The 52,454-nt window shown below is 37.7% G+C and overlaps 1 protein-coding gene and 1 long non-coding RNA gene across 2 annotated transcripts; one reads left to right on the top strand and one right to left on the bottom strand.

Annotated features, from left to right (window-relative positions):
- Positions 1–3,148: 3,148 nt before the first annotated feature.
- Positions 3,149–24,690, bottom strand: cckbra (cholecystokinin B receptor a). Its single transcript, XM_043243433.1, is given in 8 exon segments — positions 3,149–4,314; positions 4,317–4,691; positions 8,767–8,799; positions 8,802–8,890; positions 12,527–12,788; positions 17,029–17,064; positions 17,067–17,276; positions 24,313–24,690. Coding segments are annotated over 8 exon segments (1,317 nt in total). The 5' UTR covers positions 24,467–24,690; the 3' UTR covers positions 3,149–4,156.
- Positions 24,691–31,340: 6,650 nt separating this feature from the next.
- LOC122348164 lies at positions 31,341–43,099 on the top strand. The gene is made up of 2 exons (XR_006251274.1): positions 31,341–31,724; positions 43,055–43,099. It is a non-coding gene; the product is annotated as an uncharacterized LOC122348164 (long non-coding RNA).
- Positions 43,100–52,454: the final 9,355 nt, after the last annotated feature.

Genomic DNA, 52,454 nt, shown 5'->3' on the forward strand with positions numbered 1-52,454 from the left:
TAAGACATATAATTTTCATTTCAAAGGATTCCTCTTTAATTAGTCTTTATATAACAAAAATAAGCTTCACATCACTGATTCGTTTGTGACACGGGCAACGGCTAATCTAAAATGGGCTTTGTCATTAAATACACACTGAGCGACATCGACTGTTTTCTGTTCAAAACTCATGAAGTCCAAACATTTCAGAACACTGAATTTTCATTCAATGCGCAAAGCATGTACACCCACTTAAAACTTGCCCTTTGAAATCCATTCATCACAACAGCAACTAGCTGGAGATGAAAGAGGGAAACACTGTGAGAAAATATCACTTCAAAGTTTTAACCTTTGAAAACAACCCTATACATTAAAGTTTACTTCAGAAAAAAATGGAATCTTACATCTGTTGATGCTATTGGTCATTTGCAAAGACATTAGAAATGGGAAAAACAAAAAAAAAACATGGCGGACATGTGGAATATAACCTTGAAAGACAATATCACATAACTTTTGTAAAGTACAAAGTAGCACTGAACATAACTGAGCACTGATAAATGTATAAACCGCATTTATATTTAGATGATGGCCACTGGAAAGGACAAATTGCTACAAAAATGGCCTAACTATACAATCAATGGTTATGCACAAGTGCTTACTCACACACACACACACACACACACACACACACACATACACACACAGTCTTATATTTTCTCTCCGTCATTTAAGGCTATGGTGGCCATGGTGTATTGTGATGTTTTAGCCAATACACAGCATTTTGACAACCTGTTTCTTTATCACTTAATTGTGTTTTAAACAGAATGAACTCAGAGTCCCACAATCCTCTGCAATGCAAAAAACAATGACCTTTTGCTTTTAATATTAGATGTAGCTATATTGTTTTGTCACTGTTGTCTGTTTGGTACGTTTGGTTGATTCTGTGGTTTACTTGGAAACATGTATCTATTACAAAAAAATACTTTTTACTATCTGATATTTAGTGATTTATCATATGATATCAGTACAGAATAGAAAAACTACTGTTATTTACAAAGATGTTCAAGCATAAACTCCGAGGACAGTACATATATTCGATTCAGCATCTCACAATGTTTTGCTTAAATTATACAGATCACAAAGCACTCCCAAGAAACACATAACACGTTTCTGTATCTATATTTCAGAAGGGGAACTAGCTGAGGATAATTACTCCAAAAAGAACAATCCAGAGCAGACAAACTTTGACACGCTGCATAATTATCAGTCAGTTAGTGCTCATTTACATCTATCACAGAAGACAGCAGAAGTATGTTAGAAAACTTTGAACAAGGTCAGAAAGTGTGAGACAAAAGCATCAAAAGTGGCACTTTCATTACACTGCACTGTAAACCCAGTGGGATAAGAGATGACTTTCTGAATGTCGTTCTTTGTTATCTGCCTGATTATCTAAATGTAATTGTTTGTTTTTCTGCTGTTTATTTATTCATGTCGGTTTCGTATCAATCAGTTTCTATTTGTTACTTTGTTGCGTTCTGTCCGAATCAAACCCCCTTTGAATATATGAATGGTTGTCTTGGAAACTGGTTCAATATCCTCTGTCGTAGCGCTTCGAAATTAACGGCCAGACTCATGTTATATATAATGTACCCAAGCAAAACAAATCTGCAAGAAGAACCGGCTCAACTTTCCGCGCCGCTTTTGGTGGATGTCACCGACACCAATAGAAATAACAGCAGCTGCTTAACAGAAAACCTGTCTGAGTGTGTCTGAGTGAGAAATAACAATTTCTGTTTATCCCCAAGATTCTAGTTTGATACAGGTCTGCCACACACCCAGGTGGTCCTTTGGAGGAAATGAAAAGTGGGAAAACTGATCGATGAAATGAAAAAGTGCAAGAAGGGAGTGATAATCGCGGGAGAGAAGCAGACGGAAATAAAAGAGGTAAGAAGGTTGGGCAATGTGTGAGCACTGAAATACTTGCTCACTGTATGTCCCGGGGGGCACATAAACAAATTATGAAGCTATGAATTCTGGTGCTGACCCCCTAAAGTCATGGAGAAGGTGGGAAGAAAGGAGAAACATAGAGAGAGAAAGAATGCTTCTTTCAATAATAATCGTATGCTATTTTCATATTTATGTAGGCAGATAAAGGTACACGTAAGTAAACAGGTTCTGACCTGCATTCTGATGCTGATATATCTGGATAATTCAAATAAAAAAGCGTTTAGCCACTGTACAGCTCTCCTGTTCTACAAAATTTTGGTAAAGTGTAAAGGTTAAAGTGTCATTTGCAAAATCATTTGAAAAACAACAACCATTTTAATAGGCCATATTTTTAATTGACAACTGCCATCAACTGGTTATAGTAATATTTTGAATATATTTTATATTATTCTGTTTTCATTATATTGTAAAGATTTTGTGATTTTTGGTGTAGTTTTTGGAAGTTTTTTTGCCTTGGAACACTTTATTTCGCTAGTCCACTTTAGATATTCTACTAACAGTAACTTAGCAACTACATGTCAATTAGCAGCCATTAGAGTATTAGTAGACTTCCTGCTTAATATCTTCTAACACTTTATTTTGAGGGGTCTACAACATACTGACTATGAGAAACTTTGCGATGAATGTCAATTTATTCTACTAACCCTAAACCTACCCTAACAGTCTACTCTGAGAGTTACTACACAAGCATTTGTAAATAAATGAGAATTAGTGCACATTTAGTTGACATGTAGTTTCAAAGTTAGTTAGTACAATGTCAAAAGTGGACTATCAAAATAAAGTGTAACCGGAATTTGAAATTTTATTTCAGTTAACATTCATTTGTGACAAGTGACAAAAATGTTTTTAAGGGTTTTATTTTTTTTACTTTGTAGTCAACTGTAATAACCCTGCTGCCAATACTTGTATAAAATATGGGCATTCAGGCATTTCAACAATCCAATGGATAACAAGATGAACCAAGTACAAGCACACAAACATCTCATATGCGCTTCATCCTTTTGAGGATGAATTTAAAACGCTTGGTTTAGCTGTGCAGATCCAGCTTTCATGTTTAGCATGAACCACTGAATAAATTAATTTCAGCACAAACAAGAGCTTAGCTCTCCTTTCATATATTCAGAAAGGGTTTGTTGGGGGCAAGGCGAGAGCTCGAATATCCCAGGTGTCTCATCTGCTTCAGCAATAAGGAAGAAATCGATTAGAGCAATTGCAATTTAAGATAAACTGATTTTTTTTTTTTTTTTTGTGTGTGTTTTAGTGAGAATGTGTGTTAGAACATACAAACAACATTAGTGCCTCCAAGGCTATTACATCAAACTTCCCTCTACAGTTTATTATTTCCATTTAAATCATTATCTCCACTGCCAGGGCATTAAAATTCCAACCTGGCATGCAGCTTGGCAGTATTGACCATGGCATCACTTCAACTGGGGTGAAGACTTCCAAGAGTTGGTTGATTCCGTTGACGACTGAATTGCCTTGCCCACCTGATACATCTTCATGTAGGATAACTTGTAGTAGATGTGCATCAGAAAAGAAGGAGCACAAATTAAACATCGTCTCCTACAAAACCATCTGATGTTCTTATTATCAGAATACACAAAAGAATGACTCAGTTGTGCCATTTAAGAAAGCTCATTAAGACAAAGATACGGTCATAAAACAAAACAGAGAACAAAAAATGATGATACATCACAAGACTCAAAATAGACAAGAAAATGTACCATTTTGTAGCCAAAAAGCTACAAGAGTAGTCTTGTGTTTGATCATGCAACATGCAATATTTGGTTCTATAACATCAAAGATACAATTTCTATGGTATTCTCTATGAACACTTCCCATGCATGATAAGATTCCTCTGAAAAGTCTTACACAATAAAAATATAGCTACATCTTTGCTTGTCCCGTGCACCACAACTTTTGATTGTATCACAATGCTATAAATAAAGACACAACCATAGAAAGACAGTTTACCACTGACACACCAACTTTGGGCAGAAAGACCAGACAAATGAGGTATTCTTTTCCAAATAAAAATGAACACTGACACATCGGACAAAGCATGTTGACACCATGAAAAAGAAGAACACATCTGGTGATCTGAACTCAGTGCATGTCACAAGCACACAGCTCATGGATGAAACTGGAGAGGCCTGCGTTGCTAATGCTAACACGGTCCTACCGTGCTAACGGTGGTATAACTGAACTTTGTTATGGAGGCTCCTGTGACTCCAGTGATCTCATCATCACCTTCCCCTCTTCTTCTTCCGGTTGTGGCACGGCGCCTGCAACACTCAAAGGTGGCAAAGAGAGCCTTCCGGGAAGGGTGTTCATGAAGCAGTAGATGATAGGGTTGACGCAGGCTGAAGTATAAGACAGCAGCTGAATGAAGGAGATGGGAGCTCCAGAAAGTGCGCGCTGGGCCGACTTTTGGTCAAAAGCTTTCCAGGTGTTAGCAGAGTATAGAGGCATCCAGCATATAAAGAACATGGCAACTATAATAATCAGCATTCGGATCACTCGTTTTTTGGCAATGAGCTTTTCCTCTGAGGTGTTGCTCCGTGGACGGTCTGCCTTGATGGTGCCGGAGGTGGTCAGAGCAGAAAGTTCCATAGCTGGGGGCTTCTTTGGGACTTGGATATAGCATCCATCACTCTCATCATGGCCAGGAGACAGTGCACCATTCAACCCGTTCTTTACACCTGCACACAAAAGACGTTTAAAGGGTTACTCCACACCAAAATGAACATTAATCACTCACCCTCATGTCGTTCCAAACCCCTAAAAGCTATTTGTAATATTTAGGATGAAAACCGGGAAGCTTGTGACTGTCCCATTGACTGCCAAACAATTATGACGGTCAAGGGGCAGAAAAGTATGAAAGACGTCATCTAAATGCAACATCTGTCATCAGTAGTTCAACAATAATATAAAGCTAAGAGAAAACTTTGTAGACAAAGAATTGGTGCAATTTGGCACTGTGATTTTTCTCCGTAGTGCCATTTTGCAGATCATCCGGTGGACGCTATTCATGTACTTACAGTAGTTCAGTGTTAGAAGCAATGTAAAGATGTTTGTACAAATCAAAGCATTAATACGCATACAAGAGATATCTTTCCATTGCGTCTAACACAGAACTGTGTACGTGAATAGCGTCCACCGGATAAAGCACAAAATGGCGCTACATTAACTTCCGAAACGTTAATTTAAACACATTATTTTTGTTTTCTTTCTGTACAAAAAGTATTCTTGTTGAACCACTGATGGCATATGTAACATTCCCACCATGTCTTTCATACTTATCTGCAGCTTGACTGTGGAAATTGTTTGGCAGTCAATGGGACAGTCACAAGCATCTAGGTTTACATCCTAAATACCGTTGCGTTCCAAGGATGAGTGAAGCTTTAACAGGTTTGAAATGACATGAGGCTAAATGATTAATTATTAATGATATATTTTTACAACGTAGTTTGTGTCAAAGCAGCTTCACAGTATTACTACTCAAATTCGAAAATGTTGGGGCATTTTTTAATTTTAATAAAATGAACATTGACAGACTTTCAAATCACATGAGCCAATATTTTATTTACAATAGAACATAACAAATAATTAAATAAATATTATACTTTTTATCCACTAAGTTAATTTCAAATTGAATGTCTGCTAGAGGTCTCAAAAGTTGGAACGAGACCAACAAAGGGCTGCAAATGCAAGAAATTTTGAAAAGATTCAGCTGGGAGAACATCTAGACACTAATTAAGTTAACTGGCATCAGGACCCATATTCATGACAAATCTTAGTGCTAAGTGTTGCTCCTAGTAACACAATTAAAAAAATCCTCTTAAAATTAAGGAAAGATAAAGTAAAAAAGTAATCTAGAAAGCACCTTAACCCCTTAAAGGAGGTTAAGGATGAGGACTTTTAAGAGACTTAAGAGTTTCTTTAGCTGTGGAGAAAATGAACAAACCATAAAGAGGGTGAAGACCTTTGTTGAATGCCAACACTGCATCAATCATTGACATGATTTTGTCATTGACATTACTAAACAGGCCCAGGAATATTTTCAAAAACCATTGTTTTTTAAACACAAAATCAGATGCTGTATCCCTCCGGCTAAAGAGGATGGAGATCTTCCAGCGTATTGTCAACATTCAGTTCAAAAGCCAGAATCTTTGAGGGTATGGGGGTGCACAAGCATATACGGTATGGGCAGGTTAAATGTTTTGGAAGGCACTATAAATGCTAAAAGGTATATAATGGTTTTAGAGCAACAAATGCTCCCCTCCAGATGGCGTCTATTTCAGCCTTGTGTATTTCAGCACGAAAATGCAAAGCAACTATAACAACAGCATGGTTTCATAGTAGAAGAGTCCGGGTGCTGAACTAGCCTGCCTCTAGACAACCAAAAACTCTTCAGCAGCTGGAAACCTATATCAGGCAAGAATGGAATTTGGGTTGTAAACAGGGAAATAGTGTTAAAATAGGCTGCCGTTCTCCTCTGGCCAGACAAAACCAGCAGTTTAATTCTAGATTGTGCAGAGGACAAAAGATGATTTAAGTGACTGAATTTGGCTTGTTTGTTGCTACCAGGTGGGTTGGACTGAGTATATCAAACTTATGAACTACTAAGATCTTCACACACAACTATCTTTAGGTTTTACAGAGAAATGTCCTAAATAAAGAAAATATAGTGAGCGGCACTTCTATGGGCAAGAAGTCAGGAAATTGGCCAGACTTCTTTGAACTGTTACATCCGAGGTATGTAAAAGAGCATGTCTGAATGCACAACACATTGAATCTTGGGCAACAGCACAACACATTGAAGCAGATGGACTACAGCAGCAGAAGACTGCACTGGGTGCAACTCCTGTCTGGTATCTAAGAACCCGAACTTACAATTCTCACAGAAAATGACAATATAATACAATACAAGATAAAGTTTGCTTCTGGTATGCTCAGAATATGGTGTAAACAACATGAAAGCAAAGACACCGTCCTTGCTTTGTTCAGGCAACAGTTCAGGCAATGGTGGTGTAATGGTGCAGGGTATATTTTCTTGGAACACTTTCAGTACTAACTGAGCATTGTTTAAACACCATCGCCAACCTGAGTATTGTTGCTGACAATGTCCTTCCCTTTATGAGCACAGTGTACTCACCGTTTTATAACTACCTCCAGCAGAATAATGTGCCTAGTTCCAAACTAGTTCCTTGAACATGACAATGAGTTCACTACACTAAATTGGCCTCAAACCAGTCACCAACCTTTGCGATGGGTGGAACAGGAGAGTCGCATCATGGATGTGCATCTGACAAATCTGCATCAACTGCGTGAACAAAATCTCCAAGGAATGTTTCCAGCACACAGCCACAAAGAGTCCGGTACCGGAAAGGTGTACTTACTGTAATAACATGGCTGGTAAGTCTATATAGTCTATACAAATATGTGTGCGTGTACATGCATTTTTGGACATATATGTCATGAATAATTTTTGAGCCTGGACCACAAAACCAGTGTTAAGTCACGTAGGAATAGCCATTGTATTATAAGATATTTTGTAAATTTCCTACTGTAAATATATAAAAACATAATTTTTAATTGGTAAAGTAGTACGCAATGCTGAAAACTAATTTGAAGGAGAGTTTTCTCAATGTTAACCATACATCAACGGAAAGCTTATTTGATGATGTTTTGAAAATGTTTACAAAATTGACCCTTATGACTGGTTTTGTGGTCCAAGCATATATTCCACACCCCTTATCCTACACAATAACAAAATTTAACAAATACTTTGTTGGCTATTAATCAGCTGAAAATTAGTAGTTTTTAGTAAAATCGTGTATTAAAAACACAGCTTTTTTGTATGTTGTTTCGATAAAGTTGCATATATAAATAAAATATACAAACTTCTGAGCTGCAGGTTTGCAGTGTTGCATGAGTAGAGTGCACATTATATTTTGACTTTATTTTTAATTATTTACTATCATGACCTGAGATCATAACCTGTTCATTGCGATGTCCACAGACACTTCAGACAGCTCAACACTGCCGTTTAATGCAGATGGCATGAAGTAGGTTTGGCAGAGCACAACGACATAAGGAGGATGCATTGGCTCATTTTATAGAAACTGTATCTTGTAACACTCTGCATGCACCTGATACAAGGGAGTAGTGCAAATAACAACCTGTATAACCAGTATCCTGTTTAAATAAGTAAGACCTTCTGCATGTCCCTACTCTCAGTTCTCCAAAGCAGTAACTTCACTATTTGCTCTCTTTGTCTTTATTCAGCCTCATTTATTTGATCACAGCTATGGTGCAAGACAGGTACAAATAGTGCTTTTTAAAAAAATACTTCTGATAAATGCTACCTGCGGAGGTCTTTAACAGAAATGCCCTCAGAAGTACCTCTTTCCACCTCACTGAAGTTGTCTAAAGCTTGTCCCTTAGAGAATTTCCATTCAGCACATCGGTGCACAAACAGCCTTAGTGCCCAGGAGGTACTCAACATGACCTTAACGCACTCAGTCTTCACCATAAGCGACATGGGTCAAGCAGCCTCTCTCACAAACAGAGAGAAGGAAAAGAGTGTCAAGCATTTAAGAATGGGGGAAAAAAAACTGCTACCTCAGTCGCAGCACTTACACCGTTACAACATTTTCCAGGTGTTAATCCAGTTTAGTCCAGTTTATTGAAGTAAACAGGCATGCCTCAGGCAACTCTGCTTTGAGGGCTAACTGAAATTGTGGTGTAAGGGCTTTCAAAAATGGTTCATACCACAGTTTTTCTTCTGCTCCAGTTCAAACTGAATCCTCTGTAAAGTTCTCTGGATATGAGACCGTAGGCAATTATCATCACCACACCTGGGATGAAGAACAGAATGAAAAGCAACAAGACGTACCTAACAGAGAGAAAGAGAGAGAAAATATCGGTCAGTGAAAAATAGTGTGTACAGATGATGAAACCTAAATATTGCAAAATGTCTGGTAATACTGTACTGAGCTGCATTTTCTAAAAAGAATGGTACACTTAAGAAGATTGTCAACAATGCTCTCTAATAGGTTTACAACACAGTCCTGGTATGTTTTAGTGTATTGATCAAAGAAGGTTCAGTTGAAATTTGGAGGTGTGTGAAATTAATTTTAAAATCTCTTTAACCTGTAGTTAAAAGAGGTACCTGGATGAGCAGTATCATATACAATGATAACAGTCACAGAATATTACTAAATGTTATAGTGGTTATTTTCAGTGTAATGGTGTAATATCATTGTTGTTTAACTAGCTTTTGACTATTTAAATGATTAACTACACAATCTCATGATTGTGTGCATAAAAAAGATAAATTGTGGTATAGATACGCAAAAACGGCTTGTGTACGCTACGCTATGAGTAGGACCAGGGTTGTGGGGTAGGTGCTTGTCATAAGTATGTGAAAACTGTGTATCATATGCACGCCAGCAAATTTCATATCATATGCTTGTGAAACGTCGAACACGTGTGTGTAATATATACGCCAAAAGTCAATTTTTGCATATAATTTTTATTTGGTATACTATTTATGAGCAGATGGTCAGTTCTGGCATACAGTGGGACAAAGCAATACAATTGAATGTCAAAGTTTAAATTAAAAGCTCTACCCCATAATATGATGTCATTTTATAATATTCAAATGACAACGTGGGAGTGTTCCCTGAAAGCATCTCCGGTAGTCCGTTCCTCTGATCTTTTCATCTATCAGACAGCTTTGTGCTTGCAGCTCCTTTCCATGCTGCACTTATCTCATATCAAAGACACTTTTCTCTCCTCTTGTTTCCTGTGTGGCTTTCAAATTCATTACAAGCTCCAGCACAAAAGCAATAAAAGCAATACTAATCCAACCAGGAAGTGGTTGTAAGAGACAAGCGTGTGATATTGGGAAGCACCTTTTATGCAAAACTAATTATAATGTGTGATATTTACCTGTGTGTTGTGTTTGTTTGTTTTCATTTAGCTATATTTTATTATATATATATATATATATATATATATATATATATATATATATATATATATATATATATATATATAGGCCTGCTAGTAGGTTCAAAAGGTGATACACTCTCTATTAGCTGCTGGAGTATGTGTCATTTAATCAATCCTGATAAAATGCAAAAACAAGTTGCAGCTTTGAGACTCATCAAGGGCACTTTGCCTGTTTTTACAGTTATATTATGAAAGTCACAAATCCAAGCCCCCTGGAGCTCAACAGCCCTCTAAGCCAAGCCTCTGACCATGACTTGAACCAGCAGGCTGTGATTTGTGTGAAGCTCTTGTTGACTGATATGATGCATCCGACATGAATGTCTGAACAGAGAGAGATCATGAATGCTACAGAGGTCTGTGTCACAGCATCACAGTTAATGAACGAGATTTAATTGCTCTTGTTATGCATTTTGAACTTATTTAGAGCTGAGTCCTGACAGCAGGACACCTGCTTACAGACCAGCTTAAAGCAGCATGAATTTCCAGGCTCTGGGTTACGGTAGTTAGTTCTATTTTGGTCACGCCGTTTGTCGTTGCTATACAGAGTGGTATTCTCTGTCTCAGCAGGGACTGCTTTTTGAACTTTTTTTTCTTTTCACTCATACACTTTCTGTATAGAATTGCACATATACTGCACACAGGGCTTCACCAGCCACTGTGGTCAGTGGCTTTCCGAATTTACTAGCCACACTGCTTTTTCACTGGCCACAATTTCCTTGTTGAGAAATGACATTTGATATTGTTTCCAAGTTGTTTGATCTATTTAAAGGGGGTTCTCCCCTTACTGTATTAAATGCATGCATAATCTTTCATGACAGATTTTAACATTTGATGCATTTATGACAGTACATTCATATTTTTATTATAAATATAGAAGAAAGCAAGTGTCTGAACGTTATGAATGGACCACTGAATCGTTGAGTCAATCATTCAAAAGCGTGAATGATTCATTAACAAAAATAAAAAAATGGTGCTCTGTGTGTTGCATATGCATGTCTGTGATCTTTTTTCGGAACGATTTTCATTAACCAAATGAAGTACATTCAAATAAATTCTAGAAATTCAAATACCAAACTAAAATATATATTAAATACGAATTTTAACTCTTGTATATAATGTCAAGTTTGCAATCATGTTTTCAAGGAACGTCCCTTTCTTGGTTGTGCCATGTTACTTAACTAGGCTGTATGTTATAAAATAAAAAAAGAATAGATAGATAGATAGATAGATAGATAGATAGATAGATAGATAGATAGATAGATAGATAGATAGATAGATAGATAGATAGATATCAGTATACATTTGTACACAGTATGTGACAGAGATATAATTTATTCTATAAAATTCTACAAACTTTCCTTTAGCTGCAGTCTACTACCAATAATAGCTGACATGCAGTTGCAAAGTTACTTATAGTGGCTATTGAAAGTGCAAAAGCAACTTAACTCCACCATAAAGTTATAATTATGAGTGGGAAAAGTCGTTAGTTTTTCTAATTGCAGCATGTTAGTGAGAAGCACGGCAGACACAATGGCTGCACTATAATAACTGATGATAATTTTTTTTTATAACACTAGATAATTTGTGAACACTAATTACTACAGTATGGCACAATTAATGTATAACAATATATTTCAAACCACCTTTATCAATTGAATGCACATTAAAAGAACAAATCTGATGCACATACTGTAATCATTTTGTAGAAGTAGAGCTAAAAAATCTTGCTGTATTTTTATGTAGAAAATTTTCTCTGACCAAAGTAATTTGAATGCAACTGATGTCATAATTGCAACTTTCCAACTTGTAAACACAAACGTCCCAGAAGGGCTTGAACGCACCATGCCTTCCTGCAGAATTTAGCATCATCCTTAATTAAATATTCCTGAAACCAGTTAATCAAGGTCTTCAGGTGTATTTGAGCAGGTGCTAGCTAAACTCTGCAGGAAAGGAGCCCTCCAGGAGCAGCATTAAATCATCAAATAAAGGCAGCGACACACCGAACCCAACGGCTGGCCAACGCTGAGTGTCTGTAAGCTTAGTTTTTGTGATGTGTTTCATGCCGTCAAGAGTCAGTGGGAAAGATCCCTCTGTTTTGCCATTGATCTTAGCAAACCAGAGCACTAGAAAAGCAAAGGTTAAGCCATCGAATGACAAAGTCATGTGAACATGCCCAGAAGATCTTCTAACTTTATGTCATTTTACCTGAGAATATCCAATACTATGTCAAATATGACATGGCCATCTAGAATGAAGAAAGTGATTAACGAGATTCATAATAAGATTCATAACGAATGATTCCCAAAATGGTACACACTTTGCCGTTTGTATTGTTCTTTTTGAATGACAAATATAGACTACTACTGCCTGCTGGTTATTTCCTCTCACGCAGACATAGATTGTACACTTCAGCTGGCCTTTGGCTGTAGTCTTCCCAGTCAGTGTCATTGGTTTAGTGTGTCGTGGCCTTAATACAGTATAACAGAAAAATTGTAACGTAATAATTGTAACTCACCAAGTCTGTTCCACCTGGCTGATGGGCCAGTCGAGCCTGCACATGTGAGCTGTGATGTTGTTTGGCTTGTTGAATGGCACCAGTATACTGAACACAGGATAGGGCACCATGATTCCCACAGATAGCACCCATGTGGCAGCAATGACCTTATAGGCATGAGAACGGGTCTGCCAGGCCCTGGACTTCAACGGGTTGCAAATGGCACTGTATCTTTCAATGGCAATGGCAACCAGACTGAAAGTGGAGATGCTTACAGATATACCTGTGAAGTGAATGTAGACAAGGGAAGGGAATTAGTTATATTTACATATAAGCTTATATCTAAGCTTACGATGTAAAATATTTGTCTAAACTCTCAGAAAAAAGTTGTTACTGGGGTGGTTCTCTTTTAAAAGGTATAATATGTACACTTTGAGTAATAATATGTATCTTTAAGGTACTTTTAAAATATCGGAACACACCTCATAATTATTGATGTTTTAATTGAGACCTAGCCATGCAGTCTGCATTCGCTAAATTAATAAATAAGGTAAATATGTAAAGTCGTATATCAGTCTACATAATGTATAAATATAGAAAAATATATTGACTTTGCATACTGTTACAGAAGTCATTGCTGGATAAAATGGGATGGTACAGTATTAACCTTCAGTTCTACACCAGTCCGTATTGCATCATGTATTTCTAGGGATTGTGTATTTTATGATTATGTTGCTATGCACAAGAGATCTTCTCACAAGCATTCCCACTTAGGGGGACATACCTCTGCTAATTTCATCAGATTCAAATACCAAGGCTTATGGAACCTCCTGGATTGAGAACTGCAGCTAATGGGGTTTGCATACATGAATATGTATATTATGCAGTGTTTGCTACATTCCACTCTGGCACTCTTTACAAATAGTTTTGATGCATTCCCCTATATAAACATGCACACACACACACACAGTATTGAAGTATTGAAGTATTTTTCACCGAACAAGAATGTTTTATGCCAATGTTTTGCCGCACTTATTTCATCATGTTGTGCTAATGAGAAACCAGGGCTACTGCTGCAGAACCTTGATTATCCAGCGACTTTAGGGTAACACTTGGGCAGATGGATTTCAAACCGACTGAGATTACCCAAGTGAATTTCCTAAACTCTCGTTAGATGTTTTTTTCTTTCTAGTCCAAAAAGAAGCAAGATGCAGTGCGGGAGCACCAAACAGTTTACTGGGTGCAATTGCAAATACGTTGTTTTATGCTGTGCGTGGTGTCTACAAGAAGTTATTATTGCAGAGTATTGGCCTCTTGTTCATTGTCTGTGCTCTACCCTGGGTTTTAGATCCGCTCCACTTTGTTTCATATATACAGCGGTTGATAAATCCTCTCTGCCTGTATTTGCCAAGGCCGCACACACAGCGAGCTTTTCAAAGCAGACCTTCAGGGAAATGTTCAGTGCAGCGTGACATGTTTAAGAACTTTTCAGAAAAGACGAATCTCTGAAGCTCTTCTGCGGTTAAACGGTCAACAGTCGACTTTATTCCGTCTGAAACTATTAAGTTTCACATAGAACTGCTGTTTACTGTTTTTTTCCTCTTCGGTTAGAGGAAACTTTTAAGTGATTTTCTTCACATTACCAAGATATATTGTCTGCATTCTGTGCTCCCAGATGTATTCCAGATCTAATTTTCATCACAAAGAAATTCACGCCGGCCGAGAATGATGCCTTATTTAAAACTCACTTAAAACACACAAATGTTGCAGCCATTGTAACCACATTTACCAATCACACAGACAGTGATGTGTGTTCTGAGGTAATTTTCTTCCTTGTGGGTAGACATTAGCAGATATGACCACTGAGGGTAGGAAATCAATGGCTCATAATGGTTTTGTGCATTGATTGCCAGTGGCTGACTAAAACCAGGAGCCCAAAGCACTCTGAGATTAATGCAATAAAGTGAGCAAGGTAACACAAGAGAATGCCACAGAATGCCAGCGGAGCTGTAGAATGTGATGGAATGTTCTCACAGAGGCGGCGTGCTCTTCCTCTGACTCAAGGCCAACGCTTTGCAGAGTGAGAATGACTTACTGCCGTCCAGCTCAGTGCCAAGTAAATTCAGAGACGAAATGCTGATTTAGGACCAGGCTGTGCTGCGCAGACTTATAGCTTCTGCTGCAATATTATAGAACACTCATAAATATGCATAACGCTATGTATGCGTCAATCAGCTTGTTTATTTGCGCTTCCTCACGAAGGGGTTCATTTTGTAATAATGACCTGACTGTACATTTCCCGCTTATTACACAGATACCAAATGAGTAAATAAATAAGCATGAAATATTGAAATTATAATATTATGTGAGAAGAAAAAGACTGCTGAGTGATGTGAGAGAAACTAGCCGAGTGTAAGAGATTGGTTGCCAGGGACACTGGATTGACTGCAGATTGACGCATTTGACCAATCAGATCCAAGTATTCTGGCAACACGTATAAATATCTAAAAATGAATGTAACTGGTAACCAGAATTTCAAGTAAAAATAAAGTACGCCATCGTCAAGAGTCTAGCGCAGAAAAAGCAGAATGAGAGTGAGATGAAATGCATTGAAAAATTACATTTCTTGCTACAGGCTTGTTCTTTGACAAGAATGCTTAATGATCTTATGCCTTGTTGGCCCGTTTGAATCATTTCTTTTCAGTCTGACGCCCACAGATTTCAGGAAAATGTATATCTCATATGGATTGATGTTAGTATGATGTTGAACATGAAAAGAAGAGAAAGAGACATAATGTGAAAAATAGCAAAGTTAATGACTAATTAGCAAATTAGCTAATTAGTAAAGTGCAACATCTCTACATCAAGTCCGAATTAAAGTGGCTCACCATACAATAGACAAATGGCAGCTAAAAATGCTCAAAATGACTGCTTCTGCTATCCACCATTTTGTTCATTTATAGCTTACTGAACTGTAAGACACATATACAAATCTGAGAAACTCATTTAAGTATGGTAAAGACGTGTTTTTCAGATGCTAGGCATGCACAGTGGTTCATTTCCTGAAATCAATCAGTAATTAGAAAAATTCAAGCATCGGCTTGTTCTTTATGACTGTGACCTTCAAACATGTTAAGCTTCCGCTTCCTTTCCGAACTGACTCACAGCATCATTCTGTTTGACAGAAATAGATGGACTCTTTATCCGCTGTTGCAAGGTCAAACGGAAAGCTTTGACATGGAAAAAGAGATGGGCTATGGGATCCCTGAGAGCTTAACTAGAGTTGTTGTGTGATGATTTAAGTGCTTTAAACCTAATGCATAGAGCAATTTTCAGCTTGTCCAATTTATGCTTGCTGTCACAATAGATGAAGACATCCTAATAAACTAACCTATTCAGTGGTTCAGACACTTTCACAACCTAATGATGGAATACTATCACACTGAAAGTGCAGTGACACTTTATTTTAAACACTGCATTTTGTCATAATACAGAGTAATTATCTAATTAGGTATTTAATGGTAGCCGTTGTACTGACATGAAACAAAATGTACTTGCCATGTAAACTATGGAAGTGCCTGTAGTGTAATTATGTAGATGTAATAGGCAATTAAGTGTTACCGTTGTAAAATCTTTTTTTTTCAATTTAAAAATGTATTTAAATATTAAACTTTTATATGAAGAGTTTATTTGCAAAGACAAAAAAAATCATAGTTCGTTCATTGTGCATTCTAATTCATTTGGGTTATTTTGATTAGTTTAAAAATAACTTACTATAATAAATACAGCTAACTAGCGAAGACTAGCTCTAAAAATAAAGCACATAAACCCAAATAGTTATCAAATAAGCATGCCTTAACACTGTGTTCTAAAACCCTAAAACACTGGTGTCTCTTATTTTAAAGCAGTTTTGAAAAGAAATATGTCAACTCAGTTTGCCTGCCAAAATATGCATGTAACCCCCTTTGTAAGGGTTGACATAATAAGTAACTGTAATTCAATTATGCATTTTTCTTAATAGCTGTGCAACAGATTGCAGTTACATTTATTTTGTAAATAAATAACATAATTACATGTAAATTACTTTGCAACACTAGCTGACACACCGCCCCTCACACAATGTTACAACGGGGCATAAGAGCCCTTGAATGTTATTTTCTCCCAAAACATCACTCGCCACAACAACAGTGCGGCACTTTCCCAAATACATAGTTTTTGATCAAAACATTTGAAGAACCAGAACAAGTTGGATTTGTTTTGCCGTTGTGGACAAAGATGGCTTGTTTCGAAGCTCAAATCACAACAATGATTAATTTGTGGAATTTGCCTGCTGTTGTTAGACGATTCCGTAATGAATAATAATAATGAACGCAGGATTAATGAAAGATTACAAGCTTTTTTAGTTAATTATGTCGGAGCTGTAAAAGTTTGCTTTAGCCTTTAGCATTATTGAACAACGCTTTGGCAGAAAAAAATCAAACATGAATCTTCCACTTGAGAAAGCTTAATTGAACACTCCTCACCCATGAAATAGGCGACTGTCTTGCACATCGCTGTTCGAATATGAAGTCCTCCAGCAGGCTGGGGATGAGATTAAAGGGCATGCAGAAGATGGCCATCATGAGATCACTAACAGCCAGCGAGAGCAGGAAGGAGTTGGTGACGGTCCGCATTCTCTTGTTTACCATTAGGACCACAATGATCAGCAGGTTCCCAAAAACACTCAGGAGAAAGACGAGTGAGTAAAGAATAATCCTCACCGAGTCCATTTCTGAGGAGAGAGAAAAGGCCGATTTGGTCAAGGCAATCAATGCATTCTCTCACGACACCAATTTTATATATGAAAAGTTCATTTGTAAAAACGGATGACTCACAGAGAAGTGTTAAACAATCTGTTTTCGCATATGTGTTGTATGGTGTGTGTATGGAGGGGGGGTTCTGTTTACATGCATCATCTCTTCATAGGGCCAGTAATAATGCAGACGGTCCTGAAAAATTGACATTTTTTGATTTCGCATGAGGAATCTGTAAAGTAATCACACTCGCAGCCAGGTGGCTCGCTGAGAATTCCTCGCCTCAGGTTTAAACAATCAATTCACCATCAATCACACAGTTCAAAGTATTCTCCGTGCATTTTTTCACCACCTAGGGTGTAGACGTTATTGATAATCATTCTCTCTGTTTCGGTGGTTGATTCTGGCTCATCTCTCACGCTCCTGACGTAGGCCACATAATCTATAACACTTTGCTCAGGCCTCGTTAAGTCGAAGCAGCCATATATTATGAACACTTTTAAATATTATAAAATGTACATTTGATTTATGGTTTCTGAATTCATAATGTTGTTGTGAGTTAACGCGATTCACTAAAATGCTTAGCCATTGCTGCGTTGTTTAGTCTGTCATCTGATAGTTTGCTCTACGCATAGGGAAGAAATTGGAAAAAATATAACATTAATCATTTAAATTTGATTCAAAGAAACAAATTAAGTTAACTTTATAGCTTAAGGTGTTGTATGTAAATCCATTTCTGCCACAGCAGAGGGAAAAATAATAATAAATAACATAAATGGGTAAATAGGAAAGTTCATATCATCATATCTTACAATTGACTTTTAAGGCATTAATCATCATCCCTATTATTAACTGCAGCTTTATTTGTAAAGGTATGGTTCACCAAAAATGAAAACTGTCCTCATGTTGTGTGGACCAAAAGTGTGTCTTTGTGCTTAATCTGTTCCATTTTTATGTTGGGTGGCCTTAACTACAATGTACTTACATTTAAAATAAAATAAATTACATAATTGTATTTAATTATGCAATATGTAGTTAATTTCTGCAATTGCATTCATATTTACTGTTGACCCATCCTTTACATCTTAACATCTACCCTAAAACTTGAGCCCAAAACCCAAAGCTGTAAACTTACCCATATCCCACCTCAATAGTAATCTGAACGTGTTTTGCAACACAACGTGAACACAATAAGTACATCGTGATATTTTTTTTTGATGTAGAGTACATAGTAATTAAGGCCACCTAAAATAAAGTGTGACCCCTTAATCTAATACAACTGAAGAAGAAAATGCTCATTTAACAGAGTCATAAATATGCATTCTTTAGCACAGAATCAAGCACAGATTAGCAGGCGTTCATTTACAGTACGCCATTCTGCTGTTCACTCCCTCTTTTGCTGCTGTTTCATAACAAAATTCATAAACATTGCTCTTTGTCCGTGGGCATAAACAGATGGAAGTACAATGGAAACCTCATGAAAGCGTAAAATTGACATTTGTGAAGTTGTGGCCGCCTTTAGTCACAGTACAGTCAGTCAGTCACATTGAGCGGTGTTGGCAACACTACAGTTCATCCAGCGTCATCCCAATGGTATAGCGCATTGCTCATTCTAGTGTTCAGTGTCAGTCTGTGTGTAGTGTCATAGCTGTTACCGTTGTGACAGCTCCTCGCTTTTCTTGTTTCCCTGACCTGCCCTGACAGTTCCTCTGTTCATTTGTCTTGCAGCTCTGCTGGGAGCAGAACCAGTTCTCACAGGAACAGTACCTACCAGCTGGCTCCTCCTGCGTGTATGATTTACTTCAGATCAAATTAAATAGGCACTACTAGGTTATTAAGTCAAAACGAATACAAATTTGGGTATAAATTTATTCATCCAGTCACTTCGGCTGATCTTGATCTTGACACTTATGTAGTGCATCGTCTTATCTTTGTGTGAGTATGCAGCTCACACAAAGATAAGACAAATAACACAAACAACACAAAGATAAGAGCCCGTGTGGGCTGCTGCGGGTTGCTTCGGGGCATGTCAGTATCTTGACACTTGTATCTGGTTGAGTTTCGGTTTAGTCATGGGGTCCGGTTAGGGGTTCTTTGTCTTTCTCTTTATAGTCCAAATACTTTACAGTTAGGTTCATTTACATATATTTGGACACTGACACAATTTTCATAGTTTTGTCTTTTTATGCCACCAGAATAGAATTCAAATAAAACAGTCAAGATGAAGTTCTTAAACCTTAAACAAAAATACAACATAAAAATGCTTAGGAATTGCAACCATTTTTTTTACACAGTCCCTCTATTTTCAGGGGCTCAAATGTAATTGGACAAATAAATATAATCATGTAATCATCAATACCTTTTTTCAAATATTTTGTTGAGAATCCTTTGCATGCAATGAGTCTCAGAACTCCTTCGTGATGCTTTGACAGGCCATTACCACAGCTGACTTCAGCGTTATGGTTTGTTTGTGGGTCTTTCTGCCTTTAGTTTTGTCTTCAGCAAATGAAATGCCTGTTCGGTCGAGTCGAACTCAGGAGATTGACTTGGCCATTGCAGAAGATTCCACTTTTTTTACCTACAAAAATGAATGGGCTGCTTTTGCTGTATATTGCTATATAAGGCTGAGTCATTGTCTATTTGTACTATGAAGCGCTGTACAGTCAACTCTGCTGCACAGAGAGTATATCCTTATACTCTTATCTTATACACTTCTACACTACACTGTCTTCCATCATATCATCTCTAATCAGTAAATCAATGCCACTTGAAGTCATGTACACTCATGCCATCTCCACCAAGTTTCACAGATGATGTTCTATGCTTTGTATCATGAGCTGTTACTTTTCAATCAGTAAATTCCTAATTTGTTGCTTATTAATAGTTAGTAAGGTAGCTGTTAAGTTTAGGTATTGATTATGATTAGGAGAGAAAATAAGAAGAGAATTAGACGGAGCAGAATAAGGTCATGTAGAACAAGGTATGTGCTTAACCGCTAATATTTCAGTAATATGCATTCTAATAAGGAACTATTTAAGAGAATCTAACATAAAGTGCTACCTTTAAAGTCATTACTTTCAGCAAGTATGAAAACAAAACCGAAGCAAAGCCATAACCCACAATCACTTTTAATTCAGTGTTTCATGCACTGTACTGCATGCACTGCCTGCATGTAAGAAAATAACATTAAATATAAATCTATACTATTTAATTAGAAATAAACTGGAGTCTATATTGGTATTAGTTATTTTGATTAACATGACATAATATGATTTTTGTAATAAAAGCATGGATTTGTCAGCATTAGTGAGATTGAAGGTGTCAGTATAAACACGAAATACACGTGACCGTTATCATCTGTGAGTTTGGATAACTGCAGAGAAACTGAAGCCGACTACTCTCAAATTTCTCTTGCGGTTCTCTGATGGCATTCATCTCAGTGGCATGGTGTTGCCACTGTTTTATGTTTATGGCACTGTTTTATTTCCACGCACTGCTTGAAGTCAGATGCTTGACACCTTCTGCGCGTCACCTACTCTCACACAGAACCTTTTCCCCCCACAGGGTAGTTTGTTGCACATCTGCACTACACAGTTGAGCGCTTGCCCTTCCCTAGCCCAACAACTAACATATGAGCCATTCTATTTTAAGTGAGCAAAGTTTGAATTATGAACTTTTCTTCAGCGTGCGTGAACCGGCAAGCACTGATGTATGCATTTCAATAATTCATCTTTATGATGTTTTATTCATTGGTCAGTTCTGCTACTTTCTTCTGCACGTCTACTTGTATGGAAATTATCTACAGGCATTGCTTGTGCCAGTGTTATGAATGGGTCCTTATTAATTTGATGAATAAATTAAAATTAGTCAAAGGGAGTCAGTAAGTCTGTGATTTTTAGAATGTCACGTAATTAGACTGGGTAAAAAGGATTTGCTGTAATTTGAAGCCAATTAAAAATTAAAGCTATTTTATTCAGGCAAAGTGCCAAAGTCTAATGTTAGGAGCTTCTGTTCAATTTTAGTGCCTAGGAAAACACAGCAACGCAGTGTTTTTTTTTTTACTTGGTAAAGAATGATCTCATTTTTTCACTACACCACAGTCAACACTATAAAACGTAATAACTGTACTGTTTGGTTTATTTGTTTGTTCGGCAAATGTATAATATCCTGTTCATCCAATAAATTCTTATCAAAGCAACTACGAATTACAACACGATGCATTTTAATTTATCGGCACTTCAGTCTTGCATATAAAAGGCTTTTTACAGAGTAATTAGCTCTGTTATCGTTGCTTCTTACTGTATATAGACCTCAACAGTTAACACAGGTAACAGCTGTTAGCATCACCTCCCATCATCAACGAATATATGCATTTACAGCCAGCAGCAGTCAAACTACATTACCACATCATTTATTCATGCTGCAATGGCAATTAGACAGAGGTGTTGTAAGGGAGCGAGGAAGGTTTGGACAGGGGATCCAGCAGAAACAACAACTCTCGTATGATTTGATTTGAAATTGTTAGTTAGAGCAAGTACCCTAACATGACTGCTCTTTGGATGTTATGATACAAGATATGTGAAACGCCACACTTCACACAATGCCACAGCTATTATGATACCGGAAACGGAAAAAGAAACAGGAGTAGGATTGGAGAAGACAGCGGAGGTGCTGAAAGACTATTCGCCGTCAAAATTAGAGAGGTGTCAAATATAATCAGCAAAATATGAATGTTAAGTCAACGTTTGGGCATGAAGTAAAGTGACCCACACTTGGAATTTGTGTTCTGCATTTAACCCAAGGTGCAGGCAGCGGTAAGCCGGGGCTGCAGCAGTTAGGGGGTTCTGGGACTTGCTCAGGGGTCACAAGGGAGAGAGAGCGCTGGACATTCACGGCCACCACCTACAATCCCTGCCGGACCTATGTTACGAGTCCGACTCACTATCTATTAGGCCAATAAAGGGCAACGATGCATGCTTTCACGTGATCAAAGAACCATGCCTCTATACTGATGCATTGTCTTTGCAACTGTATAAAAATAAGACATGCAGACAACTGTGGAATTAAAATAATTATATTAAGTGATCCACGTTAAAATAAACAAGCGTTAGCGCTCCTATTTATCCCAATGCCTCTTCATCGGTTACAGTGCAGAAAACCTCTAGGAGCATGCAATTTAAAAAATGACAGCTTTGCTCATGATGACACGCGACTGTTCAAGTCTGCTGTCAATCATTTTGAGCCAATCGCATGAGCCGGAAATGCCACGTGACCAATAACACTAAAGCTGCAGGAAAACAACATGGGCGTCACTGCAATGCTAATACAACTACTGTGTCCTTTTAGTATAAGCAGCTTGATTTTTCATGAAAGTGCTTATAAATTTGGTGGGTTGCTGTTTTTTAGGGCTTATACTTGCACTTGCAAGCGCCCACTAATTGCAGTTGTCAAATATCCCCATCTACTGTTCAACCCACACTCTACATGATGTCATTATCAATCCCCATCCTTTCTGCCTTCCTCAGCTCCTCCCCTCTCCTAAGCGCATGCTGTGTGTGCACATACAGAGATGTTTTTTTTTTGTTTAGTTTTTTTTTTTTTATGTGTGTGTGTGTGTGTGTGTGTGCGTGTAGCTGGCCAGTTGTATCACATGTGACGCATTTTTATCATTATTATTATTAATTTGTAAAAATAGCAAACATTCTTTAGGTTTATTTTGATGAGACAACAAGCTGATTGTCGGGTTTTTGGTAGAAGCAGATTGCTAGTTTTTATAGGTGCTGCTGCCTACAACGAGCTGTGACGGGAGAGAATAAGCTGATTTATTTACACTTTTAAATCTCTATGGACAAAATCTGGCGCAAATATTGCTTACAAAAAAAACATTATTTCATCAGAATACACTGATATTTCTGAATGAAAGTCAACGGAGTGAGAGGCTCTTTGTAGCCAGATGGTTAGTTGCGTCATCTACCAAATGGGGCCATGCTAAGTGGTAACAACTTAAACCCTTGTGCTTATACGGTGGGATTTTGTAGGATCTGTATTAACAATTGGTTCGCTTAGTACTTTGTGATTTTTCATTACTATACATACGTATATCAAACACAGCAATTATATAACTGGAATATGCAGAACTAACATAAATTTAGCCCTGTTGGGACAGCGTTTATTGAGGGTGTAAGTTGATATGTGTCGCAAATTCAACATCATTCACTTACGTCGAGGAACGCAGGAACTGGCAATGTATGAATTTGTTGAAAATCCGGTGTATAATTTCACCTACCCCTGCTCCACATTTATTCTCATGCGTGAATCACAGTCTTGTCAGCTGTGTGCCAGCTTCTTTCATCACTGACACTGTAAGTGTGCACGATCAGAACACTCTCAGGCTGAAACTAGACAATCTCGCAACCTTTTCCGAGCAGCGGAGCCGCCTCACGTGTCGCAATGTGCCATTAATATAAACTCTGGGTATCACAAATGACGGATGTTTGAAACGAACTGAACTGCAGATGTTTGCTGCCAGACAGTCATTCAAGAGGTCGTGCTTTCGGACACCTATGGACTAGTGACAACACTTATGCAGGATTTTTTTTGGTCATCTCCTAATGAAGTAAACACTATTTGCATGTTCAGAGAGTATAATGATGCTGATGAGAGCTGAAAAATGCAAAGAGCATCCTTGGGGTTTAATTACACTAACCGTTACCTGTGACACAGCTCTTAACGCAAAAGAAAATACTGACTTATTTCTTAAAACCTTAATGAGTATTTGAAATCAGTAAACTAGCTACTGAAGTTTATCTTTAATGCGTTTGTGTCGGTGGTGGTTATTGCTTTGGGAATGTATGATTTCATAATTAATGTTCAGGCACGCCGTTGTAACTAAAATATATAAATAATGAATCGTTTTTACTGGGATTTTTTTATGTATCATACGCAGGTATCATGTTTATCAAGTGGAAACGAGGAAAACAAGACAACATAACGTTAACATGCGTTATTTCTTACCTCTTGGTCGCGTGGGTTTGAATTTCTGAATTATTGACGCATTGCTACAGGTGGCGTTAACTTCCAACGCGGAGCTGTTCACGCTGGAATTGTCTGGAGTTCTTGAACATTCCCAAATCGGGATCTGAGTTTCATTCGTGCTCTGTAAATCCATTGTCCCACCAAAAAAAAAAAAAAATCTAGTAATATAGATTTTTAAACCGATACAAAACTATTTATTAACGATATTGCACTTGGAGTTTATTTTAAGCGTGTGAAGGTTATATATTAGCGCGCGCTGAAATGTTCCGCGCACCCATCTCCCGCGTCTGCGCGCGCGTCTGCGAGAGAATGCCTGTGCGCGTGAAACCGTGCTCACCGGAAAGCGCGCTGTGGCTCTGGCGCGCGTGCAGCGTGGGTAGACAGTTCTTTAAGAGTGTTGGCACACAGGGTGGGGTGATTATAGAAAGGGAGGGAGAACGAGAATTACGAGAGTAACACACTCACGAACCGTGCCCTTCAGGCTCTAGGGGCTCCTGGTTAATGGAATGTAAGCCCTGCGTCTCCCTCCAGTGGATTTTCCGTGTCATTGCCATCAAAAGAGCGAGAAGCTAGAGGCGAGACTGAAAGAGAAAGCAAAAGCTGCTTCAGACATGCCAGTAAGGTTTGAGACCCTCACCCCAGAGCTTTCATAACATTTCACACTCACTTCGTCACTTTCCAGTGTGTGTGTGTGTGTGTGTGTGTGTGTGACAGAGAGGGAAAAAGAGAGAGGGCGAGACCTCGGAGAGAAACAGCTTCCTTTTGGGGTTGTTCTGAAAAAATAAAAGTGGTTCGCAACCTGGAAAGTGGACTTAGTAAACCGCTGTGCAGGTTTGGGTTAACATGGAATTTGCTAAGGCCTCCTTTTATACAGGGAAATGCGCATAGAGTGTCACAAAGGGAAAATATTGTTGTTTTGTTTATTTCCAAATAAATGTAACAATAAAAAGAGACAAAGAGAGAGGACGCACAGACACATGCTAGGGGAAGCTAACAACGTCTTGGCTACATTTAATAGTGGGTTAAATGAAAATATAATACATAAGGCCATGTAGTTGATTTTTCTCAGAATGCAGTGAGCCCTTTTTGAAACATCGTGGTCTGGTGTGATGTCAGTGGTCGTTCTTGGCAGGGTGTGTTGAATGTTGATAGTCTCATACAGTGTCTATGTAAAAGCCCTGCCAGGTTGGATGTTGAACCCCCTGCCATTTCCGTCTGCATTCTCTGTCCTTGAAGGGAGCGTTCAGCTTGATCTGTTGTGCACGGGAGAGACATCAAACATACGATCATCATCCACGTGAAAAAAAATACTGGTGAATTACACTAACAAAAAGTGTAATTGCAATCACTGCATGTTATTGTTAAAAAATGTAATTTAATATAATAATGACAAAGCATTGCAGCCAATATTATAATGAGAGGCCAGGATTACTAATTGGCGCATTAAAAATCGTATTAGTCATATGTCTGCGTGATTTTTCATGAGACGTCGGTCAAATGAAAAACTTTTTAAATTATGAAAGTCTTTTTGAAGTGAATAAAAAAGTATTTACCCGCAGAATGAAAACTGTGCAAGTCATAACCACCCCGTATACGCTCATGACTCCCAGCACCACCCAAAAAGCCAGGTGATTGACCTGCTGACAGCCGTTACGCTTTCTAACTGGTCTCCCTGTTGAAACACACACACATTGGGCTTCCATGCTTTATGGGGACAACCTATAGACAAAATAGTTTTTACAGTACAAACTGTATTTTCTATCCCCTGCCCCAGCGGTTCTCGATAAGTGCCCCTCAAAGTGGACATCAGGATATTCCTCCATTCCGTTTTATGGGGACTTTCCATTTTTTGTATTGTACCTTTATATTGTAGATATATATTCCATCCCCTAACATTCTATATACTATCTGGGCAGAACTACGCCTTTTTGCATCGTGATAGTTTGTACTCTCAAAGCAGAAAAATGACTCAACTACGCTCACACAGATACACACACACACACACACACACACACACACACACACAGAAAAGAAGTGATGCAAAATATAACTGTACATTAACCGGAGCACAGATAATAATTAATATATATATATTACAACTTGCTAATTATATTGCCAATTGATTAATGCAGTTTAATGACAACGTCCCATGACAAGCATAGCGAACATACCTTCAACAAACACAATAGTTTGTGGTTTGTGCTCCACTTTCTGAAACGGAGGAGGAAAAAATCTCTCAGCCTCACAAGTGTACAGGGCTGTGGTGTTCACTGTTACACTGTTCAGGATAAAACTGGTGCTGTTGTTCGTATCATTAACTTTGAAGCTTCCAGAGAAATCTTTCCTCGGGCCGTTGTTATGTTTGATGATGTGTGTATTATTGATTCGGACGTAAGAGATCTCTTCTGGGCCTTTGTATAATTTGAAGACCATCTCTGGAGCAGTCAGAAGCGGGACAGGGGTATGGTGGCGCTGCTGTTCAGCGCCACGTGTTGAACCGGGCGGCAGATTACCTGCAGCGCAGAGGACACCAAACATCAATAGCATCTTAAAACTGCTTAAGTTTTAACTTTTCAAATCTGAAATTAGTCTTCGGAGCAACACTATACTTATATTACACTGTTTATTTTGTCAGTAGTTCACGCTGAAACCACAAATCAAAAAAGTCGGCACATGCACTTCTTTTTTTACTGCTACCGATCAGAACTGTCAATTATACTTGTTTTCTTTTTTCATTTCCGGTGGTCTGAGTACCTTTACGTAAAATGAACGTGTACGGGCACTTTATGCCTAATTCGTAAATAAATAAATAAAAGTAACCAGAGTAACAAAACTTTCTTAACAAGAACTTTCTTAATTTTCGCAAGTATCAACTTTTGCCTGTAAGAGCGGAGAAATGTTGTCATAGAGACAAAGTTTCTTTGAACAAATTGCTTTGAACTTCGCTTTGGAAAAAAAAAAGAAAGAAAGAAAGAAAAAGGAAAGACTGAATCATCCTTCTGCAGAATGATTAACTTCCTCATTTGTTTTTCTGCTGTCAGAATATCAGTGCAAAACATGTCAGCTTGTTGTAAAATGTAAAACGTGTTACAAAATCACACCGTTTGTGTACTCTGTTGTATTCTGCCCGCCTCACAAATTAGATGTCTGTGGTTAAGTTGGTTTAAATGAGTCTGACTGCGCAATATTTCACTGAGCAAACCTCATTTAATTAGACTGTGGTTTTGATTTTGATTTATGCATCGGCACAAAAGGTGTAAAATTTCCTGAATTTCTTTTTCTACTTTGTTCTACTACTTTCTACTACTACTTTCTACTACTTTTTTACTACTATATTATCTGTTTTAATATATATATATATATATATATATATATATATATATATATATATATATATATATATATATATATATATATATTATATATGATCATGTATTTATATTAAGGGCATTTCCCACATTTCTGTCATCCCACACACATTTTGCCAAGATGTAAACAAACAACAGTATCTTATAATTGTGACTATACATTTAAAATTTCAACATAATATACATATTTTGACATTATCTCTTTTAATTAGGTTTTCATATCCGAATTAAGAATTTATACTTAGGTTTGATGTAAGTCCAGCATCATAAAATACAATTATCCTGTGCAATATTTTGATTCTCATACATCGACAAACTAAAATGATCAAATTTGCAGTGCCTTTTTTGGGCTTCAATCCTTTCGACTCAAAGCCCCTGCATTTAAACATCAGTCCCAATAAGGCTTTCGTCAAAAACAAGTCAAGATATACTTCATATGCTTTCGGCTGATCAGTTAAAAATGATTTAAATCAGCCTTAACATGTTAGGTTTCACAGACAAAGGTAATAAACCACTGTACTGAACGTTAAAAGTAAATAAAAATACATCTCACCTCTGCACAGGCTCTGTGTTTCAGATAGGCTGCTATGTAAGAGACAGAGACTTACTAGGGTCACAGAGGTCTAAAAATCTCCATCTGTTGATTTTTAAATCTTCACACAATAGAAATGCTGAAAAAGGCAGGACTGCTGCCTTTCGTTTTAGCACTGTTTTGCACAAGCACAGCGCGCTTGTACGGCAGATTCAGCCTCCAGCGTATCACGAGCCAAACAGGAAGTTTCCATTCTCTCCTTGCACCCTTTTGTGGTTGATGTTATTTGCATGTTTCATGAAGTGTGTCTGTTAGAGTTCTAATGGCATCACACAGTAGCTGGTGTTTCCTCGTTCAGGGAGGTATAAAGGAGACCCTGTGGGGGTTTTCTTGTAAATAGTTTGAAGAGTTGTTGGGTGGGGGTCATTTATGGTTAAAGCGGTTTTGTACTTGAGAGTAACAGATGCAGAAAATGAAAGAGAGATGAAAAAGAAAGAGCTCCTCAGTGTTAAAACGGCAGACACCCTTGACTGGAAAAAGCATGCATTTGTTTAAAAAAAGTGCATTAAAGGCCTTTTCTGGCAGTCACCGACTTTCTCTAACACACGTGTAGGACAGGAAAATGACTTTAAGCTGATTTAGTCTTCTTGTTTCCTGTTTTTAATCTAAAACTGAATGCACGTCAGAACCAGTGCACTTTCTGATCTCTATGGCAACCGATTCACATAATACCGAAACCATCCCCAGCCCACGTTGCTGCTGATGATCTCTGTTCGTTCTACATTTTCCTTGATGGAAAGAAAGATTCTGATTAATCGTGTTTCTGCTTATAATATTCATGAGATGAGAACACATGCAAATGATGAGGTTTTGTGGTTGCCTTTGTATTTAAAAACCTAAAACTGGAACTGGTTTCAGACCCCACATGCACTAGCACCCCCTTAAACATACTTCCTGCGTGAACCACAAAATGTGATAACATTTACAGAGCCTTCCATTCATGAAAGTGTGTGTGTGAGTATATACTGCGTGTGTACTCTATCTATCTACGTATCTCCGTCTATATATACATATATATATATTCCTGATGGTTTAACGCCCAATTCTTTACCTTAACTGTTCATTCTTTTGTACTTTACATGTGTCTTTTCTTCTCCACTAATTTCTTTTCTCTTTTTTTCTGACCCTGCTTACCCAATAATCATGTTTCTGTTCAATGGTCATGTCTTAACTTTGCAATTTCTGTACTGTATTAATATTGCATTGGTTCTGAATTTCCCATGCATTTAATAATTGTTTAGTTAAAGAGTTAAATCTCTTTTTTTCAGATTTTATCTGTAAAAGAAAACCTGATTAATAGTTACGCACATCTGAATAATGACAATAATCATATATATATGATTCAGTTCCTAATTATTGTTGTTAAGATTGATGTGGTTTGGAAATATGCTTGAAAAAAATCAGAATACCAACTTGGATAATAATAATGCAGACAATACATAATACATCAGCTGATTTATGTAATTAATTAGGAAAATCACTTAACGATCATTTTAAAATAATTGTTATTATATATATTATTATTATTTATATAGTTTTGTTTGTTTTATATTTACTAATATTTTATTCTTATTAACAATTGTCATTTACTTGTTAAAAGCTTAGTGTTTGCTTTATATTTGATGCGTTTTCTGAATGATCCATGTGATTAAAACTAAAAAAGCCTCTTATAATTTGTGTTAAACAAAATATCAAATATGATAGGATTTAAGAAATGTTTCATTGTTCATCTTCCAATCATCATTGCACTATATGTTTTGAAATGAGAGAGTTTTGTTCATGAAACTAAGCATTTAAATATCATCTTGCTAAGGCATTATTGGGAGATATAGAGCTGATTTCTATAGCCTGGTATACTGCTGTACAGATCTCATTGATTTATAATTTAATAATATAACTATCAGCATCTGCACGAAATTGCATATTTTGCCCGCTCAGTTTGGACTTCTGAACAAAACTGAGGTATTTCTTCCTCTTGAGTAGCTTATTCTCATTGTATCATACAATATAAGAAAAAAGCTCAGTATAAAACATATGCAAACTTTCTTTCTTTATTTGATTTTGCGTATGGTTCAATGAACTATTCTATATTTAATAAAAAACAGAACAACAACAATAAAAAATAAAACTATAATATTATTTAATTTAGTCTTTAGATGGTTAAAGCGCTAAAGAATAGACCGATCGACAAGCGTGCGACGTTTTCTAATAAACAAAGCACTGTTGCAGTTATGGTTTTGTCCGCTGGGGTGAACGTTACTACACTTTCTCACAAATGTGCAGCTTTGTTCTACAAACAAACTTGCTAACTAAACTTGCTAACTTTGTTTTTACATTTCACTCTGGAGTTTGTAAGCTTTTCCACATGATGTGACTAAGAAAAAATCTACAATTATTCATTGAAATTAACTAAAATACATTTAACACTTTGAGAAAAAGTTATATGAGTTAAACATATTCATACACATATTATGTAACATCGCAGAGACATTCAGCACAATTTCAAACTGTCACGCACAAGGAAAGCATCTAAATGCATGAATTCTCTCTCAATTATTCTCTGTAATATCTTAATAAGTTAAAGTTGTTTCAGGTGTGAGTTTAATTGAATTTTTATATGGGACACTATTTGCAATTTTGGTATTATATATATATATATATATATATATATATATATATATATATATATATATATATATATATATATATATATATATATATATATTTATTTATTTATTTATTTTATTTTTATTTTTATTTTTTTTTACACAAAGTAGTGTACAACATTGACAAAATTAAAAATGTATCAGATCCAATTTTTTTTAGCTATAAAGCCACAGGTAAAAGCCAGGCTCTTTTCCAATGTATATCATCAACTAAAGTCCTTCGAACAGTACAACTTTCCATTTTGCTAAATGTTCCTTTAAAAAGCGAGAAATGTGGCGCGCATGCCCATTATCAGCCCATAGCTCGGGTCCAGCGAATCAACATGACTTCAAAGAGTAAAGCAGACTGTACTTTTATTATTCTGACTGCCTATAGTTCCGTGCCATAATACACGCACATGTGCTGCCTGTTGTCCTCGCGCACCGGCAGCGGCCTGCTGTTGTTCTCGTGTGGAGAGAGGGGGCTCCACGCGCCTCCTTGCGGCCGGCTGATTGGTCGAGCGCTGAATCTGGGCAGGACAGGAAACTGGACGCGAGGAACGCGCAGCAATCTCCGTTCTCCGGGAGAGAGAATGGGAGAGGAAACCGAAATGTGTCAATAGAAGACTAGGAGGATTGAATCGGGCAAATGAATAATTTGCCTTTTTAGTACATACACCGCGTTATTCATCACCAGGGACGTGGGATAACCGCCTTTAACGTTCTTCTAAATAATTATCGGCTGTTTTCATTACATAAAAGAATTGCAGAGCTCTTCGCCGCTGGGTAAGTGGCTACTATTATCTCATCTTTCTTATGTCCCGATGCTCGCGCGCAGGCTTTAACTGTTGTAAAAGTGGGTTTACGTTAGGAAAGGGATGGAAGACCCCAAACTGCCTGAGGAAACCGGTTTAGTTGTATGGCGTGCTGTTATTGTGTGTCCTTATGAGAAATTTGCCTGGACAAAAAAAAGACATGGAGCGTGTTAAAGAAAGGGGTCGAATTTGTCTTAGTCATTTGACAATGGGACAGTCCCCGCGTGCATCATCAGTAACTGAATCTGGCGACCAGGTGGTGGTTAGTTTGTTGAACTGTAATAAGCTCGTTTGGGTTTAACGTTGTCTTCCAGTGGAGTCAAAAAAAAGCCTCTGGCTGTTCTGGGTGTGTGGCCGAGCAGCTAGTGCGCACGGTCTAGTCTAGTGCTTAAGTGTGACATTTCATTTCCATCACGTTACGTTTATGTACCAACAACACTTTAACGGGGAATAAAAAGTCCGTCACGTGTTTTCATTCAACGCCGTGTGTCTGCGTAATCCTGGGTGTGTTCATAACGCCCGTGCATTTGATGCCCCTTCACCCCACGTTGGTGAAGGGAGTTGTTTTATTTTCTCGCACTGTAATTATGCGTCCATCTGCGCGCTTTAAAATGAATCTGACTCGAGACGGCGTTGTCAGCTCGCTGGTCTCCACCCTGTCGAGCCCGTGGGCTAGCGCGTACTTCTGGGGTTTAAACCGTACGTCTCGATTCGATGACCCTACGGGGTTGATAAATGAACGAAAGCGGTTTATCGAGGCAGCGAGGCTAGAAATGCGGGCTATGTAAAGATTTCCGGCGTGTTTTAAACGTCTTTTATTTGCGTGTCGCGTGCGCTCTAGGCCATCGTATCCAGACTGTGTTCATTGTCCTGCTACAGTCACTCGGGTCCTAATGTCCTCTTCCAAGTGTTTTTAAATAACGTTTTAATGTCATTCTTCCTCCATTTCCACGACTTGCCATTGAAACCTGTTTATGTTGCCCGTGTTACTGTTAAAGTGGGTGTAAATATAATTGGTGTTTATTCTCGGAAGAATAATCTTGTTAACTCCTGACACACTGAATATGTTAAACAGGGATTGTCCCTTACCATCCTTGGGCTATGAAACAGGGAAATAACATCAAGACAACTTATTTGGTTGTAGTGCTACTTTTGAGGCGTTATTGTTCACAGACACACCTCTGTTTTATAGTTGTAAATTACTTAATAACCTCATACAAAACATCTTTAATCAGAGATATTTTTTTTTTTACTTTTACGCAAATCACTTATGCACAAATGTGTAACAAATATTTTAAAATTAACATAAAAAAATATATATAACGCATAACCAGTCTATTTGTACACATAACTGTGTCAAAAACAGTTGGCTGTAACCGCATTGGTGAGTGAAGCAAATCTAATTTGTTGTTTTCCCTGCTAGGACTAAATGACTGACTGCAGCTTAAGTATATTTGACAAGATCCACTGAGGGGTGTCCGTGCTTTCCAAGTGCTCCTGCCAAATAAAAGTCCATGTAGTGAGAGATTAAATTATAGGAAGTTTCGCAATAAGTCCTTGTGGCACTTTTTCCTCTTGTCCTTCTGAGCCCGTGCCCTTCAGTTGTGTCCTTTTTTTTTAAGTGTGCATTAGCTGTTCACTGTCAGAGGATGTTGTCTACATCCTTGATCGCTAATGGGTAGAAGGTGGGATGCAGTCTGTAATTCGCTGACCTTAAGAAAATAAGTGTTTGGTCCATGTTTCCCCATTTTTCTCTGTTCCTTGTGCAGAGAAAGGGAATCTGTGGTTCTCTGCACGAGTGTGTGGACAAAGCAGTTTAGATGAGAAAAACAGCTGTCGCTAATGCATCACAGCTAGACAAATATCGAAGTCGTCTATGTGTGTGAACACTTTGACTAAACATGCTTTCGTGGTTAATGCCAAATCTGCAGGAGAGAAATTAGCTTCGCATAGGGCAGTTCTATGTACAGCGCATCATCTCCATTCTCTAGTGGCTGCAATTTTAAAAAACACATTTTGGTTATTAGACTTCAGCCGGTTTTGCTTTGATTTAATTTAAGAACAAAACAAACAAAAAAAAAACCTTTGAGTTGGATTCGAAATTAATGCTTTTTTTGTTCAAGAGCCAGGGCACACAAAGGACTCAGATGTTAGTTGGTGTTATTTTACCAAAGCTCCCCTTCAGAAAAGGGGCAGATCTTCAAAGAGAACTGTAGCCCTCCCGTGAAACAGTCACCGGGGAAAGTGAAACCAGATAGGTCCTCAGCAGCTACGAGGATCCACAGCGGAGCACCTGGAGGCCAGCGAACGCTCTGCTGGTAGAAAAGCTTGGCTGCAATCATCAGGTGTGCTTGGTCCTTCGCTTTAGACCTTCAGAGCCAGCTCTTCAAAGTCGGCTTTCTCAAATTGCCCCAAATAATTCGCCCAATGTTAACTCCGACATAGATCTGAGATTAATTTACCAAACAGATTTGAACAAAGAAATGCATATTTTCTTTTGCATGTTTTGGAAGTCTGTGGCTTTTAAAAGAAACCATGAGTTGTGCGTGTCTGTTATTTTTAAAACTAATTTACCATGCTTAAACTGCGTTTACTATCCACTTATAAAATAAATTGCTTCCGGAGAACAGTAGGCTTATTTAACAGCGTAATTGTGAAGAAATTCGATTCAGTCAGGCTTTATGTATTACATTTATGTGCAGAGCAGATTAGGCTACATATTAAATTCATCCTCATTAAAGGAATAGTTCCCCAAAAATGAAAAATTCTGTCATTATCTATTCACTCTCATGTAAATCCAAACCTGCATGACTTACTTTCTTCTTTAGAACTGAATTAAAGATTTTTTTGAGAAATGTCTCGGAGTGTTTTACAAAGTCAATGCTCACCAACACCATTTAGTTTGCAGAGTTTCTAAAAAATATCTATATTTCAGAGAAGAAAAAAGGTATAGTAGTTTGGAATGACATGAGCGGTATGCTGACGGAATGAACGTTTTTGGGTGAACTATTTATTTAATAAATTTAGTGTATAATTAAACAGAAATCAGTCCAGAATACATAGGTTTAACAAACGATTGAACCTGAAACAAAAAAAAGTGAAATCACGGGTGAATGTACATGCATTGTAAGTCAAACTCACACGGATCTGCATAATGGGATTGTTCTTGGGTTTGTCCAGCATCTATACATGTTAACAATCATACAGTGTTGTACACTTATGCTATATTCAGTTATGTACATTTAGACAGACAGATGAAGACTGTCCAAAACCCATACTATTATAACCGTGCATGCAATCTCACGTACTCATTGAAACACTCCCAGAATTTGAGCCTTTGTGAACATTCAAACGTTAATGAGATGTAGCCACACACTGACTCTCCTTCTGGACCAGACATTGATAAAGACGCTGACCTCATCACATTCCAGTGATTTTCTAAAAGAGCAAAATGGTGTCATGCTGCTTCTCATATGATATGGGAAAAGTTTTGGTGACATGCTTCATTGGTAACTTTATATAACTAAGGCGGACGCAATTGTGCAGATGTCAGAATGGATGGGGAAAGTTGTTAGAGATGGCTTTCTCTCGTTTCAGCTATTCTGGAGGAACTTCAGGAGAAAATCTGTGAAATTGGTCATGGAGTGTTTGCAACACATCAGACAGATCTTTACAAAAACTTGCTAGTCTGGCAAGAACAAATGAAGTGGCTCACTGCCCAGATTCTGAACTTTATTCTTTCCTTCCCAATGACGTTTGACCCCTCGTGACATTAGTGATCTCAGCATGACGACAGCCCTACTTCATCCAGCTGGAAAACATATCATTCAGTGTTCTTCCCTTCCTTCAGTTTTCTCATTCGGTACGTTTACAGTAGAGTAAGAGAGAATTAAATCTAAAACAAGAAAATGTAATTCAATTAATTAGGCACTTAAATTAATAGAGCGTTAGATGAAGGGAAAGAAGAATGCATGAAATCCAGCATCAGGATGATCTCATTTATTAAAAAGCCGTAAGGTCAAGCTTTTGCCCGGAGAGTGAATGAATGAATGAAAGGAACGAGCGTATCCGGTCACCGCTGTGTGAAATGTCAGCCCTCATCGAGTTATTTATTTGCTGCTTAATTGTTTATGTTTGCAATATTTTTGCTTATTCTTCCTCTGCAAATTCCAGTATGTTTCCATCATATCCTTTTGGAAATGCAGTTGCCATCTGAAAGCAATGAATCTGTACGTTGGGGAAAGATATGATAATAATTTAGCAGTGTCTGGTTGTACAGGCTGATCATTTTACTTTATATGGCTTTAAAGACATTATTTTAGAGAATGAAACGCTCTCTTCATCATGCTACCAGTAGTCTACAAGTAACTTTAACAACATTTTTAGTTGTTAAAGAATTGTTTTTTATCAACTGATTAGTTAGCAATAAATGTAAGCTTGTTCTACAAATTCTTATTTCAGCAAAACAAGAACATGCTTTTTTTTTTATAACTCCGATATTAATATCTTCACACACACCTTCAGATGGAACTTTCTAGGACAGTCTATTTATTCCTTAGTCTTAGTGATACTGCGGGACTGTGACTGTAAGAAACGGCTGTGCCTAACTAGATGAGTTAAAAATATTATATCACATATTTCAGACCTTCTTTTAAAAATATGGTATTTATTTTATACATTATACATTTTACCTCTGTGTCAGTATGAGGAGCGTGAACTTGCAGCCGTGCGCATAAACACTCCAGGGTCATTCATAATGTTTGAGCTCTCCGAACATGTTGAAGGTCCTTTTTTGTTTGCTGACTTTTCTGGCTAGGCTTTGAGTGTCCCTGCAATGAAGGCAGAAGAGTCACCAGTCATCTAATCTCGTTGGTTTCATGGTTTTCCTCAGATAAAATAGTTTTCCCCAGATAAAGACCAGATTTAGTCTAGACCGAAGCTAATTACGCCTAAAGTCCAACCCTAAGTGTATTGCCATTTGAGGTTTCCATTGATTTATTATTGATTTTTGGGGTAGGACTAGATATAGCATGTGTTTAGAAAACAGGCTGTATCCGAGAGATTCAGATTTGAGTGTGGATGACAAAGTGTGAATCTTTGGGAGGGTCTGACCTTTTTAAGGTCCCTCTAAGGATGTCAAAACAAATGGCTGCTTTACAAAGTGCATTAAACAGGATTGATTTACAACTACACATTTACCTCACTCTCTAAGGTACTTCAAGATTGAACTAACATTTAAACTGTTAAGTATATTGTATTAATCTTAAATGTCTTTTGTCATAGCATTGTATTAACTTGGTATTTACTCTTTAAGATGTCAGACAAACAATAACTGAATGTACATATTACAAAAGGACTATCTATGAGTAGCATTGGATATGTCAGATGTTGGCTCAGAAATCCAGCTTTATGGAATCGTATGATTTGTGGTTTAGTACAAAAAGGAAAAATTGTCATTTGCATGTCGTTCTAAAGCCAAAAGATTTCGAGTCATCTTCAGTACACAAGTTTGAACCTTGAGGTCTGTTCTTTTGATCATATCACTTTGATCATGTCTCTTCAGAACACTTGGATTGAACTGCTTTATTCATATACTTCTACGGTGTATTTTCGTACTTTTTGAAGCTTGAAAGTTTTAATGGATGGACAAAAATGATGAGAAAATATTTTTAAAAAGAAATTTGTTGGCCAAAATCACTGAAGGTTAAGGTCCTGATAAACTTCAAACAAAGTTCTCTTTCGTTCTTCGTTTGAGGGCAAAAAGAAGTTTGAAAAGGCTGAGCAACGGTATACTGTTTCTAATCGATCTGACACACCCCGTGCTGCTGGGGGCGGCTGAAGATTGATATAAATATGACTCACAGCGCACGTATACGTTTGATTAAAAACAAAGGTGTATTTGTTGTATACCTTTTAAATTTGCGTCGAAAGAAGTAGAACAATTCGCTTGCTACTTTTTCTTTCATTCTTTTAATGGCTTTTGAAAACCTGCATCTGATGTTTCTCCATGTTGTTTTTTTGCACAACTCCGGGTCGCCGACACAAGCTTGGAGATGTTGCTGCCTTGCCTGACCTCGGCTGAATCAGAAAGGGTGGAGTTTTTTTTTAACACACACACACCGATTGCATAAATTGCCTTGGACCAATGGTACTTTAAAGGTGTTTAGGAGTCAAAACAAACTCCCAAAAAAGTTTTCTTTGGTGAGCCGATTTAAACTGCCAAAACAAACTTCGTTTTGGTCTGTTTTTCTTCGAAATTAGGTCATTTCAGTTCATTCTTCGGTTTCGTTTGAAGTATGTCAAGGCCTTTATGGATTTGAAAAGACATGAGGGGGAGTAAATGACATTTTAATTTATTGGAGACTATTGTTTTAAGGTGCAGTTATGATACATTGGTCCGATTTTATCCTTCACTAAAATTAGCCACCAAAGGTTCAGCCAGATCTCCACTGGCATGTTAGTCATTTTCACAACGACTCACATGGGTTATGAGTCAAGGTTTTTGGGGAATTTTTTGTGCACAAGCAGGTTTATGCCCCTTACATGGATTCAGTTAAGGGTGATTGTGCAGTGCAGTGTCTCTCTCACACACACACACACACACACACACACACACACACAGACATACATGCACACGTGGTAGATTCCAAACCACTAGTCACCCTCCTGTTAATCTTTTGGTCACTACGGCTGTTTTATTGTGTGGCTGCTCCAAATTACACTTCCGTGTGCCAGACAGGAAACTTTAAGCCTGTTTCCAGGTCAGTCTCACTGTTTGGCACAGTGGGTTTTTTGTGGCCCACACACAGATTCAGGGTCAGTCTTTGACAAGTGGCAGTTTCAACAGCATACAAGAGGGACTCAGCATTAACAGAGGCGGCTTACTTTTTTGTATCTTGAAAATTTTGGTGTAATTAACATTCCTTTAAAATATATTTTTCTGTGTTTTGAAAACGTATAAGGATTTAGACAGCATGGGGGTGATTTTATGGTAAATCGCCATGCATTATTATTATTATTTTTTAAAGGCTGAGTTTGGGTTCATCTGAACCTAGTTAAACACATTGCTTAGGAGTGTTTTTCGTTCATGTTCTTGCAGTCATCTTAATAAACTAATCATCTAGTTGGATGCAACCAATCCTTAGTTTACACTCTGTTTACTTTACCTTTAACTTTGGCTCACACAATTTTCCAGCTGGATTTTCTCAAAGTTGTGCGCGTATCAATGAAAAGAGTGTTAATAGACTGGCAGCAGCCAGAAGCAAAATCTGGAAAGACTTAAGAAAAATTATAGCAAAAGCAAGTCTTTTCTGACAGGTTCACAAAACTGTATGGTCATTGCATGGAAGATTTCAGAACTTAGTTTTTGCGTAGCTGGAATGGAGCCTCATCAGACCCCCTACATCTGACTGAAATTCCCACAGGGTGCTTTTAGCCACATCTCTTTGTGGCTGTAGAGTTTATCAATGCGTCTTTGACAGAATATTGAGAATTTGTAGAGTACTGATTAAATCCAGATCATAGTGCAAACCTAAAAGAGGCAAAATCAGGCCACATATTTATGTAATATCCATTAGAGAAAGTGAGCCTGCTCCATAGCTTTAACTGGTACTCGGCCTTTGGTCTTGTTATAAATATCTCTGTCATATATCAGTGGTGTCCCATTAAAGGACGGACGGATGATTATTTGGATCCACTCTTAACTATTGTATCCCGGATATTTCTGTCAGCATAAGTGCCATCCAGTCAATGCTAATATCTTTTGCTGTTTCATGCTAACTTTGATCATTCGCATTGATTTGTCCCCTTTAAAACCAGATGGTTCACAATGTTTACACAACCATCTGAAATCTTCTATTGATTAATATTTAAAGTGCAGTTTATTTTGTGTGTGTGTGTGTGTGTGCTAATCTTGATAGCGCTCATAGTAGGAATGTTCTTCGCACATTTATACTCATGAAATATGTATGTTCTTCTGTGTCTTGCTTTCTTCAATTCAGGCATTTCTGCTGATTCATGTCATCTGTTCTGCTGTGTGTATGCGTGTGTGGTTTAGTTGAGGCCAGTTAATCAATAAGCTAGCATTAGGACATCTCTGGAGAACATCAGAAAAAGAGTGATGTTCACTCTTTTACTCTTGGCTCTCAAAAATCCATTATGCAGTATTAGTGCCAGTTTCTGTCTAGTTTCCCTCTTTCGTTTAAGGTCTGCTGATGGGACCTGACAAACTGTCAGCATTGAGCATTCAGCTCCATTTCCTGCGTTGCTTTGGTTTTAAAACTTGTAGTATATATTTTCAATTGAAATATGTTTAGCACTAGTATCTTGTTCACTTATTTGTCGTGTAAATCGACCAAACTCATTTAGCAAAATGAATAAATAACCTATAACCTAACATTTCAATGAATTTTGTTAAATTCTAAATGAGAAAACACCAGCAAATAAATCTGGGAGAAACCACTGATACTTAGTTTAACCCTCAGCTGTCGTCTTATCTGAGTTTTCAAGCTTTTGTCAAAAGACGCTCTGTACAAAGAGCAAAAGATTTGATGAATGAGAGGATGATGCATATGCGTGATGATCACAAACACAATGAATGAACCGCTCTCAGAGAGAACTTTTTTTTACTTCTGAGTCATATAAGGGAGTCATTTCAAATGAATAAAATCATTCATGAGCAACACATCCCTATTTAATACAAACATGAATGACCATTGCATGAAAGCAGCAGCAGACTGTCAGTGAAAACATCTGTGACACACATATATATATATTTATATTTATTTTAGTCAGTTTTTACTTATAATTCTGTGTTTGTGTTCTCTATGTGCTTTGATGCACAAAATCTATGAAACAAACGCATATGGAAGAAATTGTTTGTGCATTAACTTTGACTAACACATTCTTTTCATCTTTAATTGAGAACTTGTGCATCTGGGACAGAGAAGAAAGAAATGCATTTTTGGGTTAGTTTGCGCTGGTAATTTGACTCCGTTAGTCATCATGGGACACAGTCTCAAGCTGACCGTATATGCTGTATACGGACTGTCCACTCAGCAACAATAGACAGTTCATGGTAAAATCTCTCTACTGGGGCTTTCCTCTGACATCATCTCCACTGTTTTGCCCCTCACTCCCCATTTCCTGTTCGAGCAGGAAGTGTCTGCGTAGTCTTCCGCCGTGTTGTGTCCATTGCCGGAAATGCGGATACAGTTTTTGTCAAATCGGCTTCACAGAGATGAAGAGGAAATCATATGTTATTATGCTAACTCAATAGTGACAATGGTGTCATTCTAATATACATCTTCTTTGCGAGGATCAAACCGTGTGGCGTTTACTGACCTCTTCTTTGATGTGTTAGGGTTGGGGTTCTGTAGTTAGGTTCTCTAAGTAGCAATAAAGTACAATTAGTTCAGCTGAAATTGCGTCTGCTTATCAAAGAACATGACTTTGACTTGTTTAATTTATCACCTGAGAGCAGGATACTCTGGACCTGCACAGCAATAAGAGTTCACTCAACCAAATCCATTACAGAAACATGATTTTTGTTTGTGGCTTTTAAAAATAAGTGCTAATTGTGGTTTCCGTGCTTCTTTTTTAAAAAAGATAAAACATGTTGAAATGTACATACTGTGTAGGTGTACATAAGTGTTAAATAAATTTTGTGACTCGTGATCGTTCACATCACAATTGAGTTTTATTCAGATATAAAGCAGCATCCTCCCCATGTGTCTGACACTGATTCTTCTTACCGATTTTGTTACCATGGTGACTGAAGTCACGTGATCAGGGTTGTTTTTAATACCGACTCACTGTCCAAACACTCCCACACCTTCCTTAATTTTAACAACTTTTTAAAGACAGTATTTAATCGGGAAACTGTTTTTCAGCACAGTTGGAAGAATGTGTTATTCGGTTTGTCTAACACGCTTGAGTCACACCCCCAGTGTCTAAAGAAAGATCTAATAAGGGAGTTTGCAAGAACACCACAAGTCGGTGAGCCACGGCTTTGTCATGCGCCACACACGCAGCGTCTCAGGCTGCCATGTGGACAGACGCTCGGCACAGTTGTGCCTCAGTGTGCAGCTGCGATCTGCTTTACTCAATGGGACACACACCCCTTTTCATACGCTTTACTTTGTCTCTCATCAGCTGAGGTGTGTGTGTGTGTGTGTGTGTGTCAAGGTTTTGAGGGCGTATAACAGATTGTGTGTTGTGACCTTCTTGATTAAAATAGAGTTCTCACACTTTTTGTTATTCACTTTAAAAAGGAGTTGGAGTCAATGCTGTGTGGTGAATATTTGTTTGAATGCCCGTTGGTTTTAATTAAAATAGCTCTTTTTCTTTTTATACTTGTGTGGAGTAAACAGCGTTGGGGGAAACTCGTTACAAGTAACTTGAGTTATGTAATCGGATTCATTTAATTAACTTTTACTGTATTACAAATTTTTCATTTAGAAATTTTTTTAAATAAGTAACTCCAGTTGCTTTGTTCCCATATCTTGACTAACAGATTGTTTTTGCCACATTGAAAGACATCGGGAGTAAGTATTTTATAAAATAAAAGGTCAAATTCAATCACCGTTCAAATTCATGTGAATTTTATGTCCTAAGTTAATACATATACCTAAACTTTTGTGTACAGTCCATTAGTCTTCCCCTGCTTTTTAAACCTTATCGTTTCAGTTAAAGGGTTACTCCAACCTAAAATAAACATGTTGTCATTAATCCCGTGTCCTTCCAAACCCGTAAAAGCTTTGTTTGTTTTCAGAACACAATTTAGGATATTTTAGATGAAAACCGAGAGGCTCGTGACCGTCCATTGACTGTTAAGTAATGAACACCGTAAGGCCCAGAAAAGTATGAGAGACATTAAGAATAGTCCTTCTGACATTTGTAGTTCAAGCTGAACTTTATGAAGTGTCAAAATACTTTTGCACACAAAGAAAATAAAATGAATAATGTTGTAATTAAGCACAGTTGGAGGAATGTGCTGTTCAGTCTGCTGGACACGAGTACAGATACTGGCACACGGATAGCCAGTTTTCGTTCAATTCAAAGCGTAAATAAACATAGAAGACCTATCTGTGTGGTGAAGTTGACACAGCCACAAGCCTTTTCATCTAGAGGGGTTTCAAGGTTCTAAAATATCTTAAATTGTGTTCCAGAGACAAACAAAGCTTTCAGCTTTTAGTTTGGAACGACATTGGGGGTAAGGGATTGAATTTTCATTTTCACTGGTGTTTACATTTTCTGATCTTACGCACACAAGCGTATATCCCTGTCTCTGTCCTTCTACAGGCACAAGTTAACTTCAATTTGGACATTTTGAACCAAGTGAAAGAGGAAAAAGCACTATACCAAAGGTAGGTCATTTTTATACATCCAGACAAATGCTTCTGTGCCTTCTTGTGATATAGGTTTATATTTGAATGCACAATAAGAGAAATAATGTGCACTAATCATATATTGAAGAAACAATAATAATAATGTCCTAGACAAAATGCTCTGCGGCGTCTGAAATGTCTTGTTAAACATTTGCATGAAAGATAATGTCTGCAGGAAGCTTGGTGACTGGTTTTTATTTCTGTCGCCTTTTTATCCCCAAGCTAACAGGAAGAATGTCTCGACAAAGATGTCCATTGTGTACAATACATGTGTTTTCAGAGTAACCATTGGAAGTGCAGAAATGTCTGAGACGAAGAAAGGATAGGATGTGAGGTTGGAAAGAATGATGAAGATTTGGGAGACAGAGTGGGTGAAGGTTTAGCATTCTGACACCACAGCTGGATTTCTGAGAATAATGCCAGGAATGAGTGCAACCATTTGAAGCCTTAGAGGATCGAGACAGCTCAGTGTTTAACATGGTGAATGAACTGGAATGCCTCTAGAAATTAGTTTTTAGTTTGTTTGTTTTAGTTTTAAATCAGCGTGGAGTGTTTGTGTATGTATGTTTGCATTTACTGTAAAGATTAATTTTTCCAGCTGCTAAAATGTAAGCATACCCTCTCTGAAGACTGAACTCAAGTCTTGACCCACTTAAAACTGGATCCAAATAGGCAGTACGCTTTAAAAAAAACAATTTTTTTTAATTTTAACAAGATTAGTTTGGTAAAAATGCTGTAAATTGTCACATGGGACAGTTTTCCCAAAACCTGGTGATATTTCTGAATTAATCATTTATGATATTTTAATAACAAAAACACTTTCAATTGAAAAGTGTATTGTGGCCATTCATTGTTTTCATTGATCAAAATACTCCTTGTACCCTGAATGATCATAGGTCACAAGACATAAAATTTCACAAACTATCATAGCTTGCACAAAAATCATTATTTGCTGCAATGCTTTGCTCAATACTCAAAAATTATTTTTGCAAGCCACAGTGGTGTGTGAACTTCTCAGCGATCTGCTGATAACAGGAAATGTACTTCATATTCCCCGTCCACAGCCACTAGTTTAGAGTTCAGACTAAAAATAGTTTGAAAAATAACCTAAAGTATGCGTAGTCAGGCTCAGATGATAAGAGTCAGTGACACAAGGCTCTCAGGTGACTTTGCTGTGTTAAATCCAGGTTCACACTCGCTGTCTCACCTTTGGCGTCCAGATAAACTGGGTTGACGTGTTTGGGATTACTCTTGGTCACAAATGTAACATAGCTTTCATACGTACAGAGCATGGGCACCTTTCTTTTCAACACACTCTCAAACAAGCCAGCTGCCAGCTTGAAGTCAAAGGTTAGAAGGCGACGTTGAGTATGACAGTGTGCCTCCCAGTTCTCAGCACCATATTTATTTTTTGGGGGGAGGGACATAGCATTCCCAGCTGCTGGAGACAAGAAGGGTTTGAGACTTTTGTCATGTCCGTGTGTCCGGCCTGACACGCAACAGTCCCTCACAAGCTTAGCAGCTGGCCAGTGCCACACAGTCCAACTGTACATGAAGTGCAAAAGAGGAACTATGTCAAATAGGCAAATGTTCGCATAACAGTAGAAGGTGTAAAATAGAGGAAATGGAAGATTTTTGACTGATCACATTCATTTTCTTTTCCTGCTTCCTTAACATACAGAAACTGTATTGTTTGTGTACAAATATGAGCAGTATGCACATAAAACACAGTATATACACATATACAAAAACAAGAGCATGTGTGCTGTTCTCATGAGCTAAGAACAAAAAAAAAAAAATTTGCGAAAAGTATATCAATGAAAAAGAAAAATTCTGTCATCAATTACTCAACTTAATGTCATTTCAATAAGTCCTATAAGTCCTATAAGTCCTTCATTCATCTTCAGTACACAAATTAAGATATTTTGCTGAAATCAGAGATCTTTCTGATGTAGAATCCAGATGCGCTGCATGGTGGATACTCACCCAGAAAGAAGAAATCCTTGAATTAAGCAGCTATTTTTGTTTTGTTTTGTTTTGGGGTTTCTTGCACACAGAAAGTCTCCTCATAGTTTCATAAAATTATGGTTGAAACACTGACATCACATTAGACATTTGAACAAAGTTCTTACTACTTTTCTGGCCTTTGAACGTGGTGATCCTGTTGCTTTCAGATTTGACCAAATGTATTGACATGACGTGAGAAATTAATGACAATTTTTATTGTTGTGTGAACTATTGCTTTGAGAATTGGAATACTTAGAGCAATGTAGTTTTTTTTAATGAGAAACAATACATAACATAAAGCGGGTTCATTGATGCCCATAATCCAAGATCGGCTTGCTTTAACTAACTAAGGGTGTTATTTATAGAGAGAAAAAGCGAAAAAGGGTGAATGTTTGCAGTAAAAAATTAACTCAATGCATTCAATGACCCCTTTAACAGTTATCTTCAAACTTCAGAAAGCCCTTAAAAAAAAGAGCAGTTTTTCCCTTCAGACCTTTCTGTAGTCGTGTAACTACATTATATAAAAAGTACAGCTGCATTGATTCATTGGGCATTTTGTCTATAGTTAGCGTACTGTTTAATTGAGTCTGAGATGAAAGCAGTTGCTGGTTTGCAGCTGTATGTTCTACTTTGTCACAGTTATGTCTATGAAATATTTGCTTATTACATCTGGATGGAGCACATAGCTAGAGGATTTGAAATAGTGAAAGGCTCAGCTTGCATCCAATAAATGAATGTTCTTTTATTACAGATCAAAGACCCAAAAATCCACCCTTGGTGCCGCCCATGAGTGGCAGTAGGCACAGACTAGTGGGCATAATGTGCGTGATGGGATGCAGTAAACAAGCAGTAATTATGCCGTGGAATATGACAGGTCATAGATCCCCACTTTAATGAGTGCAGAAGGGTTGGGAGCGGTTTTAGTTCTAATGTTACATGATGTAGGAGTTCAACGGTCTGATGGCCTGCAGGAAAAAACTGTCCTGCAGCCAGCTGGTGCGAGACCTGATGCTGAAGTACTGTCTGTCTAATGGAAGCAATGAAACGGTGGCTTAAGTCTCTGGTGACGCTTGAAAAGCTGCAGATCCTGACTGAACTCATAAATAGCTCATGCTAGGGCCATCACATGGGGTTTGTGATGTTTCCAGGTTTTCATCCGCCTTTGACAAAATGCTTATTTTTTCAATTTCAATATTCCTCTTTTGTATCAGACTCTGCGGCGTGTTTTGGCTGTTTTCTTTTTTTCTTTTTCGTGCCGTGGTGCAGTATGTTTGGGTGTTCCATCTTTTGACTTCACATTACAAGTCCCCTGGAACCGCAGTAAAGGAGACTGCTTGCTCATCTTGCCCTGAAGCTAAACACACACATGTTAGACACTTACATACACTTACACAAAGAGAGTGGGATACCTGACAGTCAGCACTATTTGTATACATGTGCCTTTGGTTTTTGTTTGAGCCAGGATGTGGCAGATATATACAAATGAAGAATAGCAGAGTAGAACATCTGGAGGATACAGCTCCTGGAACCATTTTAATCTACTTTTACTCTTTCACTGAAGAGAAAAAAAAATCACATACCATGTCTGTTTTAAAGACCAATCAAAATTGTTGGCGTTTCTGAACTCAGCACAGAGAGCATTCATTATGCAGACTTTCTGTTTTAAGACTTGCATCAAAAGCTGTGATGTAAGATGAGGAAAATTGTTTCAAATGAGCTGGTTGCCTCATGAAGTAGGGCTGGGTGAGATATATATATATCTTGTAAAGATCCAACACTTAAAGATCCAGCTTTACCGACGAGATGGGCATGAATATATAGATCGATATATACAGACCTACATGGTAGCTGAGTATTAGGATCATATAACCAGTTCATTTTTGCTAATTTTACCCCAATAACCCTCGTTTTTAGACACTTTTGCTTGTTGGACCCTTTTATTTTTTACAAACCCATATAACTTCTTTCTAAATTATATAAATTTATATAAATTAACAGTTCATGAAGTAAATACAGATGTTAAGCTACAAAAATAAATATATATACACACACATCTGGCACGGCATGAGGGTGAGTAAATTATAAGTAAATATCATTTTTGGGTGGAGTAAAAAAAACTCTACGGAAAGATGTTCATGGAAATTCAGGGGATGTTGTAACAACATTTTTTTTTTTTTGGTCAGCTGGGATGTCTGTAGACTAACAGACAACAAATGATTTCCCCATAAGGCTCTCCAAAGTGTTTTCAATCACAAATATGACAGCCCAGAATCTGTATAACGCTCAGTTTGGTGATTCTATAGCACTGGAACAAGCTTATGATTGTATCAGTACAGTTGGTGTTTAAGATCTTGCTTATTGCTTGAATATTTTGACTCACTGTGTCAGACAGAGTGAAGGTCAGACTACGGAAAACGACACACCTTTTCCCTGGCGAACTTTGGACTTGTGTATGAAAGGATCTCTTTCACACGGCAACCGGCTGTGCGTGCGTGTGTGTGTGCGCGTGTGCTTTTTGTGCCATTTGGATAGCCAAAGGATATGACGTGAAGTGCTGAGTGAGAATCAATCCACACCCTAATAAAATGTCTTAAGGCGGCATGTCAAGTGTTTCTCACAATCCACCCCCACCTCCATCTCTCCCTCTCTTTCATACTGCCTGTACGAACCCTATCTGTCTGTTTCCTAGAATTCCAAAAATCTTGTTGTTCTGTAAAAAAGGAAATTAGGTGATGCGTTATTTTTCATAGGGCTCGAAAGAGTTTGTGTGACTAAAACTCCTTTGTGCGTATTATACAGACTTAACCTAGAAATGCCACACAACATGCAGCAGAATGACTGACAGCAGTCAGATGTACTTCAGAGGGCTTTGACTTGTTCCTGGATGCTGAAACATGTTCACACCTTCCTCCAGGACTCATAGTTCTCACTGTATGAGGATCCATCCACAGAATAACGGTGTATTCTCTGAGTTGGCGGTTCGTGGTAGCCGACATTTGGCTGAGGGCTGTTTTGATCAGTTGTTCAAGTGACTCAGTGTTCACTTTCATTTCGATACAAAGCGACTCTGTGCCTGCACTACAGATATATTTAGAAGTACTCTCTCCAGTTGTTTTCAGTCTTTTGCAGAAAATGGTTTGATAACGTCTTTAATACAGAGACATAATGGAAGCCGCTGGAGATGAAAGAGAGCAATGAGGAGCCAATTCTGCAGTAAGTAAAAATGTGAAATTAATAGAGTTTCCAAAGATAAGACTGCAGAATAACAGACATGCAAGGTGAAGGAACCAGTGTGGTGTAAAGCTATTGCATTGATACGTTGGATTCTTTTATAATGATATTAGGATGGAAATACAATGTCAAAATATATAAAATTGTCTTATAGGCTTTCACTGTCATATAAACATTGATCAGTGCGCATCAAATCTGGGCAGCCAAAGCTCAGCTAGTCGTTCATGACACACAAAAACAAACCTTATTGGTTCTCTCATATGAAGTAATCACACCTGAGCTTCTGTTTACCATACATGTTTTGCATTACTGAATTTTTGTATTTGAATAAATGATTAATTTAAATGTTGATCATTTTAGTGGGATTTAAAGATGAAAATTTAGGAGACATTAGTAAATCCATATACTGCACAATGTCAACAGATAGTTCATATCACTTCCTGCCGTGTGATTCCAGTATATACTTTTTTCAAATATATTGCCCTCAAGAGTTTTTGGGGTTTTTTTACGCTTATTTTAGAATGCACTGCAATTACTGAGTCATTCTGTTATTCAGCAAATACATCAGCTCAAGGTGTGTGTGTGTGTGTGTGTGTGTGTGTGTGTGTGTGTGTGTGTGTGTGTGGTAGGAAAACAGTGAACTGGCAAAAAACTGGTGAATCAGCTGAGTAAACATTCTTAATATGTTTTTATGAATGTCTTGCATACTGGTTTTTAACCGTGCTCATTTGAGTGACTGTGTGCTAAATAAAGGGAGATTTGTCCCTCAGGTTGCATGCTCCTCTCTCACTGTCCTCTATTTCACTCTGCTTCTAAGATGCTTCATATTTCTCTCTCTCTCTCTCTCTCTCTCTCTCTCTCTCTCTTCATACAGAGCTAATCTAGTCCTACTGCACTATACAGGAATGTTGTCATATGCCACTTTTCCTCAGAGACCGCCTGCATAGCAACGCATACAGTAATCTAATGTTTTAACTGAGGATATTTTCACAATCGCTCAGCACACATGATACCATGTTATTTCTGTCTAGGGTGTGAACCACGTTCAGCTGTGCTTTTACACTGTGTGCTGATGGAAATCAAAGTGTCTTCAGCTTCAGATGCTTCATTTCTCACTGCAAGTTAATAATTATTAATTCTATACACACGCATGTACATAATTCTCGAGCTGTTCCATTTGAAAGTGAATTTGTGTTTTCATTCAGCCTGTCTGCTGTTTTTTGTGCAGTCTGTTTTACATTTGAATAGTTTCTCAAAATTAAATCCAGATCAACCTGTTTTTTTAAATTATACATTAAAAAAGTTACTTGACATTTTAATTTCACAACAAAAAATTCTTGAACCTTTTTTGTCCAATAAATAATGCATCAAGTGAAATCAGTGTTGTGAATTGTATTGTATAGAGAGTTACAAAACTGCTAATTGTTACATCCCTAATAATAGGAGCTAGAAGGGATGAGTAGTGTTAACACTTGTCATGGATGAGTTCTCATGCCTCGAATTCATGCGTTTTTTTTCACCCTCACGTCTTCAAAGATCCAGTTTAACGCGCAACGCATGACAAGTGAACCTGAAGAAAGCAGAGCTTAAAAACGCCCACTGCTCTACCCACCCAAATCTAAACCTTCTAGTGAAACATCCAGTCATTTCTCCCCGTGCAGATTACAATCAGACATGTGTAGGGCAGGCAGTACAGTAACATATTCTTTAAATGTCTCGATATGGCGTGATCAGAGGTCATAGGTATGCGTTTTTGGTCACAAATGACTGATCTGTTCGTAAAGCATTTACAGGGTGTTGTGTAAAAGCGACTTTTACTGCTGCTTGTGAAAAGGAAGCGTTTCAGTAAAAAGCTACCTTGGTTTCTACAGAATCTGTTGAGAAACGAAGAAAAGGAATGGAATGGAAAAGTGTCATTGCAATATAAGTCTTTTTATAGGGACCAGAGTTAGTGTATTAAAATCCAGTGAAAAGTTTCAAACTTAAAAGTAAAAGTTTTATACATATATATATTGATTAGTTGTTTATTTTGTATATTTGGGATAAATAAGACGTGTGAATTCTGTTTGTCCTGACATTAGTCTGCGTTGCTGTTGTATTATCAGTGCGCTCAAGACCACTGGAGAGGACACACACGAACATCTCTCCTTTATACGCTGAAGTGCTAATTTAAAAGTTGGCATCTGCTGGAAAGTGATTTATTAGATTTGAGTAGCACTCAGATCCCTGGGTTATGTGTGTTTTGCCATATGTCATGTGTTTGGGTAGGGATGAATAATAACGTTAGCACACATGGCCATTTGTCTGTGTGTGTGTGTGTGTGTGTGTGTGTTTATTTGTGGCCGAGCACACTTGTGTGTGTGTGTGTTCGAGCAAGAGGTCAGGGGAGGTAAGAGTGGCAGCTGTAGTGTGTTCTGTGTGTGTTTGAAAGAGTGAGACTGTGCACATGGAAAAGGGTGGTAGCCTGCTCACCCCTCTTCCTTTTCCTGTCCCCCTCCTCGGCCAGCCATGATGTCATATTTAGCCTCATAGGAGTGTGCGTGTGTGTGTGTGTGTGTGTGTGTGTGTGTGTGTGAGCCAGAGAACAGCTGCTGGAGGGTGGTGGGGAGAGCCTTGACAGAACAGCTCGCGGGGAAATGAAGAATTCTGTACATCCTGGACATTTCCTGTCTTTCCCTCTGTTCCTTCTCTCTCTCCTTTTCTCTTTCTACCATTTTCTACATTCTTACACGAGTCACCCTATGAACAGGTTTGAAATGCTACAAGCACAACAATCCACTGATTCAATGCTTGAAATATATTTTCACAATTATTATGAACATATTCCTTTAGAGCATTACTATTCAAAGAGCTTCTTCAATGATTTGCATTTGTTAATGAATTATTATTATTATTATTAATGCAAAATATTCTTAAACCATTAAAAACATTTTAAAATGGTAATAATGCTTTTTGCTGTGTATATTACAATGTAATTCGTTCCTGTGTTGTAAACAGTACTAGTTTAGTTTATTTGTTTGAGTGTGTGTGTGTGTGTGTGTGTGTGTGTGTGTGAGAGAGAGAGTTTAGCAGGCTAGTCTAAAGTAGCAGCTGTTAAGCAACAGAGGGTGCCAAGATAACACACCTCTCTACGATTTCCTCTGCTCTCGTTCTCTATCTTCACCTATTTTTTCATTTCTGTTGCTGTTCCATAATTTCGTCCCATACTCTCCTCTCTCTCTCTTTTTATTTACTCCTCTTTGTGCTCGACTGATTATGCAGAACTGTGTCCGCTTGCAGTAGAGTGACTAGTTAAGGCGTCATTAGCATCCTGCTGATGTAGAAAGCAGAAGACAGAACGCAGGAGTTAGAATGATATATTTGCAAACTCGATCTACTGGGTCGCAGCTTGTTAGACTGAACCGCCTCTGATTGTAATATTTATCACTATGGAATATGCATATACAAACCCTGGAAGATGCAGCAGCTCACCCGGGGTCGAAACCATTTTATAACAGTAATGTTGCCAGTAACCTGCGATCCGTGGATGAGTGGAGATGACAGCAGGGCTGTATTGTAAGAAAACAAAGGCAACAGGGCTCTCCTAACTCAAACACAGATTCTGAAGAGAGACTCTTACAGTGATGTACAGTACATGGCTGGGTTTGTACGGTATTTATGTAGTTAAGCTAATTTCAAAACATCTGGAAAACCAATCACGTGGTCTTTTTACTCGAGCCTCAGCAATCAGTAACTACTCCATAATATTTAATTAGCTGTTAGAAATGCATTACAGTTCAGCTATTTTTTTGAATAGAAATTTAAAGAGCTGCTTTAGGACATGCACTATATTGATCAAAGTGAATGCATTCATACATGTTACAAAATAATTTATCATTTTAAAATGACTTTGTTAATGAAAATTTAGAAAGAAATATGAAGCAAACTGTTTTCTACATCGATAATAAAGATTGTATTTTAGATACAATATTAAAGCATGATTTCTGAAGAATCGTATGACACTGAAGTGTGAAGTGATAGCAGCTTTGCTTTGCATCAAAGTACATTTTATCATTTAAAGCAGTTATTTACTGTGC

This window comes from Puntigrus tetrazona, chromosome 7, assembly GCF_018831695.1.
Source record: "Puntigrus tetrazona isolate hp1 chromosome 7, ASM1883169v1, whole genome shotgun sequence".
In the NCBI taxonomy this organism is placed as follows: domain Eukaryota; kingdom Metazoa; phylum Chordata; class Actinopteri; order Cypriniformes; family Cyprinidae; genus Puntigrus; species Puntigrus tetrazona.